Source organism: Python bivittatus, unplaced genomic scaffold (assembly GCF_059951505.1).
Source record: "Python bivittatus isolate LINGU-HERP-01145 unplaced genomic scaffold, Pbiv_v1 ctg000340_np1212, whole genome shotgun sequence".
NCBI classification, from domain to species: domain Eukaryota; kingdom Metazoa; phylum Chordata; class Lepidosauria; order Squamata; family Pythonidae; genus Python; species Python bivittatus.
Window position 1 is genome coordinate 25,580,907 of NW_028277056.1, and position 72,089 is coordinate 25,652,995.

A 72,089-nucleotide genomic window follows, 5' to 3' on the forward strand; every position below is an offset into this window, starting at 1 on the left:
AGGAATATACAAGATATCTACAAAGCTACAAAGACTGAAGAAAAATCCTGCTAGATTGGACCAAAGAAATACTCATTAAGTGAGGTGTCCTAGTTCCAAAAGTGAAACCATAACTGGCTCTTGTCTAATATATTGCCAACAAACTGAGAACTAAATAGCTGAGGGCTTTCTATTTCTCATGACAAAGGTTTATCTACAAAACCACAGGACATGATGTTGAGTTGCTGACACTGGAGTTCTCAAACGTTCTACTTCAGTTTGCCATTCAGATACAAGAGGAACTAGAGTTGGTCTTGGCTTGCATTTTTGGATATTAAAAAGGGAATTGATGTGGATCTCACTCTCCAAAAGGTTATTTATGATCTTCTGAGCAAGAATTGTCCACCCACATTTTTTCACATGAGAACTCCTAAGTCTAAATAAGGTTCTAAGCAATTCTGAGAGCAACTCCCTCTTCCTTGAAATGATATGGAATATTTCGTTGGTAATATGCAGGAAATTATTCATTGTGAACTGCCATACTTTGGAGAAGTAAGCATTTGCAGAAGCTGATGTCTTAATGCTTATTGCAAAACAAAGCTTCAAAAGTGTGGACTAGGAAAGAGAAATCTTGTCCCTTATTCCAACTTGGCTTTTCTTAACAGTATCCCAAATGGGATATGTTTACAGAAATGCTTCTATTCTTGAAAATGTTCTCCAACACAGAAATAACAATGAAGAAACAGGTCCTCTTAGTTGTGTGGTGAATGACTAGAATATAGAACAAATGGCCTTTGATATGACATTAACTTTGTTTCTTTCTTCCCTGATTTCAGGGAACTTAGAAGTTGGAAAATGCAAGCACAACTGTGGATGTTATTCTTGATTGTTGTATCAGTATTTTGCTGATCATAGGCAGATGTGCAAAAAGTTACTATCTGCAAAGTAAACAACAAAAAGGGAGTTTTAAAAGAACATATGTAAGTATACAATATATTCTTGGACAGATTCAGCAGAATTTGGAGTCCAAAGAACTAAATAGGCCTATGCCAGGACTTGCACTAGAACAGTATAGTCTTCATCCAAACCACAAATTTCTTCCTGACACAAAAAGGAGAGCAAGTTCAGAGCTGATATGCAACAATTTTTCTGATGTTATATTAATAATTACCTATTTATCCCACCCTTCTCCCAAGAAGCATAGGGCTATGCATATGCATTAAAAAAAAAAAATTGCAACAAAACTGTCAGTCAGCACAACTGAAATGAGAAAAACTGGTCCAAGGTTATCCATTAAACCATACAGCCAACTGCAGGTTTCTTCCTGGCTTCTGACATTCCCTCATATAGAAGGAATTTTAAAACAATACCATCCTTCAGCTGAATGCAGGTTCCTTTATAATGGCCACAGAGACTACATCAAAAAGGCTTGAGGAAGTGGAATTAGATCTTACTCTGGATGTTCAGGGATGTTCATTCATAATACAACCCATCGAGATTGTTTCTGATTTCTCACTTTTGTGAAATTCTCACCAACCTTGCTTTCTGTACCCCACCCCTTTCCCCTTGCTCAAGAAGCTTGCTCTGATTTGTTGCAGATCCAACATTTGTTCCCCCCCCCCCGCAAATGCTTACAGGGGCTCCAATGATGAGGTGTTTCTGCTGCCTCAACACTGACAAAAAACAATTCACTCAGTGTTGGATAGGGAAAATATCCTTTCTGCTTAACTGTATGGGTCAGTTAAGGAGACTGGGAAAAATGTGTAAGAAGTGGGATGGAAATGGAGTTAGCCATTTCTGAAGACATGTCTTCACAGCTGAACCTCCATTGTGGTGTCATGCTGTCACTTTGGCAGGTTGGTGCAAGATCAAACTGATCTGATAGGAAAGAGATGCTTTCCTTTAAAAAACGTAATAGAATTTCTTATGTGAATATTCTGGTTCGAATGGAGGAGGAGCCTGAGGGAGATTAATGACCTATACAGCTCTACTTGATAGGATTGCTCTCTCCCATCTGTCCATGGGGCTGTGTGCCTCCATGACCATTTCTGCTTTGGCTTCTGAGGAGAAGAGAACCTCTCCAGCAACCAAAGTTTTATTTCTTCTTTTTTTAAAGGCTCAGTTAGGAATAGTAACTTCCATGAAGTTGTTGTTCCTACCATTAACCAGTTTTTCTCCCCTCCAGCAGGCAGAAAAAGGGGTTTGCCAGGGTTTTGGCAAAAGATGACAAAAAAGGGTTTTGCCATCTATGCAGTGCTTAGTTGCTAGTAGGAACATAGCTTCAAAGGATAGCTGCTAAAAATCCCATTGTTTTATGTTGTATTGGGCAGAAAAGTTATTCTACTTTTTTCTTCCCATTTGATGAATGAGAATTGTTTTATAAATTCTTTTAAAGGTAAAGAGAGTTCCTGGAGAAATCTGCATGGCTGACTTATGGTGTTTTTGCATTTGAAGCAATCAAATGTCATATGTGAATGTCCTGTTTTTCATTGTACGATCCTCTCTCTCCAGCAGTCTGTAGCTATGTTGGCTTCAAACCACTGAAGAAAGATACACGTAAAGACAAAATGAGGGAATTCTTCCACTGAGATTTTTTGTAGTGAAGCCAACTTTCACTACTCAGGGGAGCCTTCTTAACAAATTGTTGGAAAATTTCTCTCACCAATGGAAGGGAGAAATCATCCACCCATTTTATGTGTCCATCAATGTGGTGGACAATATTGAACTGTCACTTGTGCCAGCTCTAGTTTAAGAAACAGCAGCCATAGGCAAACGTGAAGCTGTTCTGTTCTAAAAACGTCTCTTGTTCCACCATGATACTGCAATATTCTTTGAACTAGTTTATCTATATACCACCCTTGGAACTTTAGTTTTGGGGGGACTAAAAGTGTAACTAATAAAGTAAATAAAGCTGGATAAGTATTTCAAGCTACATATTGCATCTTGAATAACTTCAGGTCATAAAGGCACTGAGTTGAGTCAAGGCCAAATGAGATGTTATATCAAACATATATCTGCTGTTGGAAAAAGCAGTGTTCCCCTCTATCTGTAAAGCCTAGCATATTGGGAGTTAATGTGCATATTCTCTTAGTTTTGTCTACTTAGCCAGCAGGAGAAGAATTAAACTCACAACAAATCTTTTCATGGAGGAGTCATAGCTCAATAGCTTAGGATGTGGTTTGCATGCAGATAATTCATGCACTTCCTTTAGCATCTCAGTTAAAAGCAACAGGTAACAAGTAAGAATTCTGCCAGATAGTCACTGTTAACCACGCTAACTAGAATACATAATTCTGGGCTGGATGGTCAAATAGTTTTATTTGATAAAAGTCTATCTGATAGGATCCATGTTTGGCATCTAATATGACAATCAATTTGGGTTATTGTTTGAGGCTGTTTTCACTCTTCTACAGCCCTTATTGAGCAGATAAACACAGCCCGTTTTTATATTGCACAGATTTAGAATATTGTATTACCAATACCTATTGCAATTAACTAGAACAGAAGCCTCAGTCCCTGAAATCTTTCTTGACAGAGAGCCATCTTAGTTTTTGGAGCTGCCAGCCAATACCATTCCCTGGATCTTTTTAACTTATTCCTAAAGCTTGCAATATATCCTTTCTGTAACACTGAGATTGTGCTGAGTCAGGCTCAGCTTAATAATCAATTACTTCCATCAAGCAATGAGACTGCCCAAGGAGAACAGACCTGGCAATATACAGATTAACAGAACTTTATGGGCTCAGTTTTCAAAGACTGAAATACAGGTTTTCTCCACAAATCTTCTTTTTTATTATTAAAAAAAAAGGAAAGAAGAATAAACTTCATCTTCTGGAAAACAAAAGACCACTTGTGTTGTACTGCTACAGGTAGGTGGTTTCAAATTCTTGGTTTTACACAGGTTTAACTATTAAAGGAAATCAAGCAATGCCCTTTTTTGACTTTAGGGTCCCTCCATTGACTCCTTCTGTTAGGGGATATAAAGGGCTACAAGAAAAACTGCGGGTAGCACATACCTTGGGTTAGATCAGGGGTTCCCAACCTGGGGTGCCTGCACCCTCGGGGTGTGAGATGGAATTTAAGGGGGTGCGACAATTTTATGCATTGAGTTAAAAGCTTATTTTTTTAAAGTTCAATTTGTTCACCTGCATTAGAAATTAGACTTCTTCATCTTCAAATGTGATATTACTTTTGTAGGGGGTGCGAACATTAAACATTGTCTAGGGGTGTGGGGCATAGAAAAGGTTGGGAACCACTGGGCTAGATTAACTAAGGGATGTTGACTGGAAACTATCCTGACTCCACATTAGCTAGCCCTTATCCTTAACATTTTAAGCATATCTATCAGACATTCATTTTTTTAACACGGGGCTATTTTTAAAAGAATTGAAGAAAAGTGTATAGCAACAAGCTGTGAACTGAGGAACTAGATTAATAATGTACTTCAGGGTATTTCAGTATTGTTCAATGTATTCTAATGCATGCTGAAGACAACTCGGTGATGGGAAAAACACTAAATCTCCAAGTGTGGTCCTCCTGTATGCCTGGCAGGCTCTGTGCCCCAAATTATTTTCCTTTTAAAAACATTAGATTTCATTAATAGTAATTGAAAAAATAGGAACCTGCATGAAGTAAGCTATGGGTTTCATCATCATTTTTATTTTCTAGAGAGCCTCTGGTCTCCACATAACCCCCCTAAACATTTTTAAGAAATAAAAATGGTTGATTATAGCTGTCTGCTTAATCTATTTATTTATTGCATTTATATCTGCTGCAGTCTGATGACTCTTAGTAACTCATAGGAAAACTCAAGGAAAACATTAAAACATATTTAAAAATTATAGTTTAATCACTAAATCAGAAAATCAGAAAACCAATAGACATAACAAAGATAAGACTAATGGAATTAAATGTAAGTATAAATGATGGTACAGTACATAACATTATTAGAATGCTCTTTGAAGAGCTCAGCTTTTAACACCTTCCTGAAAGCTACTTGGGGGCCAGTCTGATCAACAGGAAGCTGTTCCAAAGCAGTGGCGTTGCTACTGAGAAGCAGTACCTCCTATCTTTGTCTCCCCTTGTCTCCCAGAAGTGTGAGACTACAATGAGTTTCTTTGTGAGCAATCTAGTAGTTTGGGCCAGTTCAAGTTTGAACAAGTGTGTCCACCTGCCCAGAGAAGATGGATTAGTATACAGTATAGATTAGATTAGAGAGTTAGATTAGTTTAGAGTGCTCTAGGAGATTAAAAGAGCTGGTGGGCAGCATCCTTATAAATTTGCCTTCTACCAAATGAATGTTTTGCAACTGCCCATTTTAAGCTAAGGGCAGGCCTACCTTTGACAATCATTTTGTCATACATCCATAACATGTTCTTGAAATTCCAAATTGATCCTTGATTTGCACAAGCATCTCAGCAAAAAGGAGAGCTAAAAGCTAGTCTAGATGTTCCCATCACTACTTGTAAAAGAGATGACAGTATCTGGAATCACTCAAAATGCTAAACCAGGAATTTTTAAACCACTGATTACTGGAGAAGCCTGTGGAGATAATAGCTACACGCACATGCACACACTTGATCTTAGCCAAAAGGCCAAGAAGCAATGTAGATAATGGCTGAAATCACACAGCACACTAAGTTAAAAACTTGGCAAACAAACCAAACTACAATACTTGTAGTTAAGTATTGTATACAAACCCAGCCACTTTCAGAAGGGGATAGTTTGTTTTTAGAAATCTAAGTAAATCCAGTTAACTTGTCACCTTACAACAAGAATCACATTAAGATATGAGTCTAATTGGCCACAACGCCAATAGCAGAACCTGCCATTGGAAGTGTTTGACAGTCAATGATGGGATGATCTGCAGTATAAATAGCCAACTGCAAATTAAAGTCTACTGAATCAAATACTGATCCCTCTAGGAAATCTGGTTTTCTCTCTAGGAAACTCCTTAATCTCACAACATGTGGACAGACTCAACCATAGTTTCAAGTGGGAAACTGTGAGCATCCTAGATCTACAGTAGCTAAATCCAAAAATGCTAGGGAATTCCTGGAAGCTTGGCATTCAGACAAATCAGCCATCAATAGACACATAGAAATAAACCATATTTACACACCATTTGAAAGAGACAAAAAAGCTAAGAAGGAAACAAAAAGACCAGAACACCTCCTCTCCAGCAGCCAACACCCAGATAAGGGATTAACACCAGCAAACAATCAAACAGGAAACAATACCCTAATCAAGGGACTACCAAGGAGAAAACTACATCCCCACCAACACTGGCAGGGCAAGCTACTGTATATAAACAGGCAGCAAACCCCACACTCAGTAGCATTGATGATGTTATCTAGTTGGGTAATGAAACATCTGCAAGCAAACAACCAAGCTCAGAGAGCACCAAGGATTCCACATGGTCTCTCTATGTCAGTATTATCTAAAGTGGCAGGAGAGATAGAAAAAGTCTAACACTTTTTGATCTGCAAACAAAATAAATGTTGTACAGCTAAGCAACAGCCCTTTCATTATGGTCCATCATCAGCACTTTGAGGCCACATTTATTTCTTTATTAGATTTTTATACTGCTGAACTCAGTAGCTACTTCTAGCATGTATATATATAAAAATAGTAGTAAAAAAAGGTTAAAAACAATTTAACAAAAATAATCTAAAAAGAAATATATAATTATATAGACCTCTGGAAAAACTCCATTTTAACCTACTTCCAAAATGCTAAGTCAGGACAAGTCTAATTTCCTAGGGGAGATAATTCCATAATGTGGGAAAGATCATTCAAAGCAGTTCCTCCTAGGCTTTATCCCCCTAATTTCCCAATTATGGAGGAATATACAGGTAGTCTTCAGTTACGGCCATTTGTTCAGATTTATAATGGCGTTAAACAAGAGGGACTTACAACAGTCCTTACAGTTTGTATTGTTGCAGCATCACTGCAGTCATGTGATTGTGAGCTGGGTACTTGACGCCCTGTTTGCGATTATGACACTGCAGTGAGCCATGGTCACGTGATCATGATTTCTGATGTTCCTTTCCAGCTTCCCACAAAGAAAGTCAGTGGGGAAGCTGGCAAGAAGCTGGGATCACATGAGATTCTTGCTTAATGACCCATGCAGTCCTTGTTTAATGACAGCAACCGGGACTGCTGGAATTGCCATCGCTAAGTGGCAAGGTCATGTGATGTCGCACTTTACAACCGTGTCACTTAGTGATGGATTTCCTGGCCATCATAACCTGAGGACTACCTGTAAGCAATTTCTCCTGGGATAATCATATCAAATGAGTCAATTCTAGCTGAAAAATGGGGTCCTGGACGTATCATGGAACCAAGTCATGTAGGGCTTTATAGGTCAAAAACAGTACTTCAAATTGCACCTAGACACCAATTGGACTTGCAGCACAGGGGCCATATACTCACGGCATCTTGTGCTATTTAACACACAGGTCACTGTTTTTTGTATCATCTGCAATTTCTAAGCAGTGTTTAATGGCAGCCCCATGTGGAGTGCACTGCAGCTGGGTAGGGATAAGTATGAATCACTGCTGGAAGACCCTCCTGTTGCAGGTGAGGCTGTAACTGGTGGGCCAGTTATAGCTGGGCAAAGCACTTCCTAACTATGGCTTCTACTCGCCCATTAAGCAATAGCCATGAGACCAGAAGGACTCTCAAGTCATGAGCCTGCTCTTCAGAGACAGTGCCAGTGCTGAAAAGACAACACTGAGTTGACAGAAACTTCAGTGGACAAATAGCAACAAATAGAGTCATGTAAAAGTGAGATGGGTGGCTATATAAAGTGAGGAAATAACTAAATAACTAATAACTCCGTCAACTAGCTTGGGGATCCCATGATAGAGTGAAGCCTGCTAGATGGCTGTATGGCAATTAATGGAATACACTCTCAGTATCTTTTTGCCACCATTTTGTGTTTTACTTGTTTATATTTTTTAATTTAAACTGGTTGTTTTAATGATTTTTATATATTTTGATTATTATTATGTACACCACCCAAAGTCACTATGTGAGATGGATGGCTATATAAATGTGATTAAATAACATGTGATTAAATAAACAAATAATAAATAATACAATTAAAATAATAAATATAAATATACAAACACTGTCTTGCTTGGATTTAATCACAGTTTATTTCTTCCTAAACAGACCCTAACAGCCTTAAGTCACCTTTATCTTTTAACATAGACAAATAACTCATCCTTGATGCATATTAAATGCACCTTACATTTAAGATATTTGAAGAGCAATATGCAAGATTATAGGAAAATCTTGGGTGTCAGCAAAAATCTTGTACTTACAGCAAAAAGCAAATTATCTACACCTCTACCCTTAGGTCTGTGAATCCACGTTTGCCCTCGTTAACCAGTGTTGGCCTTTCAGTCCTTGTGTGCCAGACCAAAACCTATCAGGAAAAATGTGCATTTTATTAAAATTATATAACTGAGCATGTAGTAGGTATTAGCAAACTGCCTGATGCATAAGTACACATATGTTTATGCACATAAAATCTCTGAATAGGACTCAAAAGAAGTTGCAAGCCTTCTTGGAAGGGTATATTTACATAATTACACACTTACCTGGTTTATTTTTAGACTCATTATAGATACAGCAGTATGCCATAAAAACAACAAAACATTTATTCCTACAAATGCTAAATTCATTGAATGGCGGGGGGAGGGGGGAATGTGGCTGCATTACATTCAGGGGACTTCAAAATAGGTAAGATTGACTCATTTTGACAGAGGACAAAGGCTACAGATGGGGTTAGGGATGAGGGTAGAAATTGGGCACACAGGTTCACATTGGCCTAACTACACATCTGTCATTTGCAACAATTTAAATTTTAAAAATCTGCAGAAAGATATTTGTTCTGGATCAAGAATACAGTATTTCTTTTGCTATGATTGATCATTTGTCTATCTAGTTATCTTGAAAAAAATCTGCCCATGGCCCCATAGAAGGTAACCAAGTGTGAGCTGCAAAAATCTGCATGACCTTCAGATGACAGCAGATAGATTCAGAAAAGTCATCTGGATTTTTGTACCCCAGATCTCATAGCCATATACTAAGTTATAATTTTTTTAAAAAAATACTAACTCTAAGATTGCTACACACATATTTTTGTGTTTTATATGTTAATTGCATGTGTACTAAAGTGCTAAATCTCTTCCTTTATTGTCTGGTTGCTTCCCTTTTTCCATAAGGACAAAAGTGATAGCTGTTTATATAAAGAAAGCTCCAATATTTTAACATATCTAGATCTGGTCATTTGGCTCTCCATCTCCATAGAGGGGATTATAATTTATTTTTATATATTCCTTCCTCCAGTTCTTACTTCATCATTCTTAAACATCAGCCATTCTTGACTTTGGGATTGTCATCATTGCTGGACTACAAATCCTATTATCCTCAGAAAACCCAATAGTCAAGGAAAATGGGCTTTGTAATACAACCATAGCTGAGGAATCAGTATAGGAATTAACACGATGACTTAATATCTAGCTGATCTGAGTGGATGGATAAAAGAAGCAGCCTTATTCAAATAAGCCTGCACCGTGTAGTTTCTATGTCCATCTATTTTTCTTTTATGGCCTTCCATTGGTGCATGTTACTGTTAACACTTACTTGAATAATCTGATATTATGTACAGGACATCATTTCTCAAGGCACCTACCCTCTGCCAGTAGAACATTTGTGGCTTTGTATAGATGGACTGAGGGGATAATGCAGCGTCTGGCTTAATTTAGAGAAGTTTATCTGGATAAATATTTGATTTTTTTTTTTACTCCTGAAGCTGCTATTATAACAGTAATGTCTGTAACAAACCATGATGTCAAAATTATGATGATGATGTGGCATCATGCAAATGCCAGTTACATACTTGTGTCACATCTGACACAGGGCATAAGTCATGGCATTTATGTGATGACATCATCCAACATGTCATCATTTGCCCTCTCTTTGCAGATGCTCATACAGATGTCTAGGTAGATGTAAATGTCCTAAGATTTAACTCTAAACACCCTAAAAGGATAACTGTGACAGAAGGTGGTTCATTTATCCCTTATTCTATCTTTACCCCTTAGTTTCAGAACTCTTTTTCCAGCAAAATTCATGGTGTCCAGTACTTGATTAAACCATCTGCTGTTCTTAGCTGAAAAATAGTAGACTACACATACATATGCATGTGCATATAATTATACAAGATAAGCATGGGAGTAATGGGCATTGGGTGGGGGAGATTATTGTGAATTTTTTCCATCCTTGCTAACCTTTGTGCAGTTGGCAGCTTTAGGCTCTAGTCCATCCATTGTCACCAGATCCTTCAACAAACTAGTTTCTTGGTAGCCTCCTTTCACTCCATCCAACTTGAAACTGGCCTGAGGTTTCTCCAAAATCAGTTTGATGCTGATGGCAAAGCCAGCCATGTCAATGGCGAAAGGTCGGTTAGGATCAAACACAGTCTTCCAACCTACAACTTTGCCTGCTGGGCTCACTTTGGGGGATTCGTACCTAAGACCACCAACAAAAGCAACTGGCCAGACAGATACCTTCTTTGTATAGCGCATCTGCTTGTCAGAAAGAAAATGAGCATACATGAATAAATGAGTATTTCCAATATTTTTATTATATACTATGGGCCCCTCCTGGGATTTCTCCACCTTTCTCTATGTGTACCCTTGCAATAGTTATATGTTTATCATATGTTCATTATTTTTTAATGTTTTGTTTTGTTCACTCTTCCATACCAAGTTTTGTTCACTCTTCCATACCAAACTTTCTATCTTGCCCTTCTGAGCAATCTTTCCTGAGAGAGTTCTATCTGCATTTGCTGCACACATACAAGGAGTAACAGGGTCTGGAGTAGTTTTAGATATGCCAGGCAAATGTCCTGTTTGCGTCCAAAAACTCCTGTCCCTGTTTCAGAGCCACAACTATAACCCCAACCCTCCTTCTCATATCCTCACTCATCTAGCTGTAGTTAATGGTAGGTTATAGTGGCAGTTAACCAAATCATCTATGGGCCTTCTATTTCATTTTCACTCATTGGATGTCATATTGGCTGGGAACTTTGACAATGATAGTCCAGCACAAGTAATAGGGCACCTGGCTGGGAAAGGCTAATCTACATTCAGTACAGTAGCTACTCAGGGTTTCACTGAGAAACTTCTTAATCTGAAATTTCTTAATCTGAAATACCAGAGACTGAAATTCTAATATTTTATATGCAAAGCACGAACATTTCCACTGACCTTCATCCTTTCTTGGTAGACCTCCCTAACCACCCACCAAAATGTTGTGTATCAAAAGAATAAAGGATAGCAGAAAGTAATTATTAATGTGTCTGAATCATGGATCAAAGGTGAAGTCATCACAACTTTGAGTAACGTACCTCTTCAAATAGCTCCAGGCTATAGGTGTTATCATCATCTGCAAAGTATACTACACCTTCAGGTGGTGGCGTGGTGCTAAAACTTTCCCTAAGCCAATGCAGTCCAAGGTTCCTCTGGAACGTGCCCCTGGGAGTGTGAGATGGAATCCAGGACAAACCTACTTTCAGACTCTTAGGAGTCTCAATATTCAGGTGAGTAAAATGAATCCCTGATTTCTCCAGCAGATTGGACACTAGATTGGTTCTTCTAGGAGAGTCCTCCACCACTACCCAGTGGAGATTCTGTACATGAAGGAAAGTATTGGCCAGTCGTGTCAGCTCAGCCTTCTGTACTGGTCGAGTGTAGGTAGGTGTGATCACAAATATGGCAGGCAATGTGTCTGACCACGGGGGAGGCCTGGAGTACACATAGCTCCGGATTATTTTGGGAGCTGTCCCAGTGGCTGGCTGCCGAGTGCATGATGCAAACCCATCCTCCCTCACTAGAGATGTGCCATTGAAGAGCGATTTGGTTGTACCATTTTCATCTGTTTCCTCTAAGGCAAAACGAAAAAAGAGAATAAAGCATAAGTCATCCTTTAAAATACTTCTCTGAGTTTATATCATCTGTTTCTGATTTTATACTGGGATTCTATTTCCCTATCATATCTTGGACCATCTTTTTTAAAAATATAAAGGAAAAGCTAAATAAAAAAGAGAACACCCCAAAAAGGTAAAAATAGGATATGCATCAAGCCCAAATATTCATTGTAATAACAATATTCTTGTTAAGAGTTTGCAACTATGAATCATGGAAGCAATATCCAGGAGAGTGCTTAATTTTCTTTCAGTGGGTGCACTGTGAGGTCATACTGACTGTTGTGTATGGGAGGAAGATATTCTGAACACTGATGAGTTATAACATATTAGTGTTGCCATTATGCAACCCAGAAATTCTTTGGACCATCCTGCTGCTGTGGGAGTTCTTGCTACCTTTATAATTCCAATTTAGTTTCTTTTTATGTCCTAAGATTCATCCTGCTTTCACCTTTGAAAGCAAAACACCCACATGGTGCTCTATGCTGGCTAGGGTGATGGAAACAGAATCTAACCAAAAGCTGGGCTCTGGCATTGGCTATGTATTCCTCTGCTGTAGGAAAATTAGAAATTAAAAATATATCTGGATAGCAATTTGTTGTTGTTTAGTCGTTAAGTCGTGTCCGACTCTTCGTGACCCCATGAACCATATTGCGCCAGGCCTTCCTGTTCTTCACTGCCTCCCTGAGTTTGCTCAGTTTCATGCTCATTGCTTCAGTGATGCTATCTAACCATCTCATCCTCTGCCGTCCTCTTCTCCTTTTGCCTTCAATCTTTCCCAGCATCAGGGTCTTCTCCAAAGAAATCTCTCTTCGCATTAGGTGACCAAAATATCTGAGCTTGAGCTTCATTATCGATCCTTCCAATGAGCAATCAGGGTTGATTTCCTTTAAGATTGACTGGTTTGACCTCCTAGCAGTCCAGGGGACTCTCAAGAGTCTTCTCCAGCACCACAGTTCAAAGGCATCAATTCTTCGGCGCTCGGCCTTTTTATGGTCCAGCTCTCACAGCCATACATTACTACTGGAAAAACCATAGCTTTGACTATGCGGATCTTTGTCGGCAAGGTGACGTCTCTGCTTTTTAATATGCTATCTAGGCTTGCCATAGCTTTCCTCCCAAGGAGCAAGCGTCTTTTAATTTCATGGCTGCAGTCTCCGTCTGTGGTGATCTTGGAGCCCAAATAAATGAAGTCTGTTACTGCTTCCATTTCTACCCCTTCTATTTGCCAGGAATTGATGGGTCCAGATGCCATGATCTTAGTTTTTTTAATGTTGAGTTTCAAGCCAGCTTTTGCACTCTCCTCTTTCACCCTCATCAAGAGGCTCTTTAGTTCTTCTTCACTTTCTGCCGTTAGGGTGGTATCATCCGCATATCTGAGGTTGTTGATGATTCTCCCTGCAATCTTAATTCCGGCTTGTGATTCTTCCAGCCTGGCATTTCTCATGATGTACTCTGCATATAGGTTAAATAAGCAGGGTGACAGTATACAGCCTTGTCGTACACCTTTCCCTATTTTGAACCAATCGGTTGTTCCATGACCGGTTCTAACTGTTGCTTCTTGGCCCGCATACAGATTTCTCAGGAGACAGGTAAGGTGGTCTGGTATTCCCATCTCTTTAAGAATTTGCCACAGTTTGTTGTGATCCACACAATCAAAGGCTTTTGCATAGTCAATGAAGCAGAAGTAGATATTTTTCTGGAACTCTTGTGCTTTCTCCATGATCCAGCGAATGTTGGCGATTTGATCTCTAGTTCCTCTGCCTCTTCGAAACCCAGCTTGTACATCCGGTAGTTCTCGGTTCATGTATTGCTGAAGCCTAGCTTGTAGGATTTTGAGCATAACCTTGCTAGCATGTTAGCAATTTGTACTGCAGCGTATATATTAGAAATGTGGGACTTCAAAACTCTGGCTCTCAGTCTAAAAAAGACCACTTCATGGGATCAGCTCAGACGTCTGGCAAGAGCCAACTCTTTCTCCAGCTTATTGTATAGGAAGGAAGAGGGAGACAGCAATGTCTTAAACATGGTCTCCATATTGCATAATGTGTCAAGTGATCTGGACTTTACGAAAGGAAAGTTAAATGCATTGGCTAGCTGTTTGTGCATGTGCAAAAGTGCCAGCTGACCTACATGGAAGTCACCTTGTGCAAATGGTTCAGAAATGGAGCATTTAAACTGGGGACTTGCCTGTAGAAGGGAAAGTAAATAATAGTCTAATATGAAGAGTGAAAAGAGCTAGAGCAGTGTTTCTCAACCTCAGCAACTTTAAGATGGGTGGGGAATTCTGGGAGTTAAAGTCCACCCATCTTAAAGTTGCTGAGGTTGAGAAACACTGGGCTAGAGCCTCTGAGGAAGTGAAAACAAGTTGATTCATATAAATTGCCAATTATCACTGAGCATGGGCTACACATGATCAAAAAGAAAAGCGGTCTTACCATGGCTATATATTATAGACTAATAGTAAATTAGATCTGACCAGGGAACAACACCTAGCTGAACTTGACTGATCTCAGAAAAGTTAGGTGGGTTGAACTTAGTACCTAGAGTGAAGACAGCTAGGAAATTCCAAAGCTGCTAGCTAGCCTGGAAACAGGAAAAAAAAGTATCAAGGGATAAGATAATAGCAAACGGTTGGAGATGGTATATCCCTTTGTATCTGTCTGTCCAATTCAGTTTAGGCACTATCCAGTTCCAACTGATTCTGGGTTGTTTGCAATCTATTCCTATAAAAATCCAATACAAACCAAAACAAGATGGGATTTGGCCACTATGTATACACAAAAACAAAAGTAGCAAAAACACACCCAGCAAGAGCCTGATGAGTCTATTTCACCACAAGGGCAAAGGGCAAGAAATAGATGAGAAAAAAGGAGTCTGTGCTGTTTCTCACCCAGACTACTGTTAGTTAAAAGAATCTCTGTTTTTAAGAGATATGGAATCTTCTCTTTCTTTCATGCTTCAGACTTCATCACAACCTTTCCTGTCTTCAAGATGTAATTTAGATAAAAGTATGTATTTTCTATTTTCATGTACTTCTTAATAAATCTAGCTTTTATACAAGTACAATTAATGTCTGTTAGCATTTACTGATATCTGGGTTATACTCTACTCCAAGACAATTATTCTCTTTTTGGTTAAGAGCATTTTTTAAAAAATGAGATGTTTTACTACTTAATTACTCAGTATTCTTTCAACACTCTGCTTGGGTTTAGGAGCATATTCTCTAACAAGGACTCCTGAATTCCCACCTCCAACACAAATCACTTATGACTTGCGCCTGACTTAATCTTTAGAGAATTATATAAACATTATTTTTAAAATATCCTGACTTTTATGTAACTGTCTACCTTTTTTTTTTTTTTTTGCAAAAGATTTGTTACGAAAGAATGTTGCAAACCCTTTTGTAAGCCAGGATTTGTGTACTTACTTCTTAGAAGGCTGAGATAGCGGGTGGTTGGATATTGATGCCACAAAGTTAGGAGAAGACCCCATGGCAAAGCAATCAGAAGTGTGGTGAGAAGGTTACGTCTCCTCAGCATGCTGCAGAGAATTTCCACTGATTGGGCATTTCCCTACCTTCCAGAGCAAAGTAGGGTATGGTTTTTAAAAGTGAGACAACTACAAAATATACAAAATGAAACAGAGTTTTCACTAGGTTGGGCCAATAGGATCTAACATAGGATTTGCACGTTTGGCCCCAGTTTCTCAAAGCACTTGATTTTGCTTTGATTGTGATCCAACATGCTACCGTTTTTCTTTTCAATTACTGTATTTTTTACTATTTTAATTAATATGAAAAAGTAAAATAAAGTAATAATTTCAAACATGCTAATTGTTTAGCTATAAAGTGCCATTCAGTTTTTGCATGGTACATATATAAGATATATGGTTGAGATATTTTTGGCTTAGCTTGATGTATACACAAGCCATAGATTAAAACATCTAGCTTTAGTACTATGCATGAATATAGCTTAAAAGTAATATAGGAGTAATGAGCAAATGAACACACTTGTCTTATGAGCAACAACCATTGTCTCAAATAATCTTTCCCAACCTTGCTCCAAGACCAGAATAGAAATGACAGGGAGAAAACCATTGTCTCAAAGCAATGGAAGGTAGGAAAAGCAAAAGAGAATGAAAAGTTTTAGTCCCATCCCATCATTAGAGGTTTCCCACCCATCTTTACTCTGTGCATGCATGCTTTGTATCACAGTAACAATGCCTGGGGTTGAGATATTATTTTGGGTTGGTGGATCAAAAAGTGTCTGAGCAACTGGAGGTCCAAAGTAATGGTCTCTGTAGATATTCAACTAAAGTAGTTTATTCTGCATCCCACTCAGAACATAGATCCCCACTTCTCCCACAAAATCAGTGACTTAATTTGAACCTGTAGTATAATAACAGTAATAGTTTAAGTTGTTGATTCACCACAGTGTGATATAGTGGTTCAGCAGTTGGACTGAAGGGAGCTACGTTCATGCGCTGTTTTCCCAATTCTGAAAGTATGGGCTTGAAGAGGGGGCAAGAGAGGAAAATGATAAAATGAGCATTGTTACATTGTGATGCAAGTTCTGCTGCTTTTGTAAATGCATTGTGACATCGCGTGCACATATGCTTCTGACGAAACCGTCAGATTTTGTGCATACCTCTGGCCAAAAGGCTATGTGAGGAAAAAGCTTTATGTGTTGGTGGAGGAGGTAGCTTGTCCAGTTGTGGGGATGATACCAGGTGCAGGATGAATGCATGGGGATGAAGAACCTGGTAATTCAACTAAACTTTGATCCATGTGCAAAGTTCATAACCACAGCATTCTCCCCTTTGCAAGGTAAGCACTTCATCTGTGCTGTGTGGTTGTGAATGACACTCACCAGTAATCTGTCACCGCAGAGGGCATGCCTTGACACCAAGTGCTCTGGGGAACAGGGAGAGGCTGGCAGATGCTTAGGCCCTTGGCTTTCTTGGAATCAGCTGGGATTTGAGGTTTCCTGAGAATCTCCTCAAGTGGTGAGTATGTACATTTAACAACTTCTTTGCAGCCTGTCTTCCACATTCCTGTCAAGTAGAGGCTTCACGTTTGGAAGTCTACAGAGACATACAGTACAATCCTCTGTATAAATTCAGCTGAGTTCAAGGGAACTGCACATATGACTGCAGTCATAATTCTTATGAGCCAGAGAATAAAATTTCTTTCATGCTTAGAAGAAATATGCTACTATGGACATCCTACATTAAGTGCAAAACTATGGATATTTCAGCTGATTTCTCTCCAGCCGATTCATAAATTTATTGTATTCCTTCCTGGCGGTCTGCTTCATAGCCATGAAAGCCAATGGAACAATAGAGCCTATTCTACTCTAGTAAAAGAAAGGAAAACATTTGCTATTAAAGTAGTCTCTGCATTCTGTGGGGCAGCTAGTTAATCTTAGAACCTGAATTTAATGGGATTATGATTGTTCTCTTTCATGCCTATTACTTCAATTGTGAAGCCCAAGCTAACATTTCTCCTGTGTGCTATTTCAATCACTACTAATTAATACTTAACATTCTTGATATTATAGACTAAAATAGAAATAAAAAGAGCATAATCACATACACAGAAACCTGATTTGCTAGCCCTGATGAAAATGCAAATTTTATCATTTTAAAATGAAACATAGGGAAAAAAGGTATTAACTAAACACACACATATATAAACCAGAAGCAGACAAAAACCAAAAAACCAAAAAAGATTACAAAAATACACATGAAAGAGTTAAACTAAAAGCTCATTTCTTAAACACAAAATTAAACCTTGACCACACAAAACAATATTGATCACACTTCCGACTATGTCACTTAAAAAGTTGCAATATATATGGAGAATGAACACATATCTTCAATTCAAGGTTTTTAAAAATTAGGAATAACACAATATTTCCAACAGAGCAAAACAATCTTTTTAGTTACAGACTTCACATGGTAAAGTCAGAGTTCTTCATAGTTCTATCAGCATATTCTATTTCATATTTTAAATTCCGTGAAATCATGGCTATAAGAATAAAATGGAGTTCTGGTGCCTTAACGCTGCATGCATTCATTTTGAATTTAACAGTTTCCTTGTGTTAGAATTCCACATGCTGGCTGGGGAATTCTGGGAGTTGAAGGCCACACATCTTAAAGTTGCAAGTTTGAAAAACACTGTGCTAGATTAACTGACAGCACCATGAGACCATCAGTGCTTTTTCCAGCTGATCAGTGCAGAAATGGAAACAATAACAACAACAAAACAGCAACAACAAAACATTCAATTGGCACCTCTTCCTTGAATTTTTGCAGTTCCTGGAGTAATTGTCTCTGAGTAGGAAACTTGGTAGGGAACCCACCCAAATGCAGACACCTTTCCTTCTTTTACTATTAAAAAGCCAGTGATCTGTAAATCCACAAGGACACAATGCTGGCCTTTTGGCAACTACTTTTCATAGTAGGTCTAACCATGGTTTGCTGTTCCAGTGGCAGGAATGGGAAGAACCGCTAAAACTGTGTTGTGTTGACCTCCTGCACTTTTTTGCAACTATTCCAAAGTGTGTCACAACAATAGGAGAGAAATTGGCATAGGAGTGAAATTGGCAACAGTTCAGTTTGTTTTCCTTCTCTTTGACAAGGCAACCAGCAGGTACAAAGTACCAAGTTGCTGCTTGGTTTTGTTTCTGATTCTTAGCAAGTGCCTTGAAATAAAAGTTCCCTGGAAATATGTTTTAAGCTGAAGCTGGTATGGGGGCGGGGGCGGTCAGGGTGGAGCAATGGTTGCCTTGAGTCCAGGAGCTGGGAGGCAGGGTGAGGTGTTTCTACCAATGGGGAACCTGGATTGCTCATAATGCTCAGCAATTCAAAGCATTGTAAAAGAACATTCAGGTAGTCCTCACTGTTCAAACTTATGATGACGCTGAAGAAATGATACTTACGACAGGTTCTCATAGTTGAGGCCATCACACTGTTCTCATGATCATGTGACCATGATTCAGGCACTTGGCGACCGGCTTGCAATTATGACGTTGCAGAGTCCCACGGTCACGTGATCACCATTTGCAATCTTCACTACTGGCTTCCAACAAGCAAAGTCAATGGAAAAGCTGGCAGAAGGTTGCAAATGGCGACCATGTGACGTCACCATTAATGATGGCATGGGATTCACTTAATGACAGCAACCAGAACTGCTGGAACTGCAGTTGCTAAGCGGCATGGCCACATGATGTTGCACTTTACGACTGCATCGCTTAGCAATAGAAATTTCAATCCCAATTACCATTGTTAAGTGAGGACTACCTGTATACTCCATTCTGTTACAGTGGATGATCATGGAATCTAATTTACTGTTTTTATTTTTCACATCCTGTATGACTTTATATACTTCCCTCAAATCTCCCTTTATCAGAAAAATTTATCTGCACTTGAATAATCCTGTGGGGGAATCAGACCATTTCTTTTTCAGTACAACATCTCTGAAAAAACCACAAACCAGAACTTCATTCAGGAGTGCATACATGTCAGTTTTGAAAGGGCTACAGTATCCTGGTAAAGCTGATGGTACAAGCCTTTCTTTATAGAAGCCAGAAAGGATCTTGTTGGTAACTTCAAGGAACTAGACATTCTTCACACTTTTCCACACTATGCATCATCTCCTATGCCAAAATGTGAGAGGAAGGGAACAAGAACACTCAGGACTCACTATAAAACAATTTACATCAACCTGTGCAGACAAAGTCAATCAGATCTGCCTTGACTCAGACTCCAGCATTAGGGCATATCCTAGGTTTGTAACTTGTCCTATTAGTTTTGATTCTTTTGGATTTGAAGAATTCAAGGATGTGGATAGGATCTGTGGAAAGATGATGGCTTTTTCTTGCTTACTTGCCCTTATCCTTTGTGGCTGATTAAATGGGTCAGGTACATCCTTGGGGCCTTAGTATGTAATGGACTGCCTCTACCAACTGGAAGCTGTACAGTGTTAAAATCTGCAGGGGAAGACCTTTCAAAGATTCCCCTTGTGTCTCAAGCCCATCTGTTTAACATGTGGAAGAAATAATGTAATTCCTTTGGAAGCAAATATAGTCCCCACTCTCAATGGAGTTTAGGAAATCTGAAAAGACTTTTTGCCAGACTTGTTAGATTTAAATTTGTTTTTGCTAAGTTTAATTGCATTTCTAAGTTTTCATATTATGCTTTTAGGTTTCAATTTTTTTCAGCTGATTTAAATACGTGCCAGAATAGGAAGGTGTGTTATAACTCAAATAAAGTAACAACTACAACTTTTTTAGTGGTTTGGAAAAACGGTGAATATAGTGATATATAATAAAAACAGACGAATGGTTAATAATTAATGCAATTGTGGAATTGAATTGGATCCAGGGAGGAAGAGACGGTGAAGGCTCTGAATGGTAGATGAGGTTTGGAAAGGTAGAACCAGAAACAACTTACTATCAATTCCTTTTCACCAACTTTTTTCTTTTTGAGTATTCCTTTTCTCTCTTTTTTCTTAAAAAAAAAAAAAAATCCAAACCAAATAGTTGCTTCACCCCTCATGGCTAAGAACCTTTAATAGCATTCACCAGCACATGATGGATGCCTTCAATATGTTGTATATAAGATTCTTGAGCCAATTTCTGATTATAACGTGTCCTTATTTAATTTCAGTCATCAATCTTCCATTATATTTTACACAGACCTTTCTATGGCAGAGCTTGATAATTAAAAGTTTGAATTTCAGTCTTAGAACAGAAACCTCATTTTAACTCTGGGCCTCCTGCATCCAATGTATTCAGGTAATATATATCCATGAGAATGGTGTGTTCACTAATAATAGACATAAGAAAGGATTCAAGTAAGGAAAAATATTGAAAAACAAGGTATTTTAAAAATTAGATATAATTTTGGTTGGAACATAACTTGAATGATTGTCATATTAAAGGTTGTCCATGATAGCTAATCAATATTATATGGTCATTGATTGTATTGTAGCCAAGTACTGTTCTTGCTATACCCTTCCTAACTATAAAAGCAACACCATTTCTTCATTTTTCATGTCATGAGTAATAAATGGTGTGATCTTCTGGCGTTCCATCCTGGTCCACCTCAATTTGCTGGTGCCTAAGATATCAATTTGTAGTTGTTTCACTTCATCTTTCGATGTGGTGAGCTTTCCTGTGTTCATGCTTATGTTCCATGCTCCTACTTGATTTCCACTTATTTGCAGTGTATGCCACTCTTCATCTGTTCTTTTTCATACAGTTGCACAACTTCTGGTATAACTCTGTAAAATGTTGCCACTCTGCAAATGCTCTGTTTAAAGGCCTCTAGCACTCTAACCAACTAGGGCTTTCTCAAGAGAAGGGTATTGTCTTCCACCCAGTATTTCTGTCAAGGACTGTTGGCTGTTAAGCTTCAGAATGTTATAAAGTAAGACCTGTGACTCAACAGGCAGTATAAATTCCCCATGGTTTCAACTAAGATGTAAGTGCCATCATCCTGGCCTTCTGATCAAGCCTGATTTGTACAGCAGTATCCTTTGCCTGTGGGGCTCAATCTCAGCTGAGGTTTAGCACTGACTTTGGCTGAAGTCTTCAGACAGCATCATGGAGTATGTTTTAGGCCCAGCTACCCATACTTGTAATCTAGTAAGAAACCATCTTTACAAGCTTTTGGAGCTTTTTTTCTTTTTAAACAAGATCAGGACAACCAGGAAGACAATTACTCTGCTCTCTCACCTTGCCCTCCTCAAAATGGACCATGTCTAGTTCACAGACAATTCTTTACAACAATGTACAAGCTTCAGCATGCTGCATTGTAAGAGTGTGTGCAAATGCAGGCTTGTGCCAGAAAGCATCTAACGAGATGCCTGCAAATTAATCCCACATTCATCCAGAGTCTAGTAAATATGCACTGGAATTTGCTGCAGCTTGACCTGGTTGCCTTCTGTTCTACAGCTTCTTTCCAGTTCTGAAAAATCCTGAGGAAATCCATGCAGATTTCATGAATTACTGCTGACACTGGAAGATACATGCAGAAGGCAGAGCTAGAAGCCCTCCCTCCTCTATTGATGATGACCTCTCTTTAAACAAGGGATATATAATTCATGCCAACTCTGGTATCTGTGGCATGCCGCAGCCATTCTTCCCGCTCCCTGAAATCAGTAGGACCTTGCACCTTCCTCAAACCTTCATAGTCTTTATTTTTTTTCCTCAGAAACACTGGTATTTGCCATGATGTGAAGCAAAACATGGGACGCACTTGAAATGTTCAGCAGTATCTGTTTCTACCTTAGGAGAACGCCTGCTTGTTTTAAAGGCTCAGGTTTAAAAAAAAAAAAAAAAAAAGCTGGGTGCTTTGTACATTAAATACTTAATAATAATTACCATCCAGAGGTCTTTTCCTCTGTTATATAGATATATGCAGATATACTGGATGATTTGTCACTGATTTGGCTTTGTCTCTACCACTGCTACCATACAATACAAAGGGAAGATTATAATACATCATTCAAAAATCTGCTAAGAAAGGTGTCAACATTTTGGGCCTGAGATATGTGCAAGAATGCTTCTTCCTGCACCATCTTGCCCATGCTGAGATTTTCAGAGCCTGTCTTTTTCTGAATACTGTCCTGAGGAGCACTGCGCATTGGCATCTGTGGTGATACCTACATTTTAGAATGCCCTTCTGAGCAGATAAGATGTCCACTCCATGTTCTCTTTAGTATCAGATTAAAATCTTTTTGCTCACTTGGTTTAAAACTAATGTTGAAAATCTGAAATTAAATTGATTTTAGTTATTCTTTTATTTGCTGTTTCTTATGTTTCTCTTTATTTCTACTGGTTCAAAATTTTTTGAAATTTTTAAAATTTTGTGAAGGTGTATGTAAAAGTGCAGTCTAGGAAAAAAAAGTAAAACAAATACAAAAACTTATTTGTATTTTATTTATTAATTAGATGTATATCCTGACTTCCTTCTAATGAGCTCACTTTACCTTAATAACAACTTGTCGTATATTGGGCTGAGGGATGGTGGCTGACCTCAGATGAGCTTCATAATTAAACAGCCATAGTCTGTCTCCTGGAGTCTTAGGTGCTCCATCATTGAGGTTTTCAAGCAAATCTGGGAAGCCATTTCTCTGGAATGGTGTGAAGATTCCTGCTCTGGGCAGTGGGCTCGTTTAGAAGACTTCTGAAGATGCCTTCCAACTCTACCCTCTCCAGTCCCAGTCTAACATACTAATCGCCATATCACATGGCACATGTAGTAAATCACCTACATTCCTTGGGTAAAATGAAGGGAAAACTTGTTCAGAATTAGAGGACCTGAATATTAATACATATTATTAAATAGCTTCTATAGTTCAGAGATCACTAATTTGTAGATGCTTAACCAGCATCTACCATCTGTTCAGTTCAGATGAACTGGACCCTAATCCCCAATCATCATGTTTAGATAGCTCATGTGCTTCTCTTCCTCAGGCACCATACAGATTAATAATATCCCAATAGGGAGATTTATCATCTTCATAACTTATCTCTTGGAGATATCATTATGTAAAACGCCAATGAATTCCGTGAATTATATGGAGGATACTCTCTTCTTGCCACCAAATTACCACTCACAAGGACTTGGGGGAGAAAATTCATTACATAACAAATCAAACATTGATTTTTTTAATTAGATTTACTTAGTGATATGGCCAGCACATGATATACTATAATGTTATTTCATTATAATATATAATGCTCTTGGATTTTGCAGTATCTGTGAAAGCACAGGTGCTGTTTTCATACAAGTGTAACATTTATATCAATTCTAATCAATGGCTTCTCTGAAAGTTGCTGTTGGATCCCTATTTTTTTACCTTGTTTAATGCTTGAATTGTAGCAAGGACATTGACTGTTTACAAAGTTGTGCTCTGTAAAGTCACTGAAGGAGAATTTTTTTTTTTTTTTTTACTGACACTGCAGCTCCACATGATTATTGAAGTCATTTTAATTATACTTGGACAAAAACAGTCATGCCGATATGTAAACTTGTTTTTATACTGAGTGAAACCATCTTTTGGTTCAGTGTACAGGGCCTCCTCTGATGGGTGGTGATTTTTCTAGTTCTCAGGAAATATTAAAGAGAGAACTTTGGGAGTACTTCTTGGGGACACACATGAGATCACTGGGAACACATACGGTCTATATACCATTCAACCCTTATATACATACATAGTCACATTTTGTACCAGCTGAAACTTCCAAATTCTTCAAAGATGATCTAGTGTTATTTGCATTATAGTCTAATCTGGGTTTTGAGAATCACAACTTCTCTTAGGTATCACATAGTCATAGCACCTTTTAAAGAGGATGGTAGCATGATACAAAATTATGTTTATGAATGAACATAATGAATGGATTCAAATTCTGTAAGTTGAAGGTTCAGTTTTGTAGCTTAACCGACAATTCCAGACAGTCCAACATTTCTGAATAAGCAATAATACTACAGAAACTGTATTCATGCTAATACTGAGAACTTAATACATAAATTAAATTCAAGTATGTGAATATATCCAAACCTTCGGAATTCTTGATTAGCCTGGGGATGCCCAAATGAATATAACAATTAATATTTAAGTATTCATTCTCAGAAAGGCAATAGACTAGAAAATACAAATTGACGTAAAAATCCACAAAACATTTTTTCTGACAATACTTTGCAATGGGAAGCTATAAAGACGCTGCCCTCAGTTATGCATGGAAGAGATGATCCATTGTTAACAAGGTGAATCAATCAGCTACATGCGATTTATTAGAATAGGGTGAACATATTGTTTGGAATTGAGATTCATCCCTATCAGCCTACTGATAATGGGAACAGGTCCCAGCTGAAGGAGGCTTATTCTGCAGTTGGTCATAAGGCATATATCACTGTAAGAATCATAAGAGCATTGAATCAGGAAACTACTGAGTAGGAGTTTTGTTCGTCACAGCTCAGTTTCTGTCCTGTCATTATGTGATGGATAGCAAGGGATAGCTCTTGAAGCAGATTTCTGTCTGCTAAAAAGCGTACCTGTGACTACTAATTTAGCATGCTGATTTCTGCCTGTGGGTGCATCAGAAATAAGACATAGTTCTGCATGGCTACACAACTGATATGATCACAACTGATCTGTGACAGAGTTCTGTTTTACATCATGGGGAAAATGAAAGCTACATGTTTTAAAAAAGGGGAAGTGGGAGTGGGTAACTGTCGTACTGCCACAATTTGCATGGAGTTAGGAACAGTGCCATGCTTTGTCTTCAATTGTCATCCCAGTCTTAGTTAATCCAACCTCCCCAGAATGTGCAAGGTAGCCTAGATTAAAAATTTTTAAAATCAGGCACAATAAATTTTAAAAGCATAAGAAGTACAGCCATTTCTAGCTGTTATGAACTCAACAGAATATCTTCCAGACTTCACAGTACATATATAGAATTTCAAAACCTTTTTAAAGTAAATGAGCTTTGCACAGGGATCTAAAAACAGAACTCCTTATCAGGTTGAGGAGTCATGGTTGTGAATCAATCACTCACAATAATCCAGTTTTCCTCCATACTGTATCTTGAGTGTATGATATGAAAAGGACTATGATGGTTTAGGATTCTTTCACTCTGGATCTGTAACTGTAGAAGATCCAATTGTTTTCTTACTTGAATACAGCAGAGCAGAGCAGAGCAGAGCAGAGCAGAGCACAGCACAGCACAGCACAGCAAGCATTTTATTTCTAGCACAAAACAAATACTTCATTTGGCTTCATTTCCTCATCTCTAATTAGCCTCTGCCACCACCTTACAACTTTCCTACTTCAAAACACCTTTGCCCAGAACATGTTTGAGTCTGTGCCTGGACAAAACATGTATATTTCAGTCCAGACAAAGACCACCAAACCTGGCTGTTTTGTGCAAGGAACAATATGTGTATGGAGCTTTCTATACACCTTATCGGATTCTCTCCTCTCTAAAGCAAGTTTGTCTGCACTGGCACCTAAATTACAAGGACTTTTGAAACATGGCAGCCCAAGAACATCTGCAACTGTATGATATCTGTGCATGGTCTGTGCTTTATCACTACCATGAACACTGACAGTGCAAATAAGGTGACAACTTCAAGCTTCATCTCCTGGTGTATTTTGTTATAAAAGAACTGGCTTTTGGAGAATAGGTTAAATTAAATTTTCAGGGTAACCAAAAAAAGACCAACATGGTTTCAATTTACTGGAATGTCTACAACATGGATAACATCCTTTTTCAGATCAGAGTGAACTTGAATGGCAAATTGTATCTGAGAATAATTTTAGCACATACAGATCAAATATAAACGTGTATGAATAGTTCTGAGGACTACTTGAAGTATGTAAAGTTTATATCCTACTGTACTGAAGCACTTAACCGATATTCCCTCAGTTCCCTATCATGACAGTTATAGTGCCCTACCAATTTCTAACTGAATGTAAAAACCAGTTCTGTTGGAAAGACTTCTCCAGAGGGTGTTTTAATTACTGTATTGAAATTACTAATGCAAAAAATCAAAGCAAAAAACAAAAACCAATACCCTGTGATGCCATATTTCTTCACAACTTATCTAAGAAGTCTCCTTCAAGTCAAACTGGACTCCTGGTAACATGAAAAAACAATAGTTTTATTAACATCATAAAAATGGTTTGCTATTGTCTTTTTCTGGACATCTTTTTGACTCCCGAGTATGGTCTACTGTTCCTTGAAGCTTTCCATCAAAGTACTAATCAGGCCCAGCCCTGCTTAGCTTCACTCACAGGCTTCCATCTGCTGACAACTGTGAAACAATTCAAATTACTATTACAGCAGCATGGCACCTTGGATAAGTGGAGGGGGGATATATAAGGAGGAATGCAAATATGTATTTATTTTAATGTTGACTTTTTTTAAAAAAAACCACAAACTGATTAAATAATAAAGTACCTTCCCTAATCTGGAAGAAAAAATATCAAAAATAAATTATGATCCAGTAACTAAAAAAGAATGCATATTTTTTGAGACAACACTAAGAAATACATAGCATATATACTGATTTTATCCAGTCTGGTGTAGCTTTCACCTGATTAGATCCTGGGGAGGGCTTTTCCCCCCCCAATTTCCCTTAGCTCTCCTTCACCGACATTCTAGCATGTAGAATCATTAGTAATTCTGACTGAACAAAATTGCATAAACTAAGGGAAAGCCTGGTTATATTTTGGTTTTATTTCAAGGAGTAGAGTTGCCAGTTTGGAAACTAGAGGCAGCAAGATTCGATGTTACTGATAGGGATAAAGAAAAATGTCATGTTTGGGGAATGAGAACAGTCAGAATGTTCTGAGTTTTTTCACCATCAAGACAGTGATTTGTTACACTGCTTTGTATCACCAGTTCCCACTGTTCCACATCAGATTATATAAACTGCAAAGATATAAAACATACCAATATTTTTATGCAGAAATTGTGATCCTGCAACATTGATTGAACGCTTGTACAATGGACTTAGTCAGTTTTGGATAAGTTACCATTTCTCAAACATAGCTCCCATCAATAAAATAAAAATTATAGAAATTCATTTAAGTTTCAAAATCGCTAAAAAGAACTGTATATTTTAATGTCTCATATAAACGGTGAGCTTCCTGGGAAATATTTCAGTAGAACGTATTCACTTCAATAGATTTTATATTTTGCATTCTGTGTTTGTGCATGTAAGTTGGAGAGATGAATGCAATAATATGTTGGCTGATAAAGTAGTCTCTGATCCTAGCTTGCCCAGAATAGCATTTAACATGCTTGGGGTAAAACTGATTGTGCTTGTAGCCAAAATGTACTACATGGGGATGCTGCATTTGATAGGAATCCGACTAAGGCTGGTACCTTATCTACATCTTCTTCATACCACTACAGAACACTGTGTGAAAGCTTTGTGGTAGTATAAGTCATGACAGATGGTAGTCAATAGATTCTGAAGCCACCTGGGGATATCCATGGCATATGGAAGATTGTGACTTGGAATGTGAGAAGAGTTAATGATATAGAATATAAATAAAACAAATGAAAGGAAAATAGATCTGTTGTGTGTCTATAAAAATAAGAAAAAGGGAAAGAATATAATAGATTGGAAGGAGGTGATCAGATCTTGTGGAATTGATGAATACATGCAGGGAATAAAGTTGTAAGATTAATTATGAGTGAAAAGACTAAAATGCATGTCAGAAGGTATGTCTTGGAGCCATCTATCTTACTGTGAGTGCATATAAAAGTTGGAATTCATAAGTTAGTAATAGTTGCATATTATCTTACATTAAATGGGGATCATGGAAGAGCCAGATATAGTTTTGAGAAAAACTGTGCAACATTTTGAATGAATGTGATCAGGAAAAAAAAAACTTACTCTGCTAGATATTAAATGTGGAAATCAGATAAGAGAGTACAGTAAAAGTGACTGAGTATTTAAAGACCCAAGAATGAATGGGAATGTTGAGTATGACTATCTGCTTAGAAGATCTGTTTGATTTGATTAAGTATAAATCTATTCATATGTACACATGGCAAATTAATGAACATTAATATAGCTATATAGTGTAGGTATAAAGAATGTAGTCAAAGAGAGCATAGAATAGTGATGATTAAAAATGGCACAGAACATGCATAGTGATTTGGATAAACATTTTTTGATGGAGGCTTCAAACATGAGGTTTTGAAGCTGGAGGTTTCAAACACGAAGCCTCCAGCAGACTAATTAAGAATACAAAAATATGAAATGATTTGGGATGCAATGAAGTGAGGGAATGCTGGAAGGAGAATTTGAGCTTTTGGGAATGACAATAACGTGTTGATGAGTGGTATTGAAATGAATGCTATAAATGTTAGTGTTCAAGAAAAAAATAATTAAAAATGATATCACAAATACTGTAAGAATGCTGAAAAAATTGGAAGGCTGCGGGCATAGATGGTGTCACTAGAGAAATGTTAAAATATGGATGTGGTTTGTTTATGAAGTTGCTGTGCTTCTTATGTACATAAAGGCTGTCTTTGTGCCTGGCTACTGGAAGAATACTGCTATACTTGTTCTACACCAAGGGAAATTTTGCAAAAGTGAGTGCAGCCACTATAGAAGCATTATTTTGTTAAGTGTGTCTTTAAAGGTTTTTGGCAGAATTCTGATTGGAAGGGTATGAAAAGAGACAATAAAAATATTTCTAGATGTATGAATGCATGTTTGCTGATATTATGATTTAGAGAAAACCTATGAGAAAGAGAATAGCCTGGAATTATGGAGTTTTACCAAGTGTATGGAACTGAATGTTGGTTATGAGTGCAGTAAAGTGGTATATGATGAAAGTAAAGGATGTGTGAAAATAAACTGAATACTTAGAGAATGGTTCAACACTGAGCAGGAGTAAGACAAGGATGCGTGATGTTCCCTCAGTTGTTCAATGGATGAATGGATAAATGTATTGGGTATACTTGTGGTGATGATGCAGACATGTTGGTTGGAATACATGTAGTTTTGTATGCATATGATGCTGTGTTGTTTACTGGGGTTGGACATTAAAGAACTCAAGTTGTGGTATGCAGCAGACCCTCCTCCATTTTTTTCCAAACAAAGATTATGTGTGGTAGGCTGGGCTAAAAGAGAGTGACAGGCTTAAGTCACCCAGTTAGCTTTAATGGCTGAGAGTGTACTTGAATCTGGGTCTTCTCAGTCCTAGGAACATCTTACACGCTACACCAAATTGGCCAACATGGCCAAGATTTACATATTTGTAAACAGGCTGTTCTAAAATCAAAGTGTTGATGGCAAGAGTGTATCCCTCTTGGTCCTATTAAACCATTTGGTGGTTTTTGATGCCATCAACTATGGTATCTTCTTGGACTGTCTGCAAGGGTTGGGAGTTGGGGACACTATGTTCCTGTGGTTCCACTTTTACTTCAGCGGATAATTCTAGTCATTGGGTGTCAGTGCTTGAATTGTTGGCTGCTCCAGTATGGGCTACCAGATAGTTCTGTTTTTTTCCTTGCTATTTAATATATATTTGAAGCTGCTGGATGAGACGATTGTTTGTTGATTTGGGATGAGATATCAGCAGTATGCCAACCACACTCAGCTGTATGTAGACACCTCATGTTGAACCAGGGACACTGTGAAAACCTTTAACCAGTGCCTGGAGGCTGTTAAGATCCACTGGAATGTTGCAGCACAAACTTTGTCCCGTTGGTACATGCCTCGCAACATTGCTCATATCTCCATAAGGGGCAGAGCTTGCTTTTCAACATCACAATGCTCATTTTGTTATCTGATTAAACTACTGGATGTCACAGACACCTCTGAAAAAATGTATGACACAATATACATTTTTTTTAAAAAAATCTCCAGATAAACAATTTAAATATAAATATTATTTAAATAAACAATTTAAATGGTGGCTCCATTGTTAACATCTGCTGTCCTCTCTTAGACTTTGTGATTTTAAAAAAATACATATTTTTTATATGTTAACTGTTTTATAGTCTTGAACACCACCCAGGGTCACTTTTTGGTGAGATGGGCAGCCATGTAAATTTGATGAATAAACAAACAAACAAATAAATGTTCATAAATAAATAAATAAAATATCAAAGGCCTATCAAAGAGAGATAAACATGGTGCTAGCTTGATTTCTTTGCCAGGGGGATCCACAACACTAGAACCACCACTGAGAAGGGCCTATCCTTTCTTTTATCAAGCATCCCTCAAATGCTAGAGAGATCAAAAGCAGGGCTTTTTCCCAGAGATTCAGCCACTCAGCCAGGCTCAAACGGAGGATGCGGCTTTCAACCGTCTGGTTCCAAGACTGATAAGCTTTCATAAATCATCATGAGCACAGAATTCTGCTCAGAAATAAAAGGCTGGGAGGAGGAGAAGGAGGAGAAGGAGGGAGGGAGGAAGAGATGATAATGTGGCAGAATGTGTAGGTAATGTGGCAGAGGACTTAGAATGCAATATAGAAAAGCAGCACAAAGGAGAGGGGGAAGAAAAAAGGGGAACAAAGGCATAGAATGAGAAAATAAAGTGGATAAAACATTTGACTGCAAATGTGCAGTTCCTCTTAGAACAAATTAACTTGGTCTAATTCCTCCCCCTTTTAATTTCATGAGCTTGCCTTAAAATTACAAGAATGTAACAGCATAACATCAGCTCTCTGATTTATTAATTCTATGCTACCCTACAAATCCTCCAAACAAAAGCATCAGTGTTTCCTCCAGAGGAACACATGAAGGGATTTATTCATGTTGGAGGTGGGGAGAGAAGCACCAGATACCAGAAGAGCCATCCCTGACTCCCTCCTTGTTCCAAATTACCTTTGCGCATATTGGGCAGCGAGGTGGGGGTGGGGGAAAGAATGAGGGAACAGAGTTGGGGGTGACATGATGTGACAAAAAAAAAAAAAAAAAGAAGGAAAAATGACATCAACTGTAGTTGAGGAAGCCAATCCAAGGTGCAAAGCGAGGATGTGAGCACTTTAGCCTTATCTTAATCTTGCTCCCAGTCAAAATCCAATCTTGATAAAAATAGTTTCTGCACCCTTTTGCTTCTCCTTCAACTTTTTCTGAGGCCATTTGAACCTCTTTATAATCTGAACAACACATCCCCCAGGTTTGTAGCCCATGGTGCAATTAATACCCCCACCCCCCCCATGGTTGCTAAAAGTACAGTTCCAACATTGCTCAACAGCTAGGTTCATTCATTGCATTAAACTTTAACGTGTTTTGCTTGTTTAGTATTATATAGACCTTATGGTCTACCACTATGGTTCAGCATTATGTGCAAAACAGACCATTATGGCAGGCTCAAGAAATCAGAGTTTAAAAAATGCTGGTTTAGCATCAGGTGTGAATATAGTCTATGACTGAATTAATATGACACACTGAAGCACAAAGCAGACCGCCATTTTAACCTATGAGGCAGTGCAAATTTATGTATACCGCTATACCGCTAGCATGCCATCTGAATTCAGAAAACTGGGTTGGGTAAACCATGCTTCAATTAAACATAGATAAGCTTGTTGTGCATTGTACTGTGCTTATAAATCAATGCCATGAGAGATTACTTTCCCTGCTCCTAACATTCATCAATAGCAAAAGCACAAAGGAACCACTGTTATGAAACCAGACCACATAGGCAGACACTAGCACATCATTACAACCTAGTAAGCTACTATGGGGCTTGGAAGATGTGAAGCCCTTCAAATATTACATCTCTTACATGATTTTGTCTCCATTGTTTTTGTTCTGTAAACAAAAACAGTCCTAAAATGGGGAAAATGCAAGCTGCTTAACTCCTTCCTTATTTTCCATTTTAGCATTCCTTATCACGTGATTCTTCTTTTACAAGAAAAATCATAGTTTCTACCATTTCCTACAGAGAGGGAGACAAAGAATTGGGAATGGAAACATGATCTCATCTCACCTTGAGGACAGCAGCTTCCTGAACATCCCTCCTTTTTTTCTAGAAAGAAAAGAAAATCTTGCTTTGGTTGTATCCAGATTAGATTATAGTAACATATTTTACAAGAGGCTGCGTCTGAAGAGTTCTCAGAAATGATAATTAAGTAGTAATCAAAGTGTGACTGCAGAAAACATATGCTAATTCTAACGTAACTTCAGTAGCTCCCATGAGGTTAGGGAGTTCAATTCATAATGTTGCCATTGCATTTTAAAGCCATTATTAGGTTGAGTTTGTGGTATCTAAAAGCACATTTCTATTCATATGTGCCGATGTAACAGGAGTCCTCAACCCTTTTGAGCAGATTTGGAATTTTGAGAAATGTTCTGGTAGAACTCTGAGACTTGGGCTGTAAATGTTCTGATGACCTCTAGATGATGGTAGGAAAGAGACTCAGAAAATCAAAATCTTTGCTGCCATGTAGTGGTCATCTAGATGTTTGCAGCCCAGATCTGAGAGTTCTGGCTACTATAATTGGCATCCTTCTCTAATTTCTTTGCAACTCCCAAACTCATCCACCCCTTTCTTAAAATCTGTTAGAAACAGACCACCGATTCTCTGAGTGCCAGAAAACGAAGGAATTTCCTAGCTAATTGACTTCTGGCTTGAAGCAGCCAGCAATTGTGAAGTCTCATCCCAGGAATATTGCCAGGCTGAAGGAGTCAGTAGTTGGGACAGCTTCCAAGAGTCTCAGGGGAGGGCATCCCAAACAGCAATCAGGAGTCAAAGTCTTTTCTACCTTGTGCTCTGGGAATAAATGAAAAAAAGCATCTTAAGCAAGACAGGGATATTCATAAACAGAACAAAAATAAGTCTTTAAATTAAGCAAAATCTCAGACATTTGAAAACACAGACCAGGACAAGTTGAAAATCAATATTGTTGCACATGCTGTGCACTGACTCGAGGGACTCTCTCATAATGTAGTAAATGACTTCATCTTCCTCTCCTTTCTAGTTAGTGGCCTCAGGGCTGGTTGGCTTTTTTAAGCAGCAGGTTCACTACTGTTAATCATATTAGCTAGGGTTTTACAGCTGCCAAGCTCTTTTTAATTAATATGAAAAAAGGCTATCATTTGAAGGCCCAGGATGCAACAGCCAAAACCTCAAAGAAAAGGCAATAAAGGAATGAAATGATAAGGACAAAATGTGGCTGAGCAAATCAGGAGTTACTTAAGGCATGGATGAGAAAATGTATCTGTCTATCCTGGTCTGAATCTATCATGCAGTGGCTGTAACTCAGTAGAAGAAGATCCCAAGTTCAATCCTTGGTATGTCCTTGCAGGATTTGGAAAGAACATTCCCTGAAAACCTAGAGAACCACAGCCCATTAGTGTAGGCCACAACTGGAATATTGAGAGCAACTTATAAAGACTTTCATAAAATAGTTGTCATGGTAGGCATAGCTAGTGACAAACCCCTCATTTGATAGTAACTGGGATGCAGTTACTTCCTACCATCCTCCTTGCATTTCAGAATTAGGCTACCAGATCTAGGTTGAAAAAATTCATTTGGGGTTGATGGGAGTCAAGTAAGACTGTTCTGTATTCTTTGGTACCCTGTAGTGGCCATCTGGCTGTCTGCAGCCCAGATCTGGTAGTCCTTGTTTAATCATAACATATTTTACCATGAATATGACCTGCCCCGCATGTAGCAACTGGATTTTGTTTAAGCCAAAGAATCATGGCTTCTGAGACATTAATCTGATTGTCAATGCTTTTGTGTGTCATGTGAATTCAGGACACATGCTGCTTCCAGCTCTCACAAAATACACAATGTATCAATGGATTTTAATATGTCAATTTAGTATTAAATTGGAAGTATCATTATTCTTTTCAGTGACATACTTTACTATTGCCATAACATGAATGGGTGATTTGGAAGCCAAGTTGTATAGAACTTGGGACAGGAACTGTGAAATGGCACATTCACTATTTAACCATTGTAGAATGAGCCATGATGTGTATATGAGCCTTCACATAGTCATATTCTTCCATCCCAAAATTGTTCATCCGGGTTGATGCAGATCACATGCAGTAACATCCACATGGAATTCATGCAATGACATCTGAGCAGAGAGAAAAAGTCCTCTCTAATGGCTATAGCACAGACATAACAAAGAAGCCCACCATTTGCTTGGCTTATGGAAATGGTCACTTCCCCATGGAAACCCATATGAGAAAGGAGATCCCATACATGGCAAGTGCCACGAAATGAATTAAATGGTTAGACAATATGGACGTTCAACATGAGTAGGCAAAACATATACCTACCCAAAAAAAAAAGGGGGCAGAAATAAGCTGACTCTCGACTTCAGAAACAGTATTAGCCCTATCTACCCACCTTCCCAAAATGCACTGGATACAGTGAAAGCCTAAAGGTTTCGTTCATACTGTTTCCTTAGTATGTATTATCCAGAAACAGAGAAACTCTTCTCTGTTTCTGGACAGTACCCAGAATTGAAATTCAGAGTGCTGGGCCCTTAGGGTAAAGACCCTACGTTTTTGTTATGTTACTCTGTAAAATGGTATGTATATTGTTGATACTAGTGTCCCACATGAGACTCTGTAGTAATAATCATCATCTCTGTACACATTTACAAATAGTCACCACTAGGGTGTATTAGGGCTCACTGTTAAGTCATTTCTGCAGTAGCACTGAAATGCATCCATGCAAATAAAGCCTGTGATTGTTACAGTGCCTAACAAAATGGGCTTTTTTTTTTTTTTTTACTTTCTGTAATTGGTGTCTCTCCAAGCTCAGTAGCCAGCTCATGCAGCAAGTGTTTAAATGTTATAGATGTGAATATTTTTTTATTTCCATTATAATGCTCCATTGCACATAGAATCAGAATGCCTGTGAAAAGACCTGAATATGTTAAAATAGCAATGCAAAAAACTATAGCTGGTCTTTATATTCTAGTGTGCTTCATGAAATAATATCTCAAATGAGCTTTGCAGGTAATTTTTAAAAAATCAGCACTGGCAATGCAAATTATATCCTCAGCAGACAAATCTACTCTATCCAAATATTTGTGCTTTCAAATTACAGGAAACCTGTGTCTTTTGGAGATGAATGGGTACAGCTTTCATAAATAAGTTTGGTTACTATGCAAAAATGACAATTGGCCACAAAAATTGGTTAAATTTTTATTACTTTCACAATCAGCAATTTCTATTTCCATTCAGTGTCATCAGCAGATTTCCTTCTCTGAATAATTTTTAATTTCATGATGCTTATTTTTCAAATTATTTGTTTATTTACTTGTCAAATTTATATAGATGCCCATCTCACCACCAAATGATTTTGGGCGGTGTACAGTAAAGCTAAAAAAAATTAATATTTACAAAACAATTATTAATATTATTAAAAGCTTTAAAATTATAAAAAAACAAAGCTAAAATAAAAAATAAATATTGGGTGAAGAGCGGGTATTAATACTATTGACTGAAACTTACAATTTTATGTTACAAATAATCAACCGCTTTCAGTTCTGCCAGGAAAGTTTCTATGGTTTTTTTTTTCTATATAATCATTTAAACTAGTAGTTGTTTGATAAAATATAGAATCTTGTAAATTACTATAATGGACCAATCCAGCAACCTACCTTGCTCCACTCCTTATTGGTACATACTTATCATTCATGTCATATACCTGAGTCTCTTTAAACTTTACAAATGCAATAAGACTTCATTGAAACTGTGGGTACTGCAAAGTAAGTAACTGAATATGTGTGCTATTCTCTATGGAATTCGGGAAGGAGGTACAATTTATAAGAACTACTAGCTAGAAAAGACCCACTGGGTGTGATAGGCTGGAAAAGGGGAAAAAAACACAGCTTTGTAGCCTGTTTCCCATGCCATTCACTTCCATCTTCTCACTATTTCTAAGCTGGCCTGGTCATTTTTTGTTTTTGTTTTGTTTTATTCCACTGATGAAATTAACATAAATGGGAGCCACTGTGTTATGGTGGCTGAACAAACCTGTATTTGTTTGACTCTAATTCAGGAATCAACAGCCTTTTCAGGAAGTGGGCTGCATAAGATAGCAAATAGCAGCAAAAAAATACAAATGACTATCACTTTAAAATATTAGCAAATAATAATATAAAGATATGGTGAAATTAAAAATATTAAAAACTATATATGTATGTGCACACACATGCACACATGGAAACTTGAGTTCTTCTAGTCTTAGGCATGGAAGCCAGTGGATGACTTTAAGCCAGTCACTCTCTCTCAGTCATAGGAATAAGGTAATGGTACATCACTTCCAAAAATGTTGTCGAGAAAACTGCATGGAGTTGTCCATGTAGTTGCCAAGAATTAAGGCTGAGTCAAAGGCACAAATATAATAACAAAGAGCCCAAATCATATCAGAACACAGAAATCTTGTGAGATTTATTTGGTGAGATTTTGGTTAGTGAATGCCATCTGGTGGTGTCATGGGTCCCAAAGCTTCCATGGATTAGATACTGTATTGTTCATCCCAACCGCTTTTAATTTATCCTTATCTTGCAAAGTTGCTTTGAGGATAAAGTGGGAGGTGGATCATCTATACTGCTCCAAGTATTTGGGGAGACAAAAAAAAATGTAATTAAAAAATCATTGCTAGAAGTGAGATCATTGCTAGAAGCAGCAGGGGGAATAGGGTCAAGATGACAAAGCTATCCCAGTTTGAAGTTTCTAAATCAGGTGGCCTATGGCTGATTTGGGATTAGATTCTTCTTGAGTAACTGGGACACTATCATCCCCATACCATACTCTCTAGAACAGCCGTTCCCAGCCTGATGTTCTCTAGTTGTGTTGAGTTACATCTTCAGAATTCCTAGTGAACATAAATGAAGACTGGGGTTGTGAGAGTTGAAATTTAAAATATCTGGAAGGCACCCACTGGTGGACATTTCTGTGCTCTGAATCACTATCCCAGTAGTGGCTGCCAAAAAGGGACTGTTGTATCCCTATAATTTAGAGTGATTCAACAATCATCCTATTTAATGTTCTAATAAAATACTACTTATTATTCACATAACATTCATGTTTAATGTGGAACTGGATGTTGTTCTTCCTTTCTTTCAATTTTCCTTATGTGCAATGCAAAAGCTGCATGATTTAAAGTTGTGTCACATACTTTTTTTTTTCATAATGATTTGAAGGATCGCACTATTGCCATACTAGTTGGATATGTCCGCTCACAATGGAAACAATTGTTTTATTACATTCAATCCATATACATGATTGAGAAGAGCAGTTGGCACCCAAAGTAAGTTCCCAAATGCACTGGATATGTGAAGCCTACTTTAGAGCCACAGTAGACATGATAATATTTGAATGACTACAAAGAGCATATTTTTGTTTAATGTAAAATCAGTCATGGAAGGTTCAGAGCAATATTAGGACTGGAAGGGTGGAATATTTGAATTTTTCTCCTCTACCCTATTGCTATAGTCCTGATAAAACTTTGGCAGAAGCCTGCAAAACAAGTTTGGAAGTGTGGTGGGAGGAAATCAGCAGATAAATAGCCTCTCTAATCCCAAAAATATTCATCTCACCTGAGGCCTCTGTTCAGTTGTTTAAAAACATGTATTCTAAATTGCATTAATCTGACCATGACATTTAGTCCACTCCTTGTAACTTTTGCACTCTGTATCATTGGGAATCTGCTACATATCTATTCCACAAGATTTATTTAGGTAAGAAGCTGGATGGTTGACTGATTATTTATTTATTTGCTCTGGTATACAAGCTTTTCCAGTCTGAAGATTCTGAGTGGCTTATTGAAAAAACATGACAGAGTAAGATTAAAAATAGTAAGAAAAGAAAGATAAAAGGTTATGTGTAAGCAACTGACAACTACTTAAGCATTATTAATTTAGCTCCTTGATATTTATATAATAGGTTGTTATTGTAATTAAGCTGTTCTATGATGCAAAAATAAGAGTTCTTAAATTATTTTTGAGTTTAAAAAAATGAGGTCTCCTGGAAGGTCTAGATGGACAGCAGCAATAAGCCAGTATTTTGAGTGAAGCATTCCTTCAAAACTGCTTCATGAAATAATCCATCCTCTTACTTCTAAACAGAGTAAAGCAATGCAAGAGAACCCAGAAGCAAAGCACATAGGGAAGTCAAATCATGTCATTGCTGCACTTAATGAGGCAAGTAGTGTCACCTCAATGGTGTGGAGCACCTTGGACAGATGAAATAAAGCCGCCACCTAATAAAGGATAATAAGCAGGCAATGTTCCACCCACACTGAGCTATTCGTAGAATCCTAAACCCTCCTGATACTACAGTGGTGTTACTGAAGGAGTAGTGGGAAAAGGAACAAGATGAGGGCACGTTTTGGGTCTAGGGGATAATAGACTTTGGACCTGATAACAGTATATCTTAAAGAGAAATACTTTTCCTTCCATCAATGTCACTGTGCAAGTACCACAGAATTTACACTGGAAGTATTCCTCTGTGTCAGGGCAATGTTAGATATCACTTGAGCCATTTCACTCTTTCTCTATTCCCATCCTGTTCAGTTGTTTAAGGAAAATATGGGAGAAACTCTATCAGCAACCTATTTCTGTCTTGGATTCCAAAATATTTTTCAGATTTATTAAATCTGCACCCAGCATAAAAGAGTGCAATTGCCCAGTTTAGAGAGGGCTGATGCTGCTGAAGGCAAAGTCAAGATATAGTGAGCAATCTTATAATCACAGAATTCTATGGGCACTGATAGAAAACTATTGATGGAAATTCCATAGCTAATTTAGGAACAGAAGAGGCACTGCAGCAGGAATTAAAATTAATATTACTTACATAATGCGGCATGGTGACAGCCATAACAAGGTCAAATTCAGCTCACCAATGAGATTTACATTCAATGTAATCTTATAAATGTTTCTCACAAGAGTGAGAGTCCCACTTAAGTGGGATGTATTCCCTGAAGAACTGTGCTTAGGATGGAAGTCTAACAAATAATCTGAGTTATTCTAAATTTCTCAGGCAGTTTGGAGTGTCGCCAACGGTCAGGGTCAGGATTAGAATTTAGCAGGCTTTAGGCCCAACTGACCCCTGTTATGCCCCATTTTGGGGATTTCCAAAGGTTGTGGAAATTGAGCTTGGAAAGACAAACTTGGAGGCCTTCAGAGAAGCAGAAGGAAATCTAATACTGTAGTGGATTTCCCTTCCAAGACTGGATGTTTCTGTTTGAGCCTGGAGAACTCCAACATAGCCAGGATTGCCCCAAGACCTATAGAATTCTCGGTTACTGATTTTAGGCCAGTCATTATCTGTTTGGAAGATAAAAGTGTTAGCCATTGTACATCATCTGGAATGTCATAGAATACCAATGAGAGAAAATTTTAATTAATTAATTTAATTACAATATGTGTTTTCCAGTATGCTGATTATTTTGTTATCTCAATATGCTTTCTGAGCAGCTCAACCTGACTTCAATTTGTTTGTAGCAGGTCTACGAGTGACAAGGTCAACAGCCTAATATAAATCTCCAGCAATTCATGTTTGTGAATCATTCAGATGATCTGAATCTTCACACACATATTTAGCCTAGGATGATATGAAAAGGGAACCTGCTTTTTAAAAAAAATAAAATAAAACCCTTCCCAATTGAGCCATAGGAATAAATTTTCAGAAAAGCTTGAAAGCAATACAAGGATATGCACATCATCATGGTGCATTCCCAACAGGAGGCAATACATTACAAAGTTTTTGTACTCTTTCAGTTGACATCTTCAGTTATGTCTTTTAACATCAGCATGTGGAAATTAGAAAGTGAAGTTTCACATAGTGCGTACTTAAAGGTTATTACCTATTAACTTGGGCGGGTAAATCTCCTGCTAAAGTTATGGCTGCAACAATGGCTGGTTTAAACCTTTAGGCAGAAGGCCCTTTGTGGATTGCTTGAGTAATATTCTTCCTCACATAATGGGGAGGATGAAGGGGGAAATTGTTCCCAGGGGGATGTGGAGAAGAGAAGATAATGGAGCTTATATTTCATACTTGCTAGAGGTAGGTATACAAACACTAAAAAGAAATAACTCAAAATTCATCATTTTAAAGGCCAAACAAAACAAAACAGTGGAAAGTTCCTTGAAATGGAAGGGTGCAGGAAAGCAAGGAAGATATTTCTGGCATGCTACAGTGATGCCATATACCATCACAATACTAGCATAAACAACCTTATCCCCGTAGCAAAACAAGGCTGGAGCAAGGACTGCTATTTTTCAACAACTGTATTTAGTATTTCAGTGGTGGTAGAAATCTGCTATTCCCATGCCATAAAATTGTTCACTGAGGCAATGTCAACTGAGTAAATGAGTGATAACTAAACAGTGTCTTTACTCTATCCTTCTGGCAAAATTTCGAAGCACCTTGAAAGGACGTGGCATGTTTCTAAATGAAAAAACATCCATTTGTGAACAGCCACATGTACAAATAAAATTGGTCTCTAGAATCTCAACAAAGGTTAAAGTATAGAGAGAAATACATTTGCTTCTATACTGGACCAAAAAATCTCTGAATTATAAATGAAATCCATTCTGAATACTGAAAAGAGCCTGCTTTCTCATAAAACTCACTGGATAATTGCAGTTATTATGTCACTGTTGGGCAGAAATCCCTGAGAAATCTCCCACAAGAAATAAGGAAAACTAAAGGATATTGGATAAAAGCAAACTGTGTTTTTGTAAACTCTTATTTCCTTTAGTGGCACCTGAAGAAGAGATATTCTTAATGACTGAGCCCATTAAATATTTTAAAAACATCAGCAAGGAATGCAATTTAGAGGCTCCTCTAGTGAAGCTGCACTTCTCATGAAGATAATTAGTGATCATGCTGATGTTCAGAAATGGGGAAGTTACAATGGCAAATTTATAATAGATGGATGGATGGATGGATGGATGGATGGATGGATGGATGGGCATGTTCCAGATACTGTCACCCTAATCCTAACCCTAACCCTGGGCGTCAGTTAGAGCCTGTCTCCTGGTTGTATGGATGGTGGATTAAATTGTGCCCAGCTGCTATGTGTTTTTATTTTTGTTTTATATTATATATTTTGTGTTTTTGTTTTATTGTAAGCCGCCTAGTCACGTAAAAGTGAGATGGGTGGCTATAAAAATTGAGTTAAATTAATAAATTTAAGATCTTACCCTACCCCTAACACTTTACAAGTGAAACCAGATCATAAAGAATTTGCCAGTGTTGTCATGATACCTTGCTGTTTCTTGCCCTAATAACAAAAAGAATCCTAAGATAGTTGTGTTTTTTTTGGTGAGGACTCTATTACCTTCCACATCTCTTGAGCAATATTTGAAATGGCAAAAGCCAAGGAAACTCTAGGATTTTTTTAGGATAACTAAGTAGTCAATATGGTCATCATGTGCTCATGAATGACATACCCATGGATCCTTGTGTTGGATGCTTTTGTGAGAGGAAACGTTTTCCCCCAAATCTCTGAAGCCTGGAATACTGCTGCTTTAATATTAAATGTTCAGCCAAAGAAAGAAGAAAGAAAGTCTCACATATGGATTTCCATCTATATGCTATTACAATCATGCTGTATCAAATACATTTCAAGAAGGTGGAAGATTCAGGATTCAAAAGCTTCCAAGGTTTAGATGGACTTCGGAAAGGTGGGGATGATTCTGCATCTTCTTAGTTACTGGCAAAGCATCACAGGATCTGACCTTCAGAATAATGTGACATTTTCTGTGACAGGTGGACAATGATAAATTCTGAAAACTAATTCAGCGGAATTTATGGTAGATCAACCTTCAAAATCAGGAATTTTTTTTTTTTTTCAGTATTTAAAATTCTTGTTCCTGCCTACCACTGTTGGTGTCCATCCTGTCATTAATACATAACATGTTGCATGGCTAGTTGCTTTCCTTTGCTCCAGATATGACTGTATTTTTATTTCTGAAATACTTACTCTCAAAGCAAATTTAATTGGATTTACAGAGCAAGGATTGCTTAAAAGTGCAAATTATTCATTACTGCATATTAGTTTGTTGGTACTTGGTGCTAGCTCTGGCATAGCCTGCTTTAATTCATTATCAACAGACTTTCAAAACACACAATACTGATTATTAATTGTGGCATGTTTTCTTCCCCCTGTTGCCACTAGTCTTTTATTCAGTGTACAGTTAAGCACGCTTTAAGCAGTGCAATTGCCTATTTCTGCAAGACATGGATGATGATCATACAGTACTTGCTATCCTTTCAGCTTTAAGATTACATATAGTATTTAAGCAGAACAACCATTAAATAATGCACCCAGATACATATCCATTAGGAATGAACAGAGACCACCTAATCTGTTTCAGGGGTATGACACAGACATGAAGAAACATGACTTAGTCTGGAATGGGCTGTTCTGCCCAGTACTGGATGAAAGGTAGAAAAACAGCTCAATTCTCCCATAACATGGGGGGGGGGGGGATTATAGAGCTGTCATTTTTATTTTGTTTTTCAGCAAATTATAGGAAATTTGTAGTTAAGCTGAAGTTTTATGCAGTGATCAAGGATGCTTAACTTCACTGCAATGCAAGGTCCTCTGAACCACATAGAGTCTTCAACCTATTTACCTCTGTTAGTGACATGGGTACACTAGTACCTGTGCAGCCTCCTATTTAGTTAAAAGCTGGGACTTCAAAAGCAGGATGCTTTAATTAATAGCCATCTTGTGAATGAGGGTATTCCTCCCAGTTATGTTGGCACCTGTTTGAGTTCTCAAGACCTCCATCAACTTGCTTGTAATGACAGACAGGTATGCACTCCAGACATTAAAGATAAATTGTGCCATCTATAACATTTTCCTCTGGAGCTGAATTAGCACCTTCTCAGTGGCTGCTTGATACAGAGAGCACCACCAAGCAGGTAATGCACTTCTGCACTACAATTTATATTTGCAATGAGACCATCAAGAGAATCAATGTATATGAAATAATGATAGCACCATGCTAAATGGTGGGTTGTCCAATTCCAACAAGTGGCTTATGCAAGTAGAGTTGAAAATCATCATCTGATGGATCAGTGGCCATCAATCTAGGTCAGCTGTGTCTTGCAAACACTTTCAGTATGTGGGGATGGGGATGGGGGTGGGGGCAGGGGATAGAGATCCCGCAGACCTTTCAAAATCCTTCACCACATTTGTGCACAAAGAAATTGGTTATATGAGAAAAAGAAATTTCCCAACAACTTGTCCAGGCAGGAGTCTTCCTTAACAGTGACAATGCCACTGCTACTGAAAAAGCTCAGGGGGGACATTCCCTTCTGATACCTGACTTTCCAATTTAATTGAAGCCCAGAGAAAGGCTTGATGTTCAAACACATAGTGTTTATCTTCTTGGAAAGAAAAGTCTCTTTCATCAAATGGAGGAAGAACCAGTAAAGAAAACACTGGAGAACCTCTAGGTCAGCAATTGTACATTATATTTGGGCATGTTTGTGTGGGCATGAGTGGGGAGTGACTGCTCATGCTCTGCCTGCTGTGCCTTACTATCTTTCCCTGTCTCTTCTGCTAGCAATACAGACTATCGCAAACTGCTGGTACTCTACTGCCCTGTTTTCTCCCTCCGCTTGTGTGGTTTTTGCAATGAGAGAGATGCTGTAGTACTGCCATTTCAAAACGACCCCAGGCCATGCTGCTTCTCCTGTTCAGCCTCTCTACAATCAGTCTGGGAATACTGCCTGGATATGGGAATGGTATTGCCAACTACCACTATAGCCAGCTAGTTTCTGCAGAAAGACTGTCTCCTCTTTTATGCTGCTATGGCTCATGCACCCCCTCCCCCTTGCAGGGTCTATGCAGCTTTCAAGAAGAATCCCATTCTTCTGTCATCAAGTCTACCTCATTAGTATCAGCTACTTCAAGCTCAGATGGTATGGAGCTGTGAAGCTGCCCTCCTCTGCCAGTAGCAGCCCTGGAGCTGACCCTATCAAAGTGAATTCCTGTTACTACACTCCATATGTTGTGGTATGACTGCTACCCTGCTATGGTCTGACTCCTTTTCCTTACTTATTTCCTCTTGATTAATTAAATACTTTTAGCACTGTTAAATAATTATAATGGGAGGGATAAAAGAGGATTGAATTTATTTCTAAAATATTATGTTCCATTTGTTTATTTAAATTGATTGGCTGCCCAACCCCAATGGACTCTGGGTGGTGGAAGGGGGAAAAGATTGAACAATATGTTGTACAGGTTAGAAAGATGATTGTACCAAGGTGGTGAGATTATTATGACAGTATAGTAGATTTATGGTGCCATGGCAATATTGTTGCAACATAGATTTTCTACTACAACATAGACTCATATATAGGTAGAACATCCCTTTGAAAGAGGCCAAAACATAATCAGGATTTTGAGGTTCAAGGCTTAGTCAAAATCCTGTGCTAACTCAGTGGTTATTCCTGATTCTGATCTAGCTATAACATTACACTAATGGTAATGGCAGAAGTCAAGTCATATTGCTATTAATTATTGAATTCCATATGAATGGCTCCACATTCTTTCCTTCCGATTCCCAACTATGTTAGGGGGATAACATTTTGACTAATTCAAGAATCAACATAAGACAATACAAGGATTATTGATTCCTAGGAAAGCTTGATATTTCATTTTTAAACAAACTGATCTAAGCCAGGGTTTTTGACTAATAAATGGGTCAGAATACAGATATTCTTTAGTATTTTCTTTTCTCTGAACTTTGCAAAATTGTTCACGGTACCAAAATTATACAAAAATATGCATTTCACAAACAAATATAAAATTGCATGGAAAATGAATAGACATTTTCTGTATAAAAATGAAGGATTAATTAAGAAATTGGGCAAAACAATTATGAATTAACACATATGAAACTGAGAAAGACTGGAAATAGATTCATCTGTCCATTCCTATATAAAACCCTGAAAGGGAACACAGATTTTGCACATTAAGAGCATCTCCAATCTGGTGCCTCCCAAGTAAGTTGAAATTACAGCTACAAAAATTCCCTAGTGCAATCAGCCTCATCAGTTCAACCTTCAAAAAGGAGTCTAAGACCATGACTTAGAGCATAAAATTATGCCAGCTTCCATATCCAAGGTGATTCAGTGTGTGCTGGGACTCTTTTGAAATGATTGGTAGACTCTTTGTACCTGTTCTATCATCTCAGAAATCTTCATGACAAGGCACACAATGGGAAGAGAGAAAGATGTGTTTCATCATAGTAACCCACGAGACCAAAGCCATCTTGGCCAAAGCCTTAGCAAGATGAAGAAAGAAGTCCCAAACTCCAATAATTACTGCTAGAGGGATAAACCAAATGGCATTGCTGCCATGACATGAAAGGTAACTAAGTACAATATATGCTGAGAAACTAGCCAGAAATTGTGGATGGTTACCTAAGTGAAAGTGAAGAAAATAGGGCTAGGTAGAAAGAAGGACACAAAAGAAAGGCTTTGGGGATGGAAAATGAATCCAGTTACTTGGGTGATGGCACTCACAGGAGGTCTTGGCATAGCAGCATGTATTCCAAGATGAGGCTCCATTAGTCTTCTTTTCAACTAGTAAAATAAAATAGTGGGGGGAGGGGGGAGATCATGACCACAAAGATTTGCTGGAGAAAGAAATGTTCACCAGTACATGACACCGAGCAGCACTACATAAATTGGTTCAATCTGAGGGTTGCAATTGGCCTTCAAGAAGCATCCAAAACATAGGCAAGGCCAGGATCAAGACAGAGGTGAAACTCCGACCAAATCTAACTACAATTATATTTATATTTTAATAGAAATTTATGTATTTATTTAACAGCATTTCTAGACCAATCCCAAAATCCTTGGGACAGCAACCCACAAAGGTTAAAAATAAAACAATAAACACCCCAAAACCATAAAATTAAACATAGTTCATGTAATTCTCAGGGTAAACATCCTAACTTTTATTGTAGATTTCAATAGCATTATAACATTACAATTCAGCTCCAAGGGCCACATGTAATTCCGGGGCCTCAGATTGATACCTCTAATAATATCCAGGTAAGAGGTGTTCAGTTTATATATATATATATATATATATATATATAAATTTTTAAACAAGAAGATAAAAACTAATGCACACTAATATAAAGTAAGAAAAAAGAAACAGAAGTCAAAGAGCAAGCAAAAAGTGCAAGAAAAGAAAAAAATGGAAGAAAAATAGAAAAGAAAGAACAAAGATATAAAGAAGTGGCTTCTGATATTCTTCACAGCAGTTATAGGTAAGAGGTGCTCAGTTTCCATTGGATTAAGGGAAGCCACATTTAAAAAACAGCAGGGCATTCAAGGTTCTTTGGGGGTAAAAAGGCTCATTAAGCTTCTACCAAACTTAAAGCATATATTTTCTCTCTTAAACCCCCTACTTCAAATAAGCGAATTTGGTCCCTGTAAAAGTGATGCTAGGGGTCATGGATGGCCCCACACAGGCTATACTTTTTGAATTCCTGATCTAGATGTGACATGTCTATATGTGTGTACATGGTAACCTATTATCACTGAGATGTGTACGCTCTGACAAGAGAGCAGGTATGTTCTTACTGGAGTGAAATTATTCATTATATATGAGAAGAGATGTGGAGTGGTTTCTGTGACACCTTCATGTTGTTCTGTTGTTGTTGCTTTTTGATTGTGGCTTTCCAAGCATGGCTGATACAGAATTACTGTTGGCAAGCATCAACATGCCTTCTGAGTGATGATGGGGTGGCCAGGTTTTATGTGAGCGGCTGACAGTGTTGCTATGCTGACTCTTGTAACATAGTCATAATTCTGACTACTGTATGCTATTACATGTGCACTGAATTGTGACCTTCTATATTTACACATTTGTGGGTTTAGATATCTAACACAGGAATGGCTAGCCCAGACAGTTCCCAAGCACATATCTTTTGGGATACTGCAGAAACAGCTTCTTGCTTGTTTTGTCAGCATGCCTCTGCACAGTACTAAACCCTACTTGGACGTAAAATGGGCTTGTCAATAATTGTCAGTCTTGGTTCTCTGTTAGCATATGTGAATCATATTTAGCTTTGCAAACATCCAACCGTTATGTTTTAAGATAAAATATAAGGAGTGAAAAGGCCTTAGAGCAGGGACAGATAGCTTTTTTGTGGTTGGGGGCTGAGCCTTTTTCAATCTTATTTGGAGCATTTGGGAAGGCTTAGAGCAGGGTTTCTCAACCTTCACAACTGTAAGACGTGTGGACTTCAACTCCCAGAACTCCCCAGCCAGCATATGGGAGTTGAAGTCCACACGTCTTACAGTTGCCAAGGTTGAGAACCCCTGAGACTCAGGGAGGAGGGACAGTAAAATAAATAAATAATATATAATAAACATGTTAAGCCTGGTAAAGACTTAATGAACTTGTTTTGTATATTTTTAATGAACAAATCTGACCCCTAAAACAAGCCCAAGTCCAAATTGAAAAATTGTGGCACTGAGAATCAGGCAGCCAAATGTTGATGATTTGATCTGAGTGTAACCTGAGGGCTGTCAAATGCCCTACAAGTTGTGAGTTGCCCATTAATGTTACTAGCAATGTTACATGTAGGAATATTACAAAAAACCCACAGGTTTTGATTCCTGTAGCCAGATAGAAGAATACGTCTTGGTATACTTACCATTTTGAGATAGAAGAAATCTCCCTTCATTTCACTTAGCAGTTCAATCTCTTCAATTATCAGAATCAAATCTCTTAAATATCAAATAGTGGAATTTAAAGCAATTTCTCACCAGAACACTTCACTGGTTTCTGCCTTCAAGACACATCAGTAATGTTTTCCAGGTAGCACTGAAAGTTAAACCTTAAATGCTCTACTCTTCAAGGTACTTCACAAACTATAGTTGCTGCTATAAACTTCCTTCCTCTATATTTCATATTCTTATTTTATTGTAATTTTGTTTGCTTTTCTCCCCGTCTACCTCAGTTGTGTTCCTTTTATAGCACTTCAAGACTTTTCATCAAAGGAATACAGTATAAAATATGTCAATTAAAAAATTCATCATATAGAACAGATAAAAAGCAACCAGAATCAATATTACTTTCATGTTTTCTGATCCGAAATCTCCCAGCAAGAAAAAGCAACATGAAGATGCAACATAGTAAGGCCAAACTAGAAGTAATGTTAAATGCATCTTTGCACTTAATGGACTTGGGTATTTTCTCCCAAATGCAGCATATGTTAATTATGGAGACTGTACCAAATCAGCAGGGAGAGGAAGACTCTGCGGCAGCCTTGATGAAAAGCCGCCTTCTGAAGCTGCTATTTGCACTGGGAGAAAACTTTCTGGGCTTGTGCCATAGGGGGAATTTCCTGCCAATGCAAATTCCAGCTTCTTCATCAGGACTACAGCAACCAGAGAAAACTCCCTTTCAGCACCTGCTGCAAGTCTTTTTAATTGGGCATGAATCCCTGAAAAGGACAGATGTTAGATGCAACTTTCCCCAAAAGACAAGTCCAGTGTGAAGTGATGTTGGTTACTCATTCTGGCTAAAGACTGAGCCCATGTAATATAGAATGCACATACTTTGCTCATAGCTGCTTACCTGCTGAAAATTATTCCAAATCCCACCATATCCACCCCCCGCCTGAACCTGCTGCCTTTCTGATTCACCTTCGCTCCACTTCTGCCAGGAGCCTAAATTCTGACTTGCAAAGGCTTCCTGCACTTCCAGTTTGGGAAGAAATATGTAAGCGTGCATGTATGTCTGTACACATTTATGCACAGAAACATTCAGAATTATCTTGACATCTCCTGTTGCTCTTAAGACTGATACATACGTACCGTAACAAATCTGAGTTGGTATGCTCAAATAACAGCTTCAGCCAAACTCATCTCTCTAACAATGCACATTTCCAAACAGTCATTGGACACATTCATGCTTTACATTTGTATATACTGTATTTTAGTTTGTATAACATTCTAACATATGAAGACTGAACAATTCTGGCTAGGATAGGTAGCTAAAGGTTCCTGTTCTTGCTGTACAGAAAGAACAAAGTGAAAATGACCCTTTTAATTCCCACTACAAAGATGTCTTGCAGAATAAGAGCAGAAGCTAATGGAGATGTATGCGGATGATCCCCAATCTATAATACTGATGCTTTCAACCCAAGAAATTTCTAGCACAAAACATCCTGGTGCTCTTTTGAAGGATGTATTGCTGGCATTTAAAAAAAAAAATTTTCTTTTGCCAGAGAATGCTAGAGAATTAATCTGCTGATCACCTGGATTTAGTTCACAATTTCTCACCCTTTTTGTAATTCCCTGAAAGAAAACTGAACAAACTCCTCAACTTCCTCTCAAAATGCCTCAATTCTGAATTGCAGTAAATCATTTCAGATTAGCCTGATTGGAACCTGATTCTGTGTGTGTGTGGAAGGGGGGGGGGGTTGCCTACATCTCACCTGAGTGATAGTGACCTCTTCTTTGATGCTTCATTCTAGGCACTTTTATTGCAATCATGACAGGAGGAAATGATACATTGCTAAAGCCATTTTGAATTGTAGAAGCAGATGAGAAACAGGCTGTGGAAGGACCCTGAAACTCCCTATGCTTCCTATACATCCTTTCCCTGTGACAAGGATTTTTTAAAAGGAGCTGGAATTGTCATATTGTCATTATTCAGGCCAGGCAAGATCCAAATTATCTGGATTTAAAATGATCTACCGTGTGGTGAGGATATATTGAACTGAGATTGCTTTTTATTTAACACTGCAATACTCTGCTAGAAGTTGAACCTGCAGAACTTCATAAGAGATGTTCAAGGTACTGGGGCTTCTTTCCAAATAAAACTGAGGGGGAGCGATAGCTCGACATTTACCTTCTGCCAGGGCTGCAGAGGAATCCAGAATGACCATTACTCGAAGCATCTCTTATATTTTCCTGTGGCTTCTGTGTCAAATCTATAATGAACTTTCCATTCCACTATTACTGTATGCTTTGCTTACCAAGAGGTTTGCGCTAAAACCTGTCTTTAATGTCATAGCTCAGTTCTGTAGATGCTTCTGGGCAGATCTGAGAGCTTTCTGCTCACCAAAGTGTAACTCAGGCTAGTCCAGAATCCTCCTAACTCTGACAATGGTTTTGAATAGCCCAGTAGGACTTTATTCAGAACTCTCCTTTTGGGAATTAAATTCCCATTTGCACTTGCTTGATGCTTTCCCTTATTTTTTTTTCATTTCTGATAGGGCTGCTTGAGCATCGCAAGAGAAACAAAACTCTCATCTTTATCTAATTTATCCACCAGCAAAAAATACATTCTAAAAAAGGAGAATGATGTTTCCTAAATAACATCAGCAGTAACAAGCACAAAGGGGTTGAGGAGACCAAGAATATATTCTTCCACTTAATATTTAAATATTTAAATCACATTGCACCGCTTCCAAACTTGAGATAGATCTATCTTGCCATCTTATAATTAGACATTTTTAATGCATCTTGAAAAATCTTTCTCCCCCCACCAGCTACAGCTGCTAGTTGTAATCTCTTTTGTTCACTCAAACAAAAGGAGGTTAGCTTGGAAATCAGAAAAGGAGAGCCTTTTTGCTTTGCTCTTTCTCCCAGGCAAGTGGGCTCCCAAGCAAAGTGTACCACTACATCCCACACAGGCTTTCTCTCATTAGTTAAGCCCAGGTGATTTTGCCCCTGGAGAGGCTGGAAGGGTTAAGGGAATGGATTAGATAATATTCCCCAGGATTCTTTCACTGGAATAGTAGAGATAATGGGGGGAAAAAATAATAATAGAGGGGAGTTGGGGGGGGGGGAGAATCATAATCTGATTTTTCAAAATTTGCTGGAGAGAGGTAAATAATTCATACTTAAGGGTGGAGAGAAGGAAGACCGAGACATGGTTATTTATATTTACTAGTAACCAAATCTGCTTTGCCCTCCCTTTTTTTAGAGTTTATCATGTCCAGCCATCTGTCCCATCTTGACCAAAAAAAAAAAAAAGGAAAAGTGGCCAGTGTCGTTGGCCAGTTTTAAATACTGTGCCGGGGAGAGAGAGAGACCGAGAGAGAGAGAATGAGGGACGGGGACACAGAAATCCACAAGCCCATTTGTCCCCAGTGTACCATCAATAGAAGATGCAAGCCGTGTGTCCGCTGATATCTTACCTGAGGAAAATCAATGCGTCGGTTTGCTTCTGGAGCCAGTCCTGAGGATTCCCGAGAACCTCCGAGCAAGTGCCGGCGGAGGATCATCCGGCGTATAAAAGCAGCGGCGTCTCCCGCAGACGAACGCCGCCGGTCCAGCTTCTCGGCTACAGGTTCGCGAGCTGCGATTGCCGCACGTGCCGGCGGCGGCGGCGACTTTCGAGTGATTCGACTCTTGGACGGTGCTCTCGTTCTCGCTCTCTTCCGGTCTCTCGCCACTCTCCGACTGGAGCGAAGCCGGTCCGAGGAGCCTCCTTACATGCAGCACCGAGGAACGCAGCTCAGGCTTGTGGCTGGCGGTGGAGGGGGGCGAGGAGATTTCTTTTAAGGCCCCCCTGCCCCCGGAAAGCGCAAAGCTGTCGGCGGAGGACGCCGCAACTCACCGAGCCACCTTAAGAGGGCGAAAAGCGGGCTAAAAAGCGAGGAAGGCAACTTGGGCAAAAAAAAAAAAAAAGGGGGGGGCGCGACGATGAAAGCAGCAGCGGCGGCAGCAGCAGATGGACCTGATAGACGCCTTTCCTGGTGCAGATCATTAGGAAACTGGAAGAGTCTCTACTCTTTCTCCCGCTCCCCCACCCCCCGCCTCCAGCGCCTTTTATTCTCGACGGGCGCCAAAGCAAAACTCCTCCACGATTTCATTTCGTAGGCCGCCCCTTGGATCTTCTGTTCGCACAATCATTAACCCGGGAGACAGCATGGAAAAGCTACACGCGTATCATCATCCACCGGATGAAGTGCTGCGGGAAACAGCTGGCGATTTTGCCCATTTCCTAACTTGGTGGCTTGTTCAGAAGTGCCGGACGGCGGGTCTCAGCATCGCCAGCCCAAAGGCCACTAGCCTTGCTGGATGGAAACGATGAGCGTTACAGTCCAATAGTTGGGGAGCACCGGCTGTAGATGGGGAAAGGCTGCTGTAGAGTGGACAAGGTTATACAGTAATGGCAGAACGGGGACGCCAAACAAAAAAGAAAAAAAAAACCGGGGTGGGGGATTTACTGGAAATTAGTGAGAAGCCAGTGGGCTCGGTGGGGAGATCCAGGTAGGCAATCTGGCTACGGCATACATTGCTCAGTTACAAACCCCAGCATTGCCAGAAGCCATTGATAAGGGATGCCTGTTGACGGATTTCAGCAGCATCTACGTAGAGAACCCGGTTGCACATACAGTCACAGTTGTAATGAGGGCTGCCATTACACCTCTTAATGAATTGGGTTAATCAGACCAAAAGCTTATTACAGGATTTACATAAAACAATGTGTGACAAAGCCCCTATTAGGAGCTTCCCTTTCCTTCCAGCAAGGGAAATGCCTCTAGCAAGATAGTGCCTGCACCCTGATACTTGTGAGATTACTAATCCTGAACATTTCAAAAAAGGATAGTGATTCCTCCCTACCTCTGTCTCTCGCACACATACAAGCACAGAGTGCAAACTTTCCCTTTGTAACCATGACACCTGAAGCTCCCTTTTGTGAGTTTTCAAGCATATTCTTTTCTGTAACTAAGTCTTTTGTTTCTTTCATGTTTTATTACTGTTTTAATAGGCAGTCATTAATGCTAGAGAATAAAGGCATTTTTAGCTGGAACCATTTGTAAATCCATAATCATATAGGATTTGAACTGATCCCTGGTGTTGATCACCACTAGTTTTTCTGTATTATGGGAAATTCTTGGTTAGTATTGTTGGGCACAGGGAAAATTAGCAATTCTGATATGAACAGCGTACAGTACACAGGAGGGAATGGCTTTCTAGTTAAAGAAGTTTTAAGTGTGTTTGATTAAAACTGAATAAATGCACATATGAGTAAATAATTCCTCTTTGAAAGAAGAGGAACTTGGCACCACAATATTTAGGTATTTTTCTGCAACCAGGATTTTGAATAGCATAATTGCTCAGTCACAGAAAGCTACTTTGCCCACTCTCCCGGTACCATTCCATTTGATGTTGTTCTTAAACTCCCTTTCCTGTTGCTATGTTGATTTCCAAGTGACAGGAGAGTTCCCGTGCCATGGTAAATATATTTCTTTAAAGAAACTTAGGCAGAGTGTTTTAATGCCTCACTTATGATTACTTTTAATCAACCAAAGCATTGATCTGACTATCAGTTAGCAGTGCAATCTAGGAAAGTAAGTCATTTCTTGTTTTACTCATCGTTTTATTTTATCCACAAGAAACAAGCCAGAAGTGGTTTATTTGGTCAATTTCAAGTTTGTTTTCCATTCTTCTTTTTATTAGCTCTTGATCTGCACCTCTAGGGATGAACTGAGCTGAGACCAGGGTGGAACTCATGGACCTCAGTCAGTTCCAAAACACCTTCTTTGGTATCCATCCTTATTTTATATAGCCTTTCAGTTTAAAAGACATACCACATAACAAAGGACCAGTTTCTAGCATTCTCCTTTTTCTCCCAAGAGTGCCTTGAGCAGTGTAGATCCTCTTAGGCCGTAAAGGTGGTCCATACGACTGGAGCCCACTTGCTCAGAAAAAAAAAATGTGTGAGGCTTCAAAATACATTATCAAAATTTCAAATATGCCCACTGACTCAAAAAAAGTTGAACATCCCTGCAGTAGAGGACTGGAGGATGCATAAAAACACACCAAGAATACACTAGGAAACTACAAACAAATAAGCAAACAAAAAATAGCAAGGTGCATTTTCAAATAGTGATTTACAGCCTGAATACAAAGCACAATTTGTTCACTGATTCACACATTCCACTAATTCAGAACCAAATAAACCATATTAGGGTGAACTCCGCCAGCATATTGCAGGGCTCAGGTTAGCTTCTGCTATTTTAATTGAATTACTTTATTACTTGGAATTTTTGAAGAATTAAATTTCCTTGACAGGTCACAGCCTAATGCTTTCTGGTACCAATCTTTTGAAAGTAAAGTCTCTGTCAGGTTGGGCTGAATGCCTGATGATTTCATGTAGCTTTCTTGGCAACAGAACAGTTCAATGCTTTCTTCCTCAATGTTGCTTGTACCCATAATATTTTCTGATGGTCACTAACTGGGTCCGACCTAGCTTAGATTTTTCAGATGAATCAAGGTCAGCTAGGTGCTTCCATTTGGACAATTCCTTTAAAAGCTACTGCTTTAGTGGCTAGTATTTCCTTGGATAACAATGCAGTAAGAGAGATTGTTGGTGATATTTCTTTCCTGGAGTAAGATGCATGGTTTTCCTCCATTGACTTCTTTTGGACTGATGGTCCTTGGGGAAAATCATGTGGAGTAAACAGCCCTCTGCAAATTGAGAGGGCACGCTTTCTAGACACCCTCACCCATTGTATCTTAGCCCCAGCTGTGTGGTATAATAAGAGGCAGAGCCTTGCCTCTAACCTCTAGCCTTGCTTTGCTGGGTTCTAGCAGAGCAGTATAACTAACACAGCAATATACACTTGCCAGCTTCAATTGCCCTAGGAAGAAAAGTCTTGTTGAGCATATACATGACGTAGAGCATCAATTGCCAGGAAGACTCAAAGCAGCTATACAGGGGTGTTCTAATGCTTCCAGTGTATCAGCGCTGCCTCCCTGAGAACCATCTGCTCCTGCTGTCTCTTTCAAAGCAAAGCAAAGGCTGGGGATAGCGTGTGAGTCTATGATCTATTGCTCCCATACTATCCGGTTAAGGTGTCAGATCGTATGAGATCATTCTTTAAAAGAAGCTGCATTTTTGGTTGACCATCTTATAAGGGAAAGGAAATCCTTCTGCATGCAAGTTATGCCTGCTGGATCCTCTTTCCTTGAACTAAGATGGCTATAGTAACATTGCTACAATTAATTTTCACAAACAGGCTGTTTTAAAAATATCAATATCTTCAAGGTGAGCACTTGAAACCTTGCTTCAAATCTTGTTGATTTTTCTCCTGCCCTCTCATCTTTCCCCATTGACTTATGAAACAGCACCTTTGGAAATGCCAAGGTGGTGCTTAGATTCTCCATTTCAAGACATTCCATAAAGCATGAATGGGGAAAGCTTTTGAGAAAATCCTGTGCTGGTGGTAGGAATGGCCAAAGCCATTGTGGGTTGGGCCAGAGTTAAAAATTAGTTGGGCTGTGCATGAAAATTGAGTGTAGAACCTTTCTGCCCAACTTTTTTCAGGGTTCTGTGTGAACCTAAAGAAAAAAAAAAAAGCTGTGGAATTTTATGAAAGCAGTAGCAAATTTATTTCAACCTTGCTGGAAAGAGTCTGGAAACAGAACAGATCATATTTCCTAAAGATGTGAACTAATACCTTGCAGAAGACTTTAGAATTAGGCCCAGGGCCATGGGTTTCTTGACCCTACTTTGATAATTTATACTCTGGCCATTTAAAAAAAAATTTTTTTTTTGGCACCTGGAGATATAGATAATGCCAATTTTCTAATTGTTTCAATAGTAATTCAAATTTCTACAAGAAGTGAGTTAATGATATTAAGAATTACTCACCAAATAACTGGCTAATTACTATTAAGTAGCTCTTATCCAAGGAACTTCCCCCCCCCAATATTGCATAATATCCCTTTACAGACTATTTTAAACAGAGGAGTAATTTGGTAATGGTTTTTGTAGTTTTATTTGATCTGTATTAGGGTTTTTAAATTGTTGACTGTGCTAGTTTAGTCTGTAATGCAACACCTGCTCCACTAATGTTAAAATGTTTTGGAATGGGGGTTGTATATATGGCTTTGAGTCAGTCTTAAATCCTGGACAAGTCCCTGCAGTTTTTTTAGCAACATTTTTGGAAGTGGTTTCCCACTGTCTTCTTCCTATGGCTAGGAAGGAATGATTGGTCCAAAGTCAGCCAGCCAGCTTTGTGCCTAAGAGAGAAGTAGAACTCACAGTCTCCTGATTTCTAGCCGTGCCCTTAAGCACTACACCAAACTGGCTCTCTCAGTGTTATTTACATGCATAAAATAAAGTCTTTTAAAAAGTTCTTTAAACTACCCTCACTTGCAGGTTTTAGCTTTATTTTACTCATCTCAGCCATAGCTTTTTTAGATAGTAGGCTTTTAAAATACTGTATATATATTCCTTTTAAACAAATCTCAGAAGATTGACTTAATACCAGTAATTCTGCAAATTTTAAAAGTCTGAAATATTGTCAAACATTTGACAAGAAAGAGAAAGGAAAATGGCATTTATAAAAGTAGCACATACAGTATGTGGATAAATAGAGGCTGGGGAAACAACATAAAATGAACGAACAAAGGAAAAAAACCCTTAAGATTCTGAAAAGTTGCTGGCACTGCCTCAGAAGCAGATCAATCACCAGTCTTGGTACAAGGTAGCTTTTTATGTCCATATAATTCTGCTGGAGTTGATACAACTCTCTGTGACCTTTAATTCTAAAAGTTCCACTCAAAAGTATAATGCTGTAGGATAGACTTCTAGTAGCTTGTTGCACTTAACCTAGAAACAATAAATAGTTACAAATGACTCTAGTTGGTCTATCCAGGTAAACGTAGTTAATATATATACCATGAAATTATTGCTACTTTTATGGTACTGGAAAGATTTGGAGTTAATCAAGGATATACTGAGAAGCAAATACCATCTTCTATATGGACTGCAATTATTCCCCCAGCGAGTGGGGCAGTAGGCCTGTGGTTGGGAAAACAAGCAGGAACAATCTGTTGACCTCATGTTCTGCTAGTACTTGCCAGATACTATGGGAACATAATGCTGGAGTAGAGCCCTCCAGAGTTTATTATTTTTATTAAGAATTTCCCATTGACTTCCGTGAATGTTTCACGCAAGTAAATATGCTTGACAAGTAAGTAAATATGCTAAACTGTCATCTCTAGCAGACAACTAACTTACTCTTAAATTTTCAGTTCTATTTTTTTACCATCCTTAAGAAGAGAAGGAGGATACTGAACTCAAATACAAATATACATAATCAGATCAGGATAGATGTTAACCAAATTATCTATTTTACATTTGCTACTATGTAATGTAACAATGTAGTATTATTATAATTGTTATTGTAAGCCTTTTAGAGTTTACTTTAATCTTCTTGACCACTGAGAAGTGAAGTAAACCACAAAACTTACGGGAGTGAGCTATAATTCTTTCCATTTTTAAGAGATAAAACACAGCATAAATAAGTGAATAAATTTGGCCAAGGTCACTTAATCCGTCAATATCGGAACTATGAATAAAAAACAGGAATGCCACTGCAGATCACCTGTTCTAAATGACTAGAGACATTATTTCTGTGTTGATTAAGCTGCTTGGCTTTTGATCTTCCAAACCTGCCTTGTTGCAAAGGGCATGCACTGCTGTGCCCAGCAAGGCAGCTGAACATGTGCCACCTAGAAAGAAATTCAGAATGTCAGTTCTGCAAGCTAAATGTTGCATTTCTTTTCCTTGCTCCCTAGATGCAATAGACCTATACACTAATCAAGCTATTTTTTGCTACAGCCTGGGAGACAGAATAGAAAAGAGAGAGAGAGAGAGAATGATGAGGGAGAGATTGTTTTTGTGTCACATCTATTTTTAAATGTTTGGGCGGCATTCTATTACTACAAGGATTGTAGGAAAGGGCTGCATATGGTTGAAATACTTATGCCCCAGCCTATTCTAGAACTTGGAGGCTAGGCCACTCTTACTGGGAAGTGCAGATAGGTATCAAGATTCATGTTTATTCAATTATTTACAATATTTATATAATGCCCCAATCCAAAGATTTTGACCAGTCCCTCCCCACAACCATATTTAAACATCAAAACATAAACTAGAAGTCACCCACAATTCCTCATTATGGACCAAGGGCCCACTGACAAAGAATGGTTGCAGAATAGGTCTGCCTTCTGGTTCACCTCCCTCTTATTTTTTGTGGTGGTGGAATCTTCAGCAGATCTCCTTGATGTCTGGACCAGATGAGCAGAAAGTCTTTGTAAGGTGGAGGTATTGGAGACTAACGTACAAACCTAGTTTTTGGTCTGCATTGTCAGTATCCTTCTGATATTCTCAATAGCTTATAGGGTAGCAAAACAAATGCCAAGAACATAAATCTCCTTCTGGCTACACCGGAAATTGAGGATGCATATGGAAATTCATCCATCTGGAATTCTGATTCAAGTTACTTATTATATACTTATATGCATACAGAAACGATGTTGGTCCATCTATTAAGGCCCCTATTAGCAGTCTGTCCATGTTTGTATACTGTCCCATAAGTATCTGTAGGATAGGGTCAGAAAGCCATCTTAAAAAACATCTACTTATTTTATTTAATCATAAGTATAATATATTTTATTGGTTTTTAATGTTTTCTCAAGATTTGCTAGAATTTTTTTTAGAGAAGGTAACAGCAGAAATGTCATTTTTGGGTTCAGTTCTAACTGATCTCATGAAGTTGTTAGTTTTGGGGAGCTGAATTGATTAGACAATGTATTGAAAACCACAAAGTTGGAATTTTCCTCTGAATTACTTACTGCAGCTTTGTAAATACTGTGGTAATTTGTTTTCCCATCAGTGGGGATGGTTATCTCATCTCATCTCCTGGGGTCAAGCCAGCTATTATTCTTTCTTTTCCCCCATTCTTGCTACAGACGGTCAGCGTCTTACACCTGAAGTTTGTATCTTCCAATATGCATTTCTTAGAACTTCTCTTTCTCCTTTGTTCAAGTCAATCATAATAGTGGTATACAATTAGGGTAACAGCTATTGAGAAAAACTCCCAGTTGCCAAATTTCTAGAATGTTATTATTTCACCTTCAGAAGGATTTTTAAATGCATCAGAGGAATGTCAGCAAGGGAGCTAGAAGCCTTTGGAAGAGTACAGTGGTTTTGTTATCGTTTCTTTCCCCATAACTGATCTTTCCTTGTATAGTTTCTCATCATACAAACCTCTCAGGTGTGTGTGTGTGTTTTTGCAAACCACCATTCACTCATGGACAAACATGCAAACTGAACAATATGAATGGCAAGTAGAGGATTGCTAAGAATTCAGAATAAAGGTCCATTTTTAAAAATTCAGTGGCCAGTAGTAAGAAGCTGATTAGATTATATTCTTTACGTTCCATATTGGTCAGCTGTAGAAGGAAGGGTGAGCATGGATTGGTTCATAGAATTGTTTGTATGTTCTCAGTGTTTTGAGGCTGATGGAGATGAATTGTAGGTTGGTTTCAAATTGTTTTTATGGGTTGGAAAAGCTGGTAACATGGAAATATCCTGAATCTCAGTGTGGCTTTTAACTCTTGTGCTTTATGCTGGGATATGTTATCTATATTTTCTACCTTGATTTATTGTAATTTCATATTCTAGATTTATTTTTTAAATCATGTATAAAATCTAAAAGAATATTTTCTGAAAATACTTAATAAATTAAATCAATACAATTGCAAACAGTTGAAATGGAATGAAACAAATTTAGATCAAGTTTCTGCAGTTTGCTATTCAAGAAGATATTTATTTGATATATGTAATTATAGGACTAAGCTGCTTTTCATGAACAATTTTGCACGTGCAGATGCCAAAGTGTCCTTTCACCCTGGTGTGGAATATGCCATACCCTTTGTATAAATCAGAAGGGGAGGTGAGGAGGAAAAGCATTTGAACAGAGGACACTTGTCATGCAGCTACTCTGAGATTTGAGAAAGTAGCCTCTTTTCTGTAGCCCCTTTCTACTCAATGGCTTTCATCAAAATGGATTGAAACAAGACTGCCTTTTGTTTAATGGGAATGAATAGACTGAAGAAAGGTCAGTCACAAATACAATGGTTGAAATTGTATTATGCAGTATAATTCGGTACTGAAGAATATCTACATTGATCTATACACACATATAAATGTGTATGTATATATACATATATGCACACAGATGTACAGGTAGTCCCTGGGTTAAGAACACCTGAGTTACAGACGACCCATGGTTAAGAGCAGAACCTATTGCAGCAAAATTCAAGTTAAATACACAATGGTTCAAGTTCATTATACAATGCTACTTATACAGTATTATGCAATAATACTGTTCTGGCTTACATACAAATTCAACTTAAGGACAGACCTTGGGAATGGAACTTGTTTTTGAACTGGGGACTACCTGTATATACATACACATACAGGCACAGTGACCCCAAATTCTTTTTCCACTCTGTAGGTAAATAGCACCCTGCTACAACAGTGGGTGCATGAAAAGCAATTTTTTTCACAGATTTCATTTTAAAGTGAGGTATACTGAGGTGGCAATTTATTTATTTATTTGTCAAATTTATATGGCTGCCATCTCACATGAAGTTACTCTGGGTGGCATACAATAAAACCTACTATTAAAACACACCACAAAACCAATTAAAACCAATTAAACAGTAAACATAGATAAACATTCTTCAACGCTGCACCTATGGTGTGCCCTCTTTCTGGTATTTCCTCATTTGAAAGCTATGCACTGGTTGTGTTTCCCTAATATATTCACTTACTGTTAATCATAGTTCATTCATTTAACCCAGTTTTTGAATTAGCACCATGGATTGAAGCATAATTTACCTACACAGGAGATTAATAATGTTGTTGGCTAATTTGTGGTGCAGTTGGGTGAATGCATCCATTTTCCTGCAAGGTGAAGAGTCTCCTTAGTTCTTATTTTTATTTTTCAATTCCAAAAAGCTATTTATTGTTGATAAGCTGAAATGAAGCAAAATAAAATATTGTGCCAAAAACCAAACCAAACCAAATCAAAACAAAACAAAACAAAATACCATAATGGTTCATATCAATTAAGTCAGTTCAAAATGTTCATTTTTCCCCCAACACACCACTCCTGCAGCTGTCCTGCTGGTGACCTTTCCCTGGGGTACCAAACGGGCCATAATGTGTAGGCAGATGAATCTGAGCTTCTGTTTTCAGTGACATCTTCAGTTGGTGAGGATATTTCCCATACAGGCCCTGCAAAAATGGTTTCCATTGTCCAAGGTCAGGAACTCTCAAGGAAGGAAAGACATGATTTGCTGACTCCACACATAATCTCATTTGCAGAGATTTGCAAAACTCATTATTTGCAAAGAAGGGGGAAAGGGACAGCTATATCTTAAAAGACTACTATATCCCCTTGAAAGCTGGTTCCCACATTTTGAAGCCTGGGATGGAATATTCAGCCCTACATGTCTCTGCTACACAAAGCTAGTGAAACAAGAGTATCATTGCAGAGTACAAGGTTAATGAGGAAGACCCCAATGGCCCTTCCCATTTATGGTGGTGGGAACAAACAAAATATAAATTCTTCAATTAAGTGCTGTTAACTATTGTGCTGGGTGATGGAATGAACCAGGAAAGAAAACCAAAGCTTTGTATACTGGCTTGCTCTGACAAATTAGCTAGAGTTGCCCTGTTCAGACAGTGTAATTAATTGATGGCTTTTTAGCTTCTTAGCTCATACAAAGACATGAGCAAAGGGAATACATATTCAACCAAGGCTTGATTCTTATTTATATCCTCTCTTTTTTACATGAGATATAATTATATGCTCAAAGCCACTGGTCAGATAACTAAATTTTCTTTGCCCATGATACCAGTAAAGCTCTTCCAACATCTTTGACTTGTGAATATTAGTGACTGAAATGTTACATATACAGCATATGAAATGGTGGCCCCTGTCCTAAAGTACCATTGTGAATCAGAGTAAACCAGACTTCCCCAAACCTCTCCCAGAGTTCCCAAGTAATAGTCTTGTTGTTGGGAATGGATTATAGAAATGGTTGACCAAAACCCTAAAGAAGCCTGAGATAGCCAATATTTGACCGGAAGGCACAGGATCTTACAGCACTTCTCTACAATAGTGGAGCTGTTTTAGTTACTCCACACTCAGAATCAGTTTCAAAATGACCCACAGTTATCTTTACACCATTCCTAGAAATGCTGAGCCCTCCTCAAGAGCCTACCAGTCATAGTTCCAGCTGACCAATAGAGGAAAATAGAAATAGGTTTCCAGCCAGTGCCCTAACCCTAATCCCAACCTCATCTTTAATATGAGTTCTGTTCATTTCCTTGTGATTTTTTTAAGCGACTGGTTGCTATGAGGAAGAGCTGCAAAGCTGACCCTTTGCTTAGTGCAAAAGAACAGAGTAAGGGTAGTCCAGTGCTGTGGCATCTTAACCACTGGAAATACTCAGAGGCTGAATTAAAACTGAAATGAAACTGTAAAAGATTGTGCTGAGGCTGAGAGAGGATGGGGAATAACTTTAGGCACAAACAATCAGCAGAGGAGAAGGGTTGTTATTGGCTCAACAAAGAAAGATTCTTAGCTTGTCATGCATACAATCTAGGAAAGAGACATTTCAAAAGCTTCAAAGAGACCCCATTATAACGAACTCAGTAATACCGGAGAGCTGGAGGATTCATATCTCAGCTCTTAAGATTCTGTACTCTAACTCCCAATTCCTGGCATCAGCACCCATCAGCAAAAAAGTCAGTGTGAATATTGCTTGTGCTCTGCAGTTAAGGGGCTTGACACCCCCCCCCCCCATCTCTGCAAGCACCAGTTATTCTGGATGCAAAACTGCAGTGACTGTTTTTGCACTGTGCCAGATGTGCCAGACGTTAATTGATTCAACTGCCAAAAACAGGTGTGGTCCCAGTTCTGGAGAGGTACAAAGTTCTGTAGAAATACTTGTATATGGTTTAAATCAACAGCAAAACTATATGACATAACTGTCAGATAGATTTTTAGCCTGTTTCACATTACATGTCCATTGGAGTTGGGTGGCTAATAAATTTGAATAAATAAATAAATAAAAATAAAATGCACTTCCTTTAAATCTGAACAGAAGGGGTTCCTTATGTTGTTCCATACCTAACTGCTTTTCTCATGAGTTGCTTTGTCTTTTGCTTTCTCTGTTCATTCATTCATTCCTTAATGGAAAAGACATTTCTGTGCTCTGTTATAATAGCTCTTGGATAAGCACATAAATAGGGACTCAGGCAAAAAATCATAAAATGGACTCAGTAATTTGAAAATAAATGGGTTTATGAAATATATCTCTTCCTCAAATTGTGTTTCACTGGATCCTTTTGCAGCTTCTTAGTATGTTTACATGAAATTAAATTCTAGCAAATACAACACAGGGTTAATTTTTGTTAAGATTTTATGGGACGCCTTTTAAAACACTGTCTGTTTTCCAGTTAACAGTACATTAAGCACCCTTAAGCATTAAGGATTTCTTTTTTTATATACTAGACATTCTTCTACATATAAAAGAGAATTCTATTTTTTTAAAGAAATATTTTCCTGGCAGTTCAGATTAAAAAGAAGGTTACACTAATGGCACATACCATGGTTTGATAGTTTTAACTATCTGTTCCATTATTGCTTTTTTTAAGAAAAAATATTCAACAATTATTCACTTGAATAAAACTCTTGAATAAAACAAGCTGCTGGAAAAGTAATCATCCCATCATGTAAAGGTATATTTGGGGGTGGGGTGATGGTGGTTGGAAGTTGAATTGTTCTTCACTTCAATAGTGGCCTAAATTCCATTTTTAGGGCTGCAATTATTAGGAATTTACCAAAATACAAAGAATATCTCAGAGCAATGGTTTCTTAGAAAAATAATAGTGGATAATGCACTTTTCATTTTCCATTTGATTGAGTGTTTATGTGCCATCAGATTGGTGTTAACTCTTAGTGACCACATAGTTATTCTCCACGATGATCTATTCCTAATCTCGTCTTTCAGGTCTTCCAACAGCGCACTCATCACCATTGTAACTGAGTCCATCCACCTTGCTCCTGGTCATCCTCTTCTCTTTCCTTCCACCTTTCCCAGAATCAGAACCTTCTCCAAAGAGCTAGATTTTTGCATAATGTGTCCGAAGTAGGATAATTTGAGCCTGATCATTTGTGCCTTGAGTGAGAACTCTGGGTTGATTTGTTCAACAATCCATTTGTTTGTTTTCTTGGCTGTCCAAGTATTCTCAGGAGTCTTCTCCAACATAACACAAGTTCAAAGGTATCAATGCTCTTTCTATCCTGCCTCTTCAAACTCTAACTTTCACTTCCATAGAGTGTCAAAGGGAATACCATTGCTTGCATGATTCTGATCTTTGTAGATATAGAAACATCAGGGCAAGTAAATGCCTTTTCCAAAGCCTTCATGCCTGCTGTATCAAGTGCTAGTGTGTGGTGCATTTCTTGACTGCTTGTTCCTTTAGTGTTGATGCTTGATCCTAAAATCCAGAAGGTATCCACTGCTTCAATAACTTCATTGTCAATTCTAAGCTTGGTTGTCCACTTGTTATCATTACTTTGGTCTTCTTTATACTTAATGTTAGTTCCATTTTTTCACTGTAGTTCTTGATTTTATTAGTAGACCTTCCAGGTCCTTTGCATTTCAGCTAACAGAGCAGTGTCATCAGCAGGTTATTGATGTTTCTTCCTCCAGTTTTAAAACCATGCTCATCTTCTTCCAAACCAGCTTCTCTTAATATATATTCATCATATTGGTTGAATAAAAAAGGGGAATCTCATTCGTTTGGTAACCTGGAGCCAGTCTGTTTCACCATGTTCTATCTGTACTGTGGCTTCCTGACCTATATATATATATAGATTTCTCATGAAGACAATGAGATGTTCTGGGATTCCCATTTTTTAAAGCACATTCTACAACTTTACATGACTGACACGATTGAAGACCTTTCTATAATCAACAAAGCACATAGTGACTTCCTTTTGGTATTCTTTGGCTTTCTCAATCAACACCTAGCCATATCCTTCATAATATAATTGAACTCCACCACCTCATTTTAGCAATAATGTAGTCAATTTGATTTCTACTTACTGCATCTGGTGATGTCCATGTACAGAGTCATTGTTTTGATTGCTTGAAGACAGTGTTAGCTATGAAGAAATCATTGGAGTAGCAGAAATTGGTAAGTCAGTCTCCTGCTTCATTTCACTTTCATAAGCCATACAATCCAACTTCATTTTTCTCCTTAATATTTCTAACTCTGGCATTCCAGTTTCCAGTCACAAGCAACACATCTTGCTTGCATGTTCTGTCAGTTTCAAATTTAACTTGATCATAAAATTCATTACCCTCGTCTTCTTTCGCATCAGTGCTTGGAGTATAAATATGGATGACCATCATGTTAAAGGTTTTCACAAGCTCTAATTGATATTATTTGATCATTAATTGCATTGTAGCCAAGTACTGTTCTTGCTATACCTAACTATAAAAGCAATGCCATTCCTTCTTTGTTTTCTATGTTCTGAGTAATAAACAGTGTGATCTTTTGACCAAAAATGTTCAATCCCAGTCCATCTCAATTTACTGATGCCTAGGTGTCAGTCTATAGTTGTTTCATTTTGTCTTACACTGTGTTGAACTTTCCTGTTCTTAAGTTCCATGTTCCCACTGTAATTCTAGTTTTTGCAGCTTTGGATTTTCTTTTCCTGTACGGCAACATCAGCAACTAGACATCCTGAAAGCTTTAATCTAGCCACATCATAAACACCATTAACGCTCTGAGAAAGATCCTCAACTCTTCCTCAGTAGCATGTTGAGAGGCATCCTACTTGAGGGGTCCAATGGTCATCTGACACCATCTTGTTAATCATTTTATATTTTCTAGCCATGTGGTTTTCTTGGGAAAAATACAGGGGTGGTTTACCATTGCCTTCTCCCACACAGTATGAATTTATGGCTTTGACATGGTCACTAAAGTGATAATCTACCTCCAGCATTTTCCCATATCACTGCTTTAGTTGAGCAGGTAGGATGACCTCCACACCTTGGGTGACCCTGCTGGGAATATATACTCTTGGAATACATTCCTGATGTTCTTCACTTATCCCTCCCAGGAACACACCCCCCCCCCCCCGCCACAATGAAGCAGCACAGCAGGACTTGGAGGGGATCATTCCCCATTGTGGTACTTTTTAAATCATCACCTAAATACAGTATAGTCAAAACAAAATGCCTAATTTCACAGTGAAATGACTGAAAAAAATATTTCCAATTTTAATACAGTCTTAATATCATTTGATCATGGTCGGAATTTCATGACATATTCTTGAACCAATTTTTTTTTTTTTTAATCTGCGCTCAGTCGTTACTGACTCTGCAGTGACTGCTTGGACGAGTCCTTGCAGTTTTCAAGGCAATTGTTTCAGAAGTGGTTTGCCAGAGCCTCCTTCCTAGGGCAGAGCCCAGCTGGCGAGTGCAGGAGGCGGGGTTTCCGTTGCTTCGTGCCCTTTTCGGGCGCGCGCAGTTTTTCGCGCTTACCGGCAACTGCTCCCGACTCCTTTTTTGCAAGGCGCCGCCAGCATTTTTCCTCCCACCGGAGTGAGAGTCCCCATTTATCTACTCACGTGAGTTTTCGAACTGTTGGGTTTACAGGAACTGGGGAGGAAACAGGAGCTCACCCTGTTAACGCGAAGGCTGGACTCGAACCGCTGAAGCGTCAACCATTTCTGGCCAGCAACTTTCAGCGTCATTAAGCCGCTGCGCCACCGCGTCCCCTTTTCTTGAACCAATACATGACACAAAAGAAAACCATATTTTATTTTGATAAATTGTAAAGATTGCAAAGAGTATGAAAGCAATTTAATGTATCCCATCTATATTTAGTCCAGCACACTTTCTTCCTTCTCTTTTTTTAAAATTTGGGTATAGTAGTATTTATACAGTATTGACTGGAGATTATTAACACTCTGAAGTTTAGATAACTTAAAATTTTAGATAACATAAACTAAAAGTCTATCTTTAAAATAGAGAAAAAAGAAGATAAAGATAAAAATGAAAGAAAAAAGTTTGTCAATATTAACTATGATTACTAAAATGTTAATGTTGATAAGCATAAGGTTGTTTAAAATTTACATCTAAAGCTTCTCATTTGTTTGATGATAGCTGCATTATGTTACTGTGTGTTCTGTTGGCCAAGGGCATTATGGTTCAGTATTAGGGCTGTGCAATGTTCTGGACTCAATTTGGAAGAGATATTGTATCAAGGAGTGCAAAAGGTAGCATCTGTCTGCAGCTCATTCCAGCATCCATGATTGCTTCCAGGAATGTCAGAGAGATGCTGCGCTGGCACTTCTTCACATTCCAGAGGACCTCTTTCGAATCAGTCCTGAAGCATTGCACAGCCCTATTTAATATTAGCGTTGCTGGTGATCTGCCTTGTGGAGTTGTGGCAAAAGCATTCAGAGTAGCAAAATGCTTCCCACAAGAATGAGTCAAGGGGGGGCCAAGCTGTTTTAATCAGAAATCTGCCTTGTAAATAACCATTTCTGCCTATGTGCCATCCATGTGCAGAATCTTCCATTAGGGCAATGTGAATCAGTGTAGTCACCCACTTCACCGAATAAACGTAGTCATTGTTTCACTTCACAGAGGCCCTTTGAAAGGTGCTTCCTTGGGATAACTAATGAAGCAACCCCCCACCCCTGCCCTTCGAAGAGCTGCACAGCCTGTATTTTGGATCTTCTAGAGTTCAGTCACTGACATGGGACAGTATTTCTTAGGAGATATGGCTCCAGGTTTGTTATGTTATAGTAAGAACTTAGTGCTTTTACTAGATGTTTGTATGTTGTTCTGCCAATCTAATACGAAGATACCTAGTAAAGATATGCATACACATAATCACAAAAGATTAATTTCCGAACTTGTTTCAGTAATTGAATACAGGAGTATTTCTGGCAAAACTTGATTTGATTCAGATCCAAGTTGGCAGCCATGTCTCCATTTGCCAAGTTTTGGATATTTGACTGTTGACTCTATTGAGGAATCAATGTGGTAAATTAAAAAATTAGGCAGAAATGGATGAAACCTGCAGCATAGTTTCCTCTTCTGATTAGATGAAACAATCTGTTTAAACAAAGAAGTGCAAGGATTTTGTACAAGGAGACTTTCAAGCTGATGCTGGAAAAGAGAAGAACTTGCTAGAAACTGCCTTGGACACAAAACAAGTTTTGCCCTGCTTCTGCAGTATTAATGGAATGGACACATCAAATTTGGTATTAGAAATATAGGCCACTTATGGCAGTGCAGATCTAACCACAGATGTTGTTCATCCCCCCTTTTTGCCCCCCCCCCAGTTAACAAAAACACTTTTGTCAGGACTTACCATTACCCTGGACCCCAGCTTCTTCCTGATGCAGTCTTGAACTCTACCCCAGATGGTCATTTGCAAGTAGGAAAAGACATAATTTCACCAAACAATGTGGCCATAGGAGGTGATGCCAGGTTCATCCCTATCTCCCAAATCCTGGGACATTCAAATCCATCCTTAGCCATGGAAGACTTCAGGCTATTCACTATCTCTCAGGCTGAAAACTATTTCACAGGGTTGTTTGCTTGGAGCACTCTTAGAGTGGATTCCTGCATTGAGAAAAAGAATATAAGCAGAGCTTCTGGTGACCCACCACAGAAAATTGATGTTCCTCTAGAATAGAAGAACACATTGCAGCTGAAAATGGCACTTGAATGTGGGATTTGGGCTGCTGAAATCTCTCCGGAGCAAGGAGAGAACACAAGATTACCCATATGTACTCCATACATCTGTTTTATGGTGAGCAGACACAGGAACCATTTTTTGCGGTCAGTTTGTAATTGGCTAGGAGTCATGGGACTTCATCACGCTTACAGCTGCTAATGTCACTTATATGGACTTTAAGTTCAACAGAGGTTCATCTCTTAATCACTTTGGATTTAATTTTTTTCTTTGGCTTTTTTTTTTTTTTTGGAAGATTGAGAACCTTCAGACTGGCAAGTTTTATTGAAATCACTGGCTGAGTCTACTTCAATCTTTTAAAAAGTTTAACTACAAGTTTAAAGATTTGTAACCAAAATTTTTTTTGGAATATACAGCAAAGGATGATTATTGCTGGCTTCAAAAAGTTTTAAACAGATTAAAAGAGCTATTTAACTTTATAGTAGAATCAGAAGGTGTTATTGAAGAGGAATGAGCCCCATTGAATAAAACTGAAATTGACTTACAGGTGGATTTAAAAATTACAACCTACAAGAAAGAGATGGAAATAATGGATTCACAAATGAAATTGGATGATAATTTCAAAGTTTAAAAAGATATACAAATAATAAATCAGAAGAGCAATGTGGATTATTTTCTTATATTGGATTCACAAAAGGGATTTGCTAGAGTTGCCACACTGGAATTACAAAAGGGTCTGACAAAGATGACAAGAACTTTCAGAGAAGAGAAAGACTGTATAAGATAGCAGATGTTAGAACTTTCTTCAAGGAATTTAAAGATTGTTGGGAAAAGGAAGAAAGAATACAAAATCAATTTATTTGATTAAGGTTAAAATAATGGGTTGCTATTTCTGGTGATGTTTAATGATTTTTTGACTGGGATTGGATGATGATGGTTATTTTTGGTAAAGTTTAATTGTTTTTTGACTGGGATTGGACTTTGACTATTTGAAAAGAGGAAATGGGGGGATCTGTTTAAATAGAAATGGAGATATAAAAGGAAGGATTCAATTTGGGTGTAATAGATATAGTTTGTAATACTTATCTTGTTATTTCTGTTAACCCTTACTGAATTTTTGGTGATTAACATGGAGAGATGAGGGTTTAGGGATGTGCTTATAGAGAATGGAGTGAGATATGGAATGAAGAAGTGTTGTATTTTAAGAGATAGTGATAAGTTGTTAATGTTGATTATACTTGCTGGGGATGAAGAGGGAGATTTCTTTTTCTTTTTCTTTTTTCTTTTTCTGCACTTTTTAGCATTTTTTAGTTTTTTTAATGTAGCTCTGTAGTATGTAATTGTATTAGTTTTATTTGTATCATATAATCTTTAATAAAATTATTGGAAGAAAAGAACACAATTCATTGTGTAAAGCTTTCTCCAACCTACACAAAAAGCATGGGAGAAAGTAAACAAGAAGTGAACTGCTTTGAATTGCCAATATACTGTATAAGGTTTATATTTGAAAGCAAAAATGCCCAGAATTCTTGTGCTGTCACCTTAACCTTTTTCTTAATAGATCTTATTAATCAGAGGTCAGACAGACTAGTTTCCTGACTGTTTGTTTCCAATCCTGATTGCTGCTAGAGGGTTTTGACAGCTATACATCCCTTCTAACTCTTGGAAGGAAGATGGGACATAAATCAAAATCATAACAATCATAATACTAATTCCCTGTTTGAGAGGTAGAGCTGCCAATCACAGAACTACAACTGCCTCCCCTACAAACTCCAGAAATGTACCTGTAAGAAACACTGTGTTTAAGTAGGTTGGAAATTCTGGAAGCAGCACCTTAGCCTGTTTCTCCTTGCACAAACACCCAGTTTGATTTGGTATTAGGGTCATATCTAAAAAGAACATAAATTCTGAACACCAACTATCTGAACCTGATGGAGCTACTTCTACAAGCAGTATGATAGATGTTACAACATGAAGTTTGGGGATTCTGGGAGTATTTTAGATGCAAAGTTGAGACTGAAAGTCTGCCACCAGGAATGGAATTAAATTTCACTCTACAGTATAGAGGAAGCTTCACTGAGTGCAGATGTGGAAAAGACTTGACAGATCAATAGCTTTTTAAAGAATCCTTTATACTTGTCTGTTCTTATTTGGTAGAGTTGTTATTGACCTGGGTAATTTTGATAACAAGGCTCTGGCATACTGACTTGCTATCACTTTAGCATTTATAAAAGTGTGAATAGCTCCAACTTTCTAGACAGATGCAGAGGTCACAGCTGGCCTGAGCTTTTTATGGAGTCATTTCAGTTGGGGCAGTCTGGCAAACTGTTGGCACAGAGCAGCTGAGGTCAGTGTGCTTTACAACAGTTCACCAACACAGCCCACAGTAATGATGAAAGAAGCATCTGTTTTTCATTTTATTAAAGGCAGCTTCTTTCTGGCAGCTTAGACTCATTCTTGGCTGAGTTTAGGGAAAGGGTGTGCTCCTTTAAATTGTCAGAGCAAGCCATACATGCGTATCATGATTAAGTGGCCTTATCCTTTGGACAGTGATTACTTGGCATTCCCTCAGGCTATAGAACATGTAAGCTGACTACAAGCTGTGAAGAATCTCCTGTTTTGCTTTAAACAACCCCCCTAAAATAGTTTTAAAATAACTCTCCATTTCCAGACTTGCAATTAGCCATCAAACTGGTTTCTCTGAAAAGAGGATGCGTTTGACATGCCAAGTTACCAGCGCAATATTTAAACAAAGATGACTGGACTGGAAGACAGGAGAGCTGTGAACTGAAGGACTGTGAAGTATATACTAGAACACAATTTGTGGCAGAAAAGCAAAGTCTTAATTTGAATTAGAGTTTACTAAAAAGTCAACTCTGGTGCTGAAGAATGCCCCTGAGCTTGTGTTGAGAGCAGAATTTCTCACTTTAGCCAAAGTTGTAACCTGGGACTCTTCTCCATTTTATTTCTCTGTTCCTAGAACTCATTGTCTGGTTTGAAAAAAAATGGAGAAATAATGTTTTTTCAC

The 72,089-nt window shown here is 38.3% G+C and overlaps 1 protein-coding gene across 1 annotated transcript; it reads right to left on the reverse strand.

Moving 5' to 3' along the window:
* Window positions 1–779: 779 nt before the first annotated feature.
* Window positions 780–51,893, reverse strand: LOC103050021 (galactosylgalactosylxylosylprotein 3-beta-glucuronosyltransferase 1-like). The gene is made up of 8 exons (XM_088140747.1): window positions 51,645–51,893; window positions 32,462–32,500; window positions 16,852–17,065; window positions 15,411–15,559; window positions 11,405–11,940; window positions 10,284–10,580; window positions 8,310–8,413; window positions 780–917 (listed from the first exon to the last, which is right to left on the reverse strand). Exons 4-7 carry the CDS (start codon window positions 15,520–15,522, stop codon window positions 8,327–8,329), a joined length of 1,032 nt encoding a protein of 343 aa, XP_087996873.1. The 5' UTR covers window positions 15,523–15,559; window positions 16,852–17,065; window positions 32,462–32,500; window positions 51,645–51,893; the 3' UTR covers window positions 780–917; window positions 8,310–8,326.
* Between the last annotated feature and the right edge of the window lie 20,196 nt (window positions 51,894–72,089).

Coding starts and splice junctions, on each gene's coding strand:
- LOC103050021 (XM_088140747.1), bottom strand. CDS start 15,522: ATGCTGAGGAGACGTAACCTTCTCACCACACTTCTGATTGCTTTGCCA. Junction 10,581..11,404: donor GCCTGGAGCTATTTGAAGAG/GTACGTTACTCA, acceptor TCTGACAAGCAG/ATGCGCTATACAAAGAAGGT. Junction 8,414..10,283: donor AAGCTGCCAACTGCACAAAG/GTTAGCAAGGAT, acceptor TTTTCCTGATAG/GTTTTGGTCTGGCACACAAG.